This window comes from Lathamus discolor, chromosome 2, assembly GCF_037157495.1.
Source record: "Lathamus discolor isolate bLatDis1 chromosome 2, bLatDis1.hap1, whole genome shotgun sequence".
NCBI lineage: Eukaryota > Metazoa > Chordata > Aves > Psittaciformes > Psittacidae > Lathamus > Lathamus discolor.
Window position 1 is genome coordinate 16,434 of NC_088885.1, and position 71,116 is coordinate 87,549.

A 71,116-nucleotide genomic window follows, 5' to 3' on the forward strand; every position below is an offset into this window, starting at 1 on the left:
TCTCCAGCAAAACGCTAAGTTCTCCTGCGAAACACTAAGTTCACCAGCAAAACGCTAAGTTTTACAGCAAAACGCTAAGTTCTCCACAGAAACGATAAGTTCTGCATTACTGAACTAATTTCTCAATTGAAACGCAAAGTTCTCCAGTAAAACGCTAAGTTCTGCAACAAATCGTTACGTTCTCCAGCGAAACGCTAAGTGCTCCAGCAAAACCCTAAGTTCTCCAGTGAAACGCTAAGTTCTCCAGTGAAACGCTAAGTTCTGAAGCTAAACGCTAAGTTATCCAGCGAAACATTAAGTTATCCAGTGAAATGCTAAGTTCTCCATCAAAACACTAAGTTTTCGTCCAGCGAAACGATATGTTCTGCATTATCGAACTTATTTCTCAACTGAAACACAAAGTTCTACAGCAAAAAGCTAAGTTCTCCAGCAAAACACTATGTTCTCCAGCGAAACGCTACGTTGTCCAGCAAAACGCTAAGTTCTCCAGTGAAAAGCTAAATTCTCTATCGAAACACTAAGTTTTACAGCAAAACGCTATGTTCTGCAGCGAAACGCTATGTTCTCCAGCAAAATGCTACGTTCTCCATCGAAACGCTATGTTATCCAGCAATAAGCTAAGTTCTCCAGCAAAACGCTATGTTCTCCTGCGAAACACTAAGTTCTCCAGCAAAACGCTAAGTTTTCCAGCGAAACACTAAGTTGTCCAGCGAAACGTTAAGTTCTCCTGTGGAATGCTAAGTTCTGCATTATCGAACTAATTTCTCAATTGAAACGCGATGTTCTCCAGCAAAACGCTAAGTTCTCCTGCGAAACACTAAGTTCACCAGCAAAACGCTAAGTTTTACAGCAAAACGCTAAGTTCTCCACAGAAACGCTAAGTTCTGCATTACCGAACTACTTTCTCAATTGAAACGCTATGTTCTCCAGCAAAACGATACGTTCTCCAGCAAAACGCTACGTTCTCCTGCGAAACACTAAGTTCACCATTAAAACGCTAAGTTTTACAGCAAAACGCTAAGTTCTCCAGCAAAATTCTAAGTTCTCCAGCAAAACGCTAAGTTCTCCAACAAATCGCTAAGTTCTCCAGTGAAACGCTAAGTGCTCCAGCGAAACGCTAAGTTCTCCAGCAAAACGCTAAGTTCTCCAGCAAAACGCTAAGTTCTCCAGCAAAACGCTAAGTTCTCCAGCAAAACGCTAAGTTCTCCAGCAAAACGCTAAGTTCTCCACCAAAACGATACGTTCTCCACCAAAACGCTAAGTTCTGTATTACCCAACTAATTTCTCAATTGAAACGCTAAGTTGTGCAGTGAAACACTAAGTTGTCCAGTGAAACGCTAAGTTCTCCAGCGAAACGCTAAGTTCTGCATTACTGAACTTATTTCTAAATTGAAACGCAAAGTTCTCCAGGAAAATGCTAAGTTCTCCAGCAAAACGGTATGTTCTCCAGCGAAACGCTATGTTCTCCAGTGAAACGCTAAGTTCTCCAGCGAAACGCTAAGTTCTGCATTACGAAATGAATTTCTCTCTTGAAACGCTAAGTTCTCCAGGAAAACACCGACTTCTCCAGCGAAACGATAAGTTCTCCAGAGAAACACTACGTTCGCCAAGAAAACGCCAGGTTCTCCAGCGAATTGCGAAGTTCTCCACCAAAACACCACGTTCTGCATTACGGAACTACTTTCTGAATTGAAACTCTAAGTTGCCCAGTGAAACACTAACTTCTCCAGCAAAACTCTTAGTTCTGGATTATGGAACTAATTTCTCAATTGAAACGCTAAGTTCTCCAGCGAAACGCTAAGTTCTGCATTACGAAAGTAATTTCTCACTTGAAACGCTAACTTCTCCAGCAAAAAGCTCACTTCTCCAGCAAAACAGTAAGTTCTGCATTACAAAACTAATATCTCAATTGAAAAACTAAGATCTCGAGGAAAACGCTGACTTTTCCAGCAAAATGATAGGTTCTCCAGGAAAACGTCAATTCCTCCAGCGAAACGCTAAGTTCTGCATGACAAAACTATATTTCTCGATTGAATGCTAAGTTCTCCAGGAAAACTCTACGTTCTGTATTACGAACCGGAGTTCTCAAGGAAAATGCTATGTTCTCCCAAGAAACTCTAAATTCTCCAGGAAAACGCTAAGTTCTCCAGCAAAATGCTAAGTTCTCCAGCAAAACGCTAAGTTCTATATTACGAAACTAGTATCTCAATTGTAACGCTAAGTTCTCCAGGAAAACGCTAACTTCTCCAGCGAAACGCCAAGTTCTGCATTACAAAAGTAATTTATCACTTGAAACACTAAGTTCTCCAGGGAAACAAAAATTTCTGCATTATAAAGGTAAATTCTGCAGGAAAACGCTATGTTCTCCAGCGAAACACTAAGTTTAACAGCGAAACACTAAGTTTTGCATTACAAAACTAATATCCCAATTGAAACGCTAAGTTCTCCAGGAAAACGCTGACTTCTCCAGCGAAACCTAACTTTCCAGCGAAACAATAACTTCTCCAGCAAAACTCTAACTTCTCCAGCAAAACTCTAACTTCTCCAGCAAAACGCTAACTTCTCCAGCAAAACTCTAACTTCTCCAGCAAAACTCTAACTTCTCCAGCAAAACTCTAACTTCTCCAGCAAAACTCTAACTTCTCCAGCAAAACGCTAACTTCTCCAGCAAAACGCTAACTTCTCCATTACAAAACTAATTTCTCACTTGAAATGCTAAGTTCTACAGCGAAACTCTAAGTTCTGCATTACGAAAATAAGTTCTCTCTTGAAACGTTGGCTTTTCCAGCGAAACCCCAAGTTCTCCAGCAAAACAGTAAGTTCTGCATTACAAAACTAGCATCTCAATTGAAACCCTAAGATCTCGAGGAAAACACTGACTTCTCCAGCAAAACACTAAGTTCTCCAGGAAAATGCCAAGTTCTCCAGTGAAACGCTAAGTTCTGCATTACGAAAGTCATTTCTCACTTGAAATGCTAACTTCTCCAGTGAAACGCTCACTTCTCCAGCGAAAACGCTATGTTTTGCATTACAAAACTAAATTCTCATTTGAAATGGGAAGTTCTCCCACAAAACACTAAGTTCCGCAGTACGAAGCTAAGTTCTCCATAACAACGGTAAGTTCACCAGTGAAACACTAAGTTCTCCATCGAAACGCTATGTTCTGCATTACGGAACTACTTTCTCAATTGAAACGCTAAGTTCTCCAGGGAAACAAGAACTTCTGTTTTAGAAAGCAAAGTTCTCCAGGAAAACATTAGCATTTCTCCAGTGAAATGCTAAATTCTCCAGTGATAAGCTAAGTTCTGCATTACAAAAGTAATTTCTCTCCTGAAACGCTACGTTCTCCAGGATATCGCCAACTTCACCAGCAAAATGCTAAGTTCTCCAGCGAAACACTAAGTTCTGCATGACAAAACTTACATCTCGATTCAAACGCTACGTTCTCCAGGAAAATGCAAAGTTCTGCATTACGAACCCAAGTTCGCCACGAAAACGCTAAGTTCTCCAGCGAAACGCTAAGTTCTGCATTACGAAACTAGTAACTCAATTGAAACGCTAATTCTCCAGGAAAACGCCGACTTCTCCAGTGAAACGCTAAGTTCTCCAGCGAAACACCAAGTTCTGCATTACGGAACTACTTTCTGAATTGAAACGCTAACCTCCCCAGCGAAACGCTAAGTTCTCCAGCAAAACGCTAAGTTCTGGATTACGGAATTAATTTCTCACTTGAAACACTAAGTTCTACAGGGATACAAGAAGTTCTGCATTATGAAGCTAAGTTCTGCAGCAAAATGCCAAGTTCTCCAGCGAAACGCTAAGTTCCGCATTACGAAACTAATATCTCAATTGAAACGTTATGTTCTCTAGAAAAACGCTGACTTCTCCAGCGACACAATAAGTTCTCCAGCAAAACGCTAAGTTCTGCATTACGAAACTAATTTCTCCCTTGAAATGCTAAGTTCTTCAGTGAAACGCCAAGTTCTCCAGCGGAACACTAAATTCCCCAGCGAAACGCTAAGTTCTCCAGCAAAAGGCTAATTTCTATATTCAGAAATTAAGTTCTGCATTATGAAATGCTAAGTTCTGCATTATGAAACTAATTTCTCACTTGAAATGCCAAGTTCTCCAGCGAAACGCTAAGTTCTGTATTACGAAACGCTAAGGTCTGCATTACAAAACGTTAAGTTGTGCATTACGAAACGCTAAGCTCTCCATTACAAAAGGCTGAGTTCTCCAGCAAAACTCTAAGTTCTCCAGTGAAACACTAAGTTCTTCAGCAAAATGCTAAGTGCTCCAGGAAAAAGCTAAGTTTTATATTATGAAACGCTACGTTCTGCATTATGAAATGCTACGTTCTGCATTATGAAATGCTACGCTCTGCATTACGAAACGCTACGTTCTGTATTACGAAAGTCTGAGTTCGGCATTATGAAACTAATTTCTCACTTCAAATGCTGAGTTCTCCAGGAAAACACAAAGTTCTGCATTAGGAAACTAAGTTCTTGTCGTGGTTTAAACCTATCCACACAGTTCGTCCACTCACCCCGTCCACCCCCCACCCCGGACCCAACCTTCTCCCGGAGGGATTGGGAGGAGAATCGAGAGAAAGTAACTCCCATGGGTTGAGATCAAAAGTCCAGTAAGTAAGGTATAATACACATCACCACTGCTACCACCAATCATAATATTGATACGAGAAAGTAACAAGAGAATACGATACCACCTCCGAAAGAGTTTAACCCCCCCCAAGAGAGAGTGTGCCGTTCCGGGTAATTCCCAGTTACCTCCCTGGGCATGACATGCTGTGGTATGGAATACATCTTTGGCTACTTTGGGTCAGGTGTCCTGTCTCTGCTTCCTCCCGGCCTCCTCTCGTCCCCAGCAGAGCATGAGACTCACAAAGTCCTTGGCCAGAATAAACATTACTTAACAACAATTACTAACAACTGGTGTTATCACCTCTCTGCCCAGGCTGGAAGTCAAAACACAGAGCTTACACCACTTACTAAGAAAGAGAAAAAAAAATAACTGTTACTGCTGAACCCAGGACAGTATCCACCCCTTAGTCCATGCCATTCACGTCATGCTCAGATCCCACATTTTTGCACCTCGTGGTGCGTAAATGTTTTTTTCCTTTGGGTACCTCTGGGACATGCCTGCTGATTGTGATGGGGATCAGCATGTTGGCACACACACACAGAGTGTGTTCTGCCCGCAACCATTTTGTCTGATCTCAGAAGTTAAGCAGAGTCAAGTTTGCTTCTTGTCTGGGGTTAGACGACAATATGGGAGGACCAAGAGATCTTCCTCAAGGCTGGACAGTCATAAGTGGCAGTGTATGTGGGACAGCATGAGCAAGTATCTGGTCCACTGGACCCCTCCAGTGCTTTGGAAGCGTCGGAGATGGAAGGCAGCTGTATGGAGTCCCCAGCAACAAGCTGTAGAAACTGCTGAAGGGAACGGTGAATTATTTTGAGCCTGGTGGTCCCATGACACTTCAGGCCATCAGGGTAGAGATGCAACATAGAGATGGACTCATGATCCAGGAGTGGACTTAGCGATGGACACTATTGCTTACGTTATTCACGAGTGTGAACAGTGCATGCAGCCTCTCCTGCTCTGAGATACTGTTACAAGAGATGGAACTTGATATCATGGACTTGATGGACTCAACAGCTTTATAGGGACTGGGCCATGCACTAAGATAAGAGTGCACTGAGATAAGAGTGATGGTATATTGAAAATGTGGGATCTGAGCATGACTTGAATGGCATAGAATAATGGGTGGATACTGTCCTGGGTTCAGCAGTAGCAGTTATTTTTTCTCCTTCTTAGTAACTACTGTAGTGCTGTGTTTTGATTTTTTGGCCTGGGAACAGTGTTGGTAAGGCTGATGTTTTCAGTTGGTGCTCAAAAGTTTGGTCTGGCCAAGGACTTTCTGAGCTACATGCTCTGCCAGGAAGGAGGGAAAGCTGGGAGGAAGCAGAGACAGGACACCTGACCCAAACTGACAAAAGAGGTATTCCATACCACAGCACATCATGCCTGGGATGTAACAGAGTTACCCGGAAGAGCTGGGGGACTGCAGGGTTGGAAGAGGTATCCGTTGGTGCTCGGCTGGGGGGAGTGGGGCGAATTATTGGTCAGCTGGTGTTGAGGTGTAGTTTTCTTTCCTCTTGTTATTTCCTTTATTATTATTGGTGGTAGCGGTAGTGATTTGTGTTATACCTTAGTTACTAAACTGTTCTTATCTCAACCCGTGGCAGTTGCATTCCTTTTGATTCTTCTCTCCGTCCCTCCAGGAGCAGGGGGGGGCAAGAAGGGGGGGAGTGAGCAAACGAGGTTTATGGCTGGGTTTGAACCACGACAGTTCTCCAGCAAAACGCAGAGTTCTCTAGCAAAACGCAGAGTTCTCCAGCAAAACGCAGAGTTCTCCAGCAAAACGCAGAGTTCTGCAATCCTAAACGTCGAGTTCTGCATTCCAAAACGTCGAGTTCTGCATTCCAAAACGCCGAGTTCGACATTACGAAAATAAGGTATGCATTACGAAATGCTCAGTTCTCCAGCAAAACTGTAAGTTTTCCAGCGAAACCGTAAGTTCTGCATGACGAAAGTAAATTCTCACTTTAAACGCTAAGTTCTCCGGGGAAACACTAAGTTCTGCATTAGGAAAGGCTGAGTTCTGCATTAGGAAAGGCTGAGTTCTGCATTAGGAAAGGCTGACTACTCCAGCAAAACACTGTGTTCTCCAGCAACAAGCTGAGTTCTTCAGAAAAACACCAAGTTCTCTAGCAAAACACAAAGTTCTGCATTACAAAGCTAAGTTCTCCAGGAAAACGCTAAGTTCTCCAGCGGAGCACTAAGTTCTTCAGCGAAGCACTAAGTTCTGCATTACAAAAGTCATTTCTCAATTGAAATGCTATGTTCTCCAGGGAAACGTTAAGTTCTCCAGCAAAACGCTAAGTTCTGCATTACAAAACAAATTTCTCAACTGAAACACTAAGTTCTCCTGGAAAACACTAAGTTCTGCATTATGGAACTTGTTTCTCAATTGAAGTGCTAAGTACTCCAGCAAAACACTCAGTTCTGCATGATGAAAGTAATTTCTCAATTGAAACGCAAAGTTCTTCAGGAAAACGCTAAGTTTTCCAGCAAAACGCTAGAGTTCTCCAGTGAAATGCTAAGATCTGCATTACGAAACTAATTTCTCAATTGAAATGCTAAGTTCTCCAGGAAAACACTAAGTTCTGCATTATGAAACTAACTTCTCACTTGAAACACTAATTTTCCAGGAAAACGTTACTTTCTCCAGTGAAACGCTAAAGTTCTCCAGCAAAACGCTAAGTTCTGCATTACGCAACACTCAGGTCTGCATTACGCAACGCTCAGGTCTGCATTACGAAAGGCTGAGTTCTCCAGCGAAACAATGAGTTCTCCAGCAGAACGCTGAGTTGTACATCACGAAACAGTAAGTTCTGCATTACGAAAGGCTGAGTTCTGCATTATGCATCTTATTTCTCAATTGAAACGCTGAGTTTTGCATTGTGAAAGGCTGAGTTGTACATTCCGAAACTAAGTTCCCCAGGGAGACGCCACGTTCTGCACTACGAAACACCACCGTCTGCATTATGAAACACCACGGTCTGTGGCGAAACACCACCGTCTTCGGCGAAATGCTACGTCCTGCATTACCAAACTAAGTTACCTATTGAAACGCTATGCTCTTCATCGAAACACTACGCTCTCCTAACAGCAGCATTCTAAGCCTAACACCTGCATTCTAAGCCTAACACCAATAACTTTTACCTTACATAAACTTAGTAAATTAGTAACATCACACATTTCTTTTAAATACATTTACATACATAAATGACATTGTTCACATTTTAAAATTCAATCCTTAGAAATTCAACAACACTTTAGTACTTACACAAGACGCTCAACACGTAGCATGCTTTGTCACATAACGATCATCAGACGTCCCTTTACAAACGGCAATGCAGCCTTCCATTTGTCATGGAAAACTTTCATACCTTTAACTGAAATCTTCTATATGCTGCGAATCTCCATCCAAGAACAAACAGAGCTGCTTTTATATCTATAGGTTCTCAACGTGCTTACCTGCAGACAAAAATACATTTCTATCAATATTATTACAATATGTCCTCTAAAAATTCTCCCCTCACTTTACTTTTCTCTATTTCTGCAAAGATAACTATTTGCATGCAACAGACAATACTCACTGCACCTAAACATGCTTAACAACCACCTACACCCACATAGGAGACAGCAACTTAAGGGCTGCCACACCAACTCTCACATGTTCTTTCCCAATACAAAACAACACCCCCACAGAGTGGCTTCATGAATTCTCAGCAACTGAATTTGCTGAAGCCTCAAAATTATCCTGCCTGAATAACCCATAACTGCACCAACCACAACTCAAACATAGGCAGAGATGCACATCAAATCATGGACTGGCTGGAAACAATAAAAAAAAAAACTCACCTGAGGGAGGGAAAAAAAAGTCCTCTGTCAGTGACTGTTGTTTCTAAACATCCAAAGACCTGAAAAAAAAAAAATTCAATCTAAAACCCACGTCCCACGCATAGAGACAACCCCTAAGCCTAGAACCGCCCACACATGATTCCACACATCTATACATGCTCTCAGGCATTCCAAATACATCACCCTGCTGCATGCCACGCAGGTACAAACTCCGCCTCCACTTGTCGCTGCCACGCCTACCCCTGCCTCGTCATAATCAATCTGTGGGAACCGGGTTCTCGGGAACATCCTAAACACCCTTTTGCCAAAACTATATCCCTGCACCTACCGCTGCCCAAACATAGGCTATGACAAATGTTAACTGTCACAGAGATCATTACGGATAAACAGCTACAGTGTGATTATAAAAACCCACCACCTATGTTCCAGAGCTCAAGAACTTCAAGTCAGAGAAAACTAGAGACAAGCATGTAACTGCCAATAGGCTTATTAATATCGGAAAATACAGACATAGTAAGAATACAGTAAAGGGTATGGTTTCATGGTTGCTTAGCTCACCAACCCCAAAGACCCTGTGAAGACCATCAGCAAACCAGGTCCAAGAACTGTCACAGTGGTGCGAGGTGGCAGGCTCAGCGTTAGCGGGTGTCCCCATGTAGGTAACGGTCACCTGGGCAGGATGACCTTCTCCCTCCCTCACATAGCATGAGGCTTGGGCTTTCATACTCACAAAAAAGAATACTCATTGCGACGCAAGGGGCCATCCTACATCAGATGAAGTGGCCAACAATATCTAGGAAGGTCTGCAAGGGTTGCACTTCTTCATGCAGTTCTAAAGCAGAACTCTACAGGGAGGAAACAAAGCTGGACTTGTCATGAAACAGCCAAAGCAGCTATCTCTGCTAAGAGCCAAAGACAACAAACAGTACTTTCCCACCCTTGTGTGTTTCACCACAGACCATTGCCTGTTGTCCCTGACACAACAGCACAGACTTAAGCAGCACAAATAGCACCTTTATATCCTTGCTTTTGATTCTAAAGTACTAGCTTCGCTACAGCTGTCCATTCCTCTCAAAGGCCCCTCCAAGTGTGTTCTGAGACTTCCAGACATTCTGACTCAGATAGTACATCAGAACACTATATTTCAAAGCCCTTCCTGCCATTCTGACATTGTCCCCCACCCCTGCCCCAAAAAAACAGTACCTTCACTTAGCATGCATTGTACCATGGGTCTTCAGGCAGCCTCCCTGCTCAGAACTCCTGCAGCAGACTTCACCAATGCCACACCCGTTACCAAGTTCCTCTTCATCATCTGCCAGAAGCAAACAAAGAAAGGGGAACACACTATCCTGGCTGTCATCACCACCACACCAGCCGACCAGAGCGACCTGACCTATCATAACCTTCTGCCTCCGCCAAATATTCTCAACATTGTGCTCGCCTTGCCTGTCCCAAACGGACTAGGACTAGGACTCTCATGGATTCCGCAACCTAGGAGTGCAATAGAGAAAAATGACCAGAGTGTTTGCAAAAACGGACTAACCCCACTATCCTCCTGCTTACCTCCCTGACTCACCTCAAGCACTCATCTGACTCCCAAGCTATAGGACAGGCCCTGCAATACCAAATGCAAATACTCAATCCCTTTGCCATGTTCTCCTCATTGCCCAGACATCACACACACACACAAAAACCCCTTAACTCTTTACAACTATCCACGCTTTGTGCCTTCACATCTCCCAAGCTGGTGGCAGCACGTGAAAAAGAAACAAAAGCAGGCATGCTGAGAGAGGACTCAAAGATGCACCTTTAACTTACCAAGTGCCATCTCCTTCTTTTGTCATTTTACTGCTCGCACAGTGGACTTTGCAGATCTTTGGTTCCCTGTATGAGACAATGTATTGCTTACAAAGTACAACACAAGAGAAGCTTCAAATTCCTCGTTGTTCTCAACTCTAAGCTCACACACACACACACAAACACACAAACACCTTAACTCCTCACAGCCCTCCTCAGCTGCCACCTTCACCTCCCCCAGGTTACCTGCAGCACCTGAAACACAAAGGGAAACAGACAAATGCTGAGAGAGGGTTTAAAGATGCACCCTTACCTCAGCAAGTCCCTTCTCGCTCTGCTGTCACTCTGCTGCTCATCTGCTGGCCTTTGCACGTCTTACCTGCTCTTCATTGAGCCCGGGCTCTCCCTGCAGAACACAGCCTTAAGAGATGCTTTTAATTTCACAAAAACTGAAAGACACTATCAGTTGCTGCTTCACCCAGCTAAGCATAGCTCACCCAGTCCAAGTAAGCTCCGGGACACAGAGCCCTACTGCGCTCCTCCATCTGCACCTCCTAATTTAAAACACGCAGCAAATCAAAAGCCCGCCAGGACAATCAACTGGAACTTGCTTCCAAGGAATCTTGGAATTCTTAGGATCTTGCCACAGTTGCCCAGTTCCTTTCCATCATCTGCAACAACAAACAAACGGGAGCACACTGTGCTGGCTGTCACTACCCCCACCCCAACCAGCAACGCCAGCCTGTTCCGTAACAAACCCCTGCCTCCTCCAATGCTCCTCAACACGGTGCTCGCATGCTCCACATTGATTCCGGAGCATGATGACGGGCTGTCTCCTGCAATCCAGAACCTAGGAGTACAAGGGAGACAAATTACCACCGTGCTTGCAAGAAGGGACCAAGCCACAACCCCTATTGTTACCTCCCTGCCTCACCACACACACTCACCTGACTCCAGATGTAAAACACAGGACCTGCAACACCAAACACAAATACTGCACCCCCTTGCCGTGATATTTTCAAATCTGAGCCCATACACACAACCCACTTATCTTCTCACGGCCTTCCTCCATTTGCCTCTTCACCTCTCCTGAGTTGGCCGCAGCACCTGAAAAACAACTCATTGGAAACACACAGAGAAGGTTCAAAGCGGCAACCATGCCTCCGGAAGTCCCGCCTCCCTCTCCCGTCACTTTACTGCTCATCCACTGGCCTTCGCAGGCCTGCGGTTCTATTCTACAAGCCCGTGCACTGTCTACAGAACACAAATACAAGGAATGTTTCCAAGTTCATGACAATTGCAAGACATTCCATCAGTTGAGTTATGTTTAGCGGGCTGAAGCAGCACGTTGCCCAAGGCAGCTCTGGGTCAGAGGTCACGCTCAGCTCCTTCTTCTGCACCTCCTAATTGAAAATAAACAGCAAAGCATAAGCCAGACAGGAGATTAAGCTGGAACTTCTTCCTTCTGACATAGCAAGTTCACCCCCCTGGTACCTTCAACTCTGCTCAACCCACCCACAGCAGCCTCTCACACGTGCCTATCCACCTCGCCATCTGCAAGAACAACCTGGCATTAGTCACTGCAACACCAAGCAAAAGCTTAGTCTGCCTCAAAGCCTCAGGCCACACTCACACCGACACTTAGGTTGACATGCAGTCACACACTGGCATTCAGACACTCTCAGAACAGGCCCTCACACCCTCCGGCTCACACACTAACTCCAGATATATACTATCACACCCACTCCCAAGCAGACTCTCTGCCCCCGACTCATTCATTACAAGCTTATTCCCAGAGCTCTTCTGTCCATTCACACAGATCATCAAGAGTAGACAGCTACACTGTGATTATAAAAACCCACCACCTACGCTCCAGAGCTCAAGAACTCCAGGTCAGAAAAACCAGAGACAAACAGAACTGCCAACTACTTTATTAACACGGGAAACTACAGAGATACTCAAGGATACTTCTCATGGCTGCCTATCTTCCCAACCCCAAGGACCCTGCCAAGACCACCAGCAAACCAGCTCCGAGAATCATCACGGCCGTGCGAGGTGGCAGGCTCAACCTTAGCGGGCGTCCCCGCGCAGGCAACGGTCGCCTGGGTGGGATGAGCTTCTGCCTCCCTCACACGGCATGAGGCTCGGGCTTCCATACTCACAAACGGGCACGCTCATTGCGACGCAGGGGGCCAGCCCACATCGCAAGAAGTGGCCAACAATATCTGGGAAGGTCTGCAAGGCTCAGGACTTTTCCAGGCAGTTCTAAAGCACAACTTCCTGGGTAGGAAACAAAGCTGGACTCGTCTTGAAACAGCCAAAGCACCACTCTCTGCGAGGAGCCAAAGGCGACAAACAGCACTTGCCCACCCTTGTGTGTTTCACCACGGACCATTACCTACTGTCCCGGACGCGACACCCCAGACTTAAGCCCCACAAATGGCACCTTTTCATCCTGGCATTTAAATCTGAGGCACCACCTGCGCTATAGCTGACCATTTACCTCCCAGCCACCTCCGACTGTGTCCTCAGACATTCTGGCTCAAATACTACATTGGAATGCTACATCTCAAACCCCTTCCTGCCATTCTGACGTTGTCCCCCACGCCCTCGCCTCCTACAGGAGGCCCTCTACTTAGCGTGCGTAGTGCCGTGCGTCTCGAGGCGGCCTCACTGCTCAGAACTCCCACAGCAGACGCCAGCCATGCTGCTGCCGTTACCAAGTTCCTCTTCATCATCTGCCAGAAACAAACAAAGAAAGGGGAACACGTTGTGCTGGCCATCATCTCCAGCATCCCAGCCATCCAGCTCGGCCTCTTCCTTACCAACCGTCTGCCTCCTCCCAAGCTCCTCAACACCGTGCTCAAATGTGCCAAAGCCATTCCAGACTCTGACGCCGGGCCTCTCCTCCCCTGCGTGCCCTAGGAGTGCAACAGAAGCCAGTGACCATGGTTCTTGCCAAAGTGACCCACTCCACAATCCTTCCGCTTACCTCCCTGACTCACCTCAAGCACTCATCCGACTCCCAACCTAGAGGGCAACACCTGCAATACCAAACACAAATACTGAACCCCTTTACCACGTTCTTCTCAACTCTAAGCTCACACACACACACACACACACAAACCCCTTAACTCCTCACAGCCCTCCTCCGTTGGCACCCTCACCTCTCCCGAGTTACCTGCGGCACCTGAAACACAAAGGGAAACAGACAAACGCTGAGAGAGGGTTCCAAGATGCACCCTGCCCTCAGCAAGTCCCATCTCCCTCTCCCGTCACTCTGCTGCTCGTCCGCTGGCCTTTGCACGTCTTGCGTTCTCTTCTTTGAGCCCGTGCACCCCCTGCAGAACACAACATTAAGAGCTGGTTTTAATTTCACAAAAACTACAAGGCACTCCATCAGGTGCTGCTTCACTCTGCTAAGCATAGCTCACCTAGTCCAAGTCAGCTCTGGGGCACAGACCTCGCTGCGCTCCTCGCTCCGCACCTCCAAATTCAAAACGCACAGCAAGCCAGAAGACAGCCAGGAGAGTAAGCTGGAACTTCCTTCTGACACCACAATTTTACCCACCTGGTACCATCGCTCCACTCAACCCTCCTCCATCAGCCTCTCACACGCGGCTATCCATCTCGCCATCTGCAAGAACAACCTGGCATTAGTCACCGCAACGCCAAGCAAAAGCTTAGTCTGCCTCAAAGCCTCAGGCCACACTCACACCGACGCTTAGGTTGACATGCAGTCACACACTGGCATTCACACACTCTCAGAACAGGCCCTCACACCCTCCAGCTCACACACTAACTCCAGATATATACTATCACACCCACTCCCAAGCAGACTCTCTGCCCCCGACTCATTCATTACAAGCTTATTCCCAGAGCTCTTCTGTCCATTCGCACAGATCATCAAGAGTAGACAGCTACACTGTGATTATAAAAACCCACCACCTACGCTCCAGAGCTCAAGAACTCCAGGTCAGAGAAAACCAGAGACAAACAGAACTGCCAACTACTTTATTAACATGGGAAACTACAGAGATACTCAAGGATACTTCTCATGGCTGCCTATCTTCCCAACCCCAAGGACCCTGCCAAGACCACCAGCAAACCAGCTCCAAGAATCATCACGGCCGTGCGAGGTGGCAGGCTCAACCTTAGCGGGCGTCCCCGCGCAGGCAACGGTCGCCTGGGTGGGATGAGCTTCTGCCTCCCTCACACGGCATGAGGCTCGGGCTTCCATACTCACAAACGGGCACGCTCATTGCGACGCAGGGGGCCAGCCCACATCGCAAGAAGTGGCCAACAATATCTGGGAAGGTCTGCAAGGCTCAGGACTTTTCCAGGCAGTTCTAAAGCACAACTTCCTGGGTAGGAAACAAAGCTGGACTCGTCTTGAAACAGCCAAAGCACCACTCTCTGCGAGGAGCCAAAGGCGACAAACAGCACTTGCCCACCCTTGTGTGTTTCACCACGGACCATTACCTACTGTCCCGGACGCGACACCCCAGACTTAAGCCCCACAAATGGCACCTTTTCATCCTGGCATTTAAATCTGAGGCACCACCTGCGCTATAGCTGACCATTTACCTCCCAGCCACCTCCGACTGTGTCCTCAGACATTCTGGCTCAAATACTACATTGGAATGCTACATCTCAAACCCCTTCCTGCCATTCTGACGTTGTCCCCCACGCCCTCGCCTCCTACAGGAGGCCCTCTACTTAGCGTGCGTAGTGCCGTGCGTCTCGAGGCGGCCTCACTGCTCAGAACTCCCACAGCAGACGCCAGCCATGCTGCTGCCGTTACCAAGTTCCTCTTCATCATCTGCCAGAAACAAACAAAGAAAGGGGAACACGTTGTGCTGGCCATCATCTCCAGCATCCCAGCCATCCAGCTCGGCCTCTTCCTTACCAACCGTCTGCCTCCTCCCAAGCTCCTCAACACCGTGCTCAAATGTGCCAAAGCCATTCCAGACTCTGACGCCGGGCCTCTCCTCCCCTGCGTGCCCTAGGAGTGCAACAGAAGCCAGTGACCATGGTTCTTGCCAAAGTGACCCACTCCACAATCCTTCCGCTTACCTCCCTGACTCACCTCAAGCACTCATCCGACTCCCAACCTAGAGGGCAACACCTGCAATACCAAACACAAATACTGAACCCCTTTACCACGTTCTTCTCAACTCTAAGCTCACACACACACACACACACACAAACCCCTTAACTCCTCACAGCCCTCCTCCGTTGGCACCCTCACCTCTCCCGAGTTACCTGCGGCACCTGAAACACAAAGGGAAACAGACAAACGCTGAGAGAGGGTTCCAAGATGCACCCTGCCCTCAGCAAGTCCCATCTCCCTCTCCCGTCACTCTGCTGCTCGTCCGCTGGCCTTTGCACGTCTTGCGTTCTCTTCTTTGAGCCCGTGCACCCCCTGCAGAACACAACATTAACAGCTGGTTTTAATTTCACAAAAACTACAAGGCACTCCATCAGGTGCTGCTTCACTCTGCTAAGCATAGCTCACCTAGTCCAAGTCAGCTCTGGGGCACAGACCTCGCTGCGCTCCTCACTCCGCACCTCCAAATTCAAAACGCACAGCAAGCCAGAAGACAGCCAGGAGAGTAAGCTGGAACTTCCTTCTGACACCACAATTTTACCCACCTGGTACCATCGCTCCACTCAACCCTCCTCCATCAGCCTCTCACACGCGGCTATCCATCTCGCCATCTGCAAGAACAACCTGGCATTAGTCACCGCAACGCCAAGCAAACCTTAGTCTGCCTCTAAGTCTCAGGCCAGACTCACACCGACGCTCACGTTGACATGCATACACAGACTGACATTCACACACTCTCAACACAGACCCTCACACCCTCTGGCTCACACACTAACTCCACATAATACTACCACTCCCACTCCCAAGCAGACTCTCTCGCCCTCACTCATTCATTACAAGCTTATTCCCAGAGCTCTTCTGTCCATTCGCACAGATCATCAAGAGTAGACAGCTACACTGTGATTATAAAAACCCACCACCTACGCTCCAGAGCTCAAGAACTCCAGGTCAGAGAAAACCAGAGACAAACAGAACTGCCAACTACTTTATTAACATGGGAAACTACAGAGATACTCAAGGATACTTCTCATGGCTGCCTATCTTCCCAACCCCAAGGACCCTGCCAAGACCACCAGCAAAACAGCTCCGAGAATCATCACGGCCGTGCGAGGTGGCAGGCTCAACCTTAGCGGGCGTCCCCGCGCAGGCAACGGTCGCCTGGGTGGGATGAGCTTCTGCCTCCCTCACACGGCATGAGGCTCGGGCTTCCATACTCACAAACGGGCACGCTCATTGCGACGCAGGGGGCCAGCCCACATCGCAAGAAGTGGCCAACAATATCTGGGAAGGTCTGCAAGGCTCAGGACTTTTCCAGGCAGTTCTAAAGCACAACTTCCTGGGTAGGAAACAAAGCTGGACTCGTCTTGAAACAGCCAAAGCACCACTCTCTGCGAGGAGCCAAAGGCGACAAACAGCACTTGCCCACCCTTGTGTGTTTCACCACGGACCATTACCTACTGTCCCGGACGCGACACCCCAGACTTAAGCCCCACAAATGGCACCTTTTCATCCTGGCATTTAAATCTGAGGCACCACCTGCGCTATAGCTGACCATTTACCTCCCAGCCACCTCCGACTGTGTCCTCAGACATTCTGGCTCAAATACTACATTGGAATGCTACATCTCAAACCCCTTCCTGCCATTCTGACGTTGTCCCCCACGCCCTCGCCTCCTACAGGAGGCCCTCTACTTAGCGTGCGTAGTGCCGTGCGTCTCGAGGCGGCCTCACTGCTCAGAACTCCCACAGCAGACGCCAGCCATGCTGCTGCCGTTACCAAGTTCCTCTTCATCATCTGCCAGAAACAAACAAAGAAAGGGGAACACGTTGTGCTGGCCATCATCTCCAGCATCCCAGCCATCCAGCTCGGCCTCTTCCTTACCAACCGTCTGCCTCCTCCCAAGCTCCTCAACACCGTGCTCAAATGTGCCAAAGCCATTCCAGACTCTGACGCCGGGCCTCTCCTCCCCTGCGTGCCCTAGGAGTGCAACAGAAGCCAGTGACCATGGTTCTTGCCAAAGTGACCCACTCCACAATCCTTCCGCTTACCTCCCTGACTCACCTCAAGCACTCATCCGACTCCCAACCTAGAGGGCAACACCTGCAATACCAAACACAAATACTGAACCCCTTTACCACGTTCTTCTCAACTCTAAGCTCACACACACACACACACACACAAACCCCTTAACTCCTCACAGCCCTCCTCCGTTGGCACCCTCACCTCTCCCGAGTTACCTGCGGCACCTGAAACACAAAGGGAAACAGACAAACGCTGAGAGAGGGTTCCAAGATGCACCCTGCCCTCAGCAAGTCCCATCTCCCTCTCCCGTCACTCTGCTGCTCGTCCGCTGGCCTTTGCACGTCTTGCGTTCTCTTCTTTGAGCCCGTGCACCCCCTGCAGAACACAACATTAAGAGCTGGTTTTAATTTCACAAAAACTACAAGGCACTCCATCAGGTGCTGCTTCACTCTGCTAAGCATAGCTCACCTAGTCCAAGTCAGCTCTGGGGCACAGACCTCGCTGCGCTCCTCGCTCCGCACCTCCAAATTCAAAACGCACAGCAAGCCAGAAGACAGCCAGGAGAGTAAGCTGGAACTTCCTTCTGACACCACAATTTTACCCACCTGGTACCATCGCTCCACTCAACCCTCCTCCATCAGCCTCTCACACGCGGCTATCCATCTCGCCATCTGCAAGAACAACCTGGCATTAGTCACCGCAACGCCAAGCAAACCTTAGTCTGCCTCTAAGTCTCAGGCCAGACTCACACCGGCGCTCAGGTTGACATGCATACACAGACTGACATTCACACACTCTCAACACAGACCCTCACACCCTCTGGCTCACACACTAACTCCACATAATACTACCACTCCCACTCCCAAGCAGACTCTCTCGCCCTCACTCATTCATTACAAGCTTATTCCCAGAGCTCTTCTGTCCATTCACACAGATCATCAAGAGTAGACAGCTACACTGTGATTATAAAAACCCACCACCTACGCTCCAGAGCTCAAGAACTCCAGGTCAGAGAAAACCAGAGACAAACAGAACTGCCAACTACTTTATTAACATGGGAAACTACAGAGATACTCAAGGATACTTCTCATGGCTGCCTATCTTCCCAACCCCAAGGACCCTGCCAAGACCACCAGCAAACCAGCTCCGAGAATCATCACGGCCGTGCGAGGTGGCAGGCTCAACCTTAGCGGGCGTCCCCGCGCAGGCAACGGTCGCCTGGGTGGGATGAGCTTCTGCCTCCCTCACACGGCATGAGGCTCGGGCTTCCATACTCACAAACGGGCATGCTCATTGCGACGCAGGGGGCCAGCCCACATCGCAAGAAGTGGCCAACAATATCTGGGAAGGTCTGCAAGGCTCAGGACTTTTCCAGGCAGTTCTAAAGCACAACTTCCTGGGTAGGAAACAAAGCTGGACTCGTCTTGAAACAGCCAAAGCACCACTCTCTGCGAGGAGCCAAAGGCGACAAACAGCACTTGCCCACCCTTGTGTGTTTCACCACGGACCATTACCTACTGTCCCGGACGCGACACCCCAGACTTAAGCCCCACAAATGGCACCTTTTCATCCTGGCATTTAAATCTGAGGCACCACCTGCGCTATAGCTGACCATTTACCTCCCAGCCACCTCCGACTGTGTCCTCAGACATTCTGGCTCAAATACTACATTGGAATGCTACATCTCAAACCCCTTCCTGCCATTCTGACGTTGTCCCCCACGCCCTCGCCTCCTACAGGAGGCCCTCTACTTAGCGTGCGTAGTGCCGTGCGTCTCGAGGCGGCCTCACTGCTCAGAACTCCCACAGCAGACGCCAGCCATCTTGCTGCCGTTACCAAGTTCCTCTTCATCATCTGCCAGAAACAAACAAAGAAAGGGGAACACGTTGTGCTGGCCATCATCTCCAGCATCCCAGCTATCTATGCCAGCCTTTTCTGTAACTTTACTTCGCCTTTACATTATGCTCACCTACTCCCAATCTATTGCAGAATACAATGCTGGGCTTCTCCTGCACTCTAGGACCTAGGAGTACAATAGAAAGAAATGACCATGGTGCTTGTAAAAAGTGACCAACCCCCACAACCATTATTGTTACCTCTCCGACTCACCTCAAATACTCACCTGACTGCAGAAGTGGAACGCAAGACCTGCAATAACCAACACTACTACTGAACCCTTTGCCATGTTATTCTCAGCTCTTACTCACCACTCACGCAGACAACCTTCTGACAGCCCTCCTCAGCTGGCAGCTTCACCTCTCTTGATTTAAGTGTGGCACCTAAAAAAGAAATGGAAACAGGCACTCATGGAGAGAAAAACAGAAGCTTTGGCCGACCCTGAAATAAGTTGCTACTGGGGTGTTCCAAGCATGGCTCACCTTGACTGAGTCATCTGAATGTTATTTTTCAGCTCGAGTGTGAGGATGAGTTTGAGCCAGGGAGTCTTAGCCAGGTAGTCAGAACCAGGAATTCTGTGTTAGAATCAACTTGAGATTTGTGTGGATGCATGAGCCAGTCAGTGTCAGACTAAACCTAAGTGAGTGTGAGGAGAAGTCAGCGCCAGAGAACGTCTGTGCAGCTTAAACATGAACATGAGTCTGAGCCAGTCTGTGTGAGAAGGAGCCTGCACTGTCTGCCAGTCTTGAATATGAGTCTAAGCCAATGAAAGCCAGAAAATTAAAGCTGGGGAGCAGGCAATGAACCAGAACCAGACGAAACAAGACCCAGCTGTGGATCGTCAGGGTGCTTTTATCCCAGCTGGGAGTTTGCCCCACCCCTGACCCAGGGCACTGGGGGAAGGGCTGTGGGTGACACCCTCCCTCCCTAACACAGTCAAGCTGTAGCTGCCCTACCCATGTAAGCTCATGCTACAGAGTAACCCCCTGCCTTTCCCTCAGCCCCATGCTACATTTCAAACCCCGGACCTTGTCCCCCACCCTCCAGCCCCAAGCAGCAGTCCCTCTACTTAGCTTCCATAGTGCCATGGGTTTCAAGCTGGCCTTGATGCTCAGAACACCCACATCAGAGTCCTGTGATCTTGCCACAGCTGCCAAGTTTCTCTTTACCACCTGCAGCAAACAAACGAGCAAACAGGAACACACTGTGCTGGCCACCATCATCACCAGCACCCCACCCACCAGTGCTGGCCTGCTCTGTAACAGCCCTCTTTCTCCTTCAAAGCTCATCATGTGCTTGCCTGTTCCAAACCCACAGTGGAGTCCGACATTGAGCCTCTCCTCACCTTCAGGTCCTAGGAGTACAATAGAGACAAATGATCACCCTGCTTGCAAAAAGGGACCGACCCCACTATCCTTCTCCTTACCTGTCTGACTCACTTCAAGCACTCATCCGACTCCAAAGGTAGAGGGCAGCTCTGCAACACCGAGCACAAATACTGAACCCCTTTGCCATGCTCTCCTCAACAATTAAGCACCCCCAACACACACAACCCCCGATCTTCTCACAGCCCTCCTGAGTTTGCAGCTTCACCTCCCTCGAGTTATCTGCAGCACCTAGAAAAGTAAAGGGAACATGCACACACTGACAGAGATACAGAAGCTGCACCCTTCCCTCAGGAAGTCCCATCTCTCTCTCCTGTCACTTTACTACTCATCCACTAGCCCTCAGAGCTTTTCCATCCCTTTATTCTAACGTGTACACCCCCTGGAATACACCACCAACAAAAAGTAATTGCAGCTTTATGAAAATGACAAGACCCTAAAATAAATTGCTGCTTGGGTGGTCTAAACTTTGCTCACCTTGGCTAAATCACCTGAATGTCTTTGTTTAGTTAGAATGTGAGAGCTAGTCTGAACCAGGAAGCCTATGTTAGTCTCGATGTGAGACTCGTGTGGTTGGGCGAGCCAGTCAATGCCAAATTGAGCCTAAATCTGAACTAGAGTGTCTGTGCTGTTTAAGCATATGAGCCTGAGCCAGTCTGTGTGGAAGAAAACCTCTTTGAGACTAAGCCCTAGAATGTGAGACAGAAAACCCCCACCCAGTCTGAAACCAAGTATAGTTTTGAGCCCAGCTTCATAAAAGTGAAGCTATGGAATCTGAGAATTTTGAAGAGAAATCTAAGCCCCAAAAAGAAACTTCCTGCCATTCTGACGTTGTCCCCCACGCCCTCGCCTCCTACAGGAGGCCCTCTACTTAGCGTGCGTAGTGCCGTGCGTCTCAAGGCGGCCTCACTGCTCAGAACTCCCACAGCAGACGCCAGCCATGCTGCTGCCGTTACCAAGTTCCTCTTCATCATCTGCCAGAAACAAACAAAGAAAGGGGAACACGTTGTGCTGTCCATCATCTCCAGCATCCCAGCCATCCAGCTCGGCCTCTTCCTTACCAACCGTCTGCCTCCTCCCAAGCTCCTCAACACCGTGCTCAAATGTGCCAAAGCCATTCCAGACTCTGACGCCGGGCCTCTCCTCCCCTGCGTGCCCTAGGAGTGCAACAGAAGCCAGTGACCATGGTTCTTGCCAAAGTGACCCACTCCACAATCCTTCCGCTTACCTCCCTGACTCACCTCAAGCACTCATCCGACTCCCAACCTAGAGGGCAACACCTGCAATACCAAACACAAATACTGAATCTTTTTTCCATGTTTTTCTAAACATGAGGGCATCACACTCAAAATGAAACCCTTTACCTTTTTATAGCTGGAACTGGAAGCTGGATAAAAGCCTTAGAAGGCTCCTGCTGATGTGACTGAAAAAAAAGCTGTTCTCTGCTTTATGTTTGTAAGTAATGAACACGAATGCCTGACCAGCTTTTAACCAGCCAACACAAGCACTCTGTATATGAAGGACTAAGTTCCAAGAACAAGCTTAACACTTTCAGTTCTAGCAGTGAGTTGGAAGCACCAAAACAGCACACAAGCTAATGCACTCATTAAAACAGTCAAGCTGTACTACCCTGCCCACTATAAGATGGTGCTAAAAAAAGTCCCACTTATTTTTTCTCATCCCCATGGTGTATTTCAAATCTCTTTCTGCTATCCTGATGCTGTTTCCCCCGTCTGTTCTGTGGAAAACTAATCTTTCTGCTTAGTTTTTATAGTGTCATAAGTCTCAAACTAAAATTGTTGCTCAGATCTCCCACACTAGACACATGGGTGTTTACTGCACCCACCCAATTTATTTTTATCATTTGCAGTAACAGGAATAAAAGGAAAAAATAAAAGAACTGCCACACAACATTCTGCAGACTAAGACAAGGAAATTCCCTGAAATATTTATTATATGCAGACTGTAATGAACAAGCACTCTGTAATTTAGAGTTTTAAAATAAGAAATATGCAAGCTGAAAAGCATCCTTTTATCTTTCCCTGCCAAAAGTCATCAGTTATTTAACAGTCACTACATCCCAAAAGAACATTAATATTATGTTTTGGTATTCTTTAGACCCAAGTGTCCAACTTAGTTTTTGAAAGAGCACAAACCCAAAGGCACTCTTGAAGTAACTCTTAAACATATAAATGGAATGTTTGCTCAGTAACCACTGTTATAAATATTTTATGAGAAATAAAAGACAAATAATAAGAACATAAACTGTGAACAAATTTTTCTTTAAGTTCTGTGTCTGAGAGCAATTAAAAAAAACCCTTACCTGAACACCACCACTAAGAACAGCACCTCAAGTAAAACCACAGCACAAAGAAATTCATTTATACAAGATGCAAAACCAAAGATAGCTTAAAAAAATTAGCTCAGAAAAAATCATTTCAAAAAACTCAAAAAACAAAAGCAATACACACATCATTAAAACCACAAAACACCCCAAAGACCTTACCTTGAACAGCAACAAATCCTAAAGAAGACCCTTACTCTGAAGCTGTGCCTTATATACCCCAGGCCCTACCCACAACCCCCCCCCTCCCCAGTGCCCTGGCTCAGGGGTGGGGCAAACCAGCTGCTGGGATAAAAACAGCCTGACAAGGTGCACCTGGTTTTTGTTGTTTTGGGTTTGGTTTCTTGGCTGCTCTCTGATTTTAACTTCTTGGGTTTCTTTTGGGGGCTTAGATTTCTCTTCAAAATTCTCAGATTCCATAGCTTCACTTTTATGAAGCTGGGCTCAAAACTATACTTGGTTTCAGACTGGGTGGGGGTTTTCTGTCTCACATTCTAGGGCTTAGTCTCAAAGAGGTTTTCTTCCACACAGACTGGCTCAGGCTCATATGCTTAAACAGCACAGACACTCTAGTTCAGATTTAGGCTCAATTTGGCATTGACTGGCTCGCCCAACCACACGAGTCTCACATCGAGACTAACACAGGCAGGCTTCCTGGTTCAGACTCGCTCTCACATTCTAACTAAACAAAGACATTCAGGTGATTTAGCCAAGGTGAGCAAAGCTTAGACCACCCAAGCAGCAATTTATTTTAGGGTCTTGTCATTTTCATAAAGCTGCAATTACTTTTTGTTGGTGGTGTATTCCAGGGGGTGTACACGTTAGAATAAAGGGATGGAAAAGCTCTGAGGGCTAGTGGATGAGTAGTAAAGTGACAGGAGAGAGAGATGGGACTTCCTGAGGGAAGGGTGCAGCTTCTGTATCTCTGTCAGTGTGTGCATGTTCCCTTTACTTTTCTAGGTGCTGCAGATAACTCGAGGGAGGTGAAGCTGCAAACTCAGGAGGGCTGTGAGAAGATCGGGGGTTGTGTGTGTTGGGGGTGCTTAATTGTTGAGGAGAGCATGGCAAAGGGGTTCAGTATTTGTGCTCGGTGTTGCAGAGCTGCCCTCTACCTTTGGAGTCGGATGAGTGCTTGAAGTGAGTCAGACAGGTAAGGAGAAGGATAGTGGGGTCGGTCCCTTTTTGCAAGCAGGGTGATCATTTGTCTCTATTGTACTCCTAGGACCTGGAGGTGAGGAGAGGCTCAATGTCGGACTCCACTGTGGGTTTGGAACAGGCAAGCACATGATGAGCTTTGAAGGAGAAAGAGGGCTGTTACAGAGCAGGCCAGCACTGGTGGGTGGGGTGCTGGTGATGATGGTGGCCAGCACAGTGTGTTCCTGTTTGCTCGTTTGTTTGCTGCAGGTGGTAAAGAGAAACTTGGCAGCTGTGGCAAGATCACAGGACTCTGATGTGGGTGTTCTGAGCATCAAGGCCAGCTTGAAACCCATGGCACTATGGAAGCTAAGTAGAGGGACTGCTGCTTGGGGCTGGAGGGTGGGGGACAAGGTCCGGGGTTTGAAATGTAGCATGGGGCTGAGGGAAAGGCAGGGGGTTACTCTGTAGCATGAGCTTACATGGGTAGGGCAGCTACAGCTTGACTGTGTTAGGGAGGGAGGGTGTCACCCACAGCCCTTCCCCCAGTGCCCTGGGTCAGGGGTGGGGCAAACTCCCAGCTGGGATAAAAGCACCCTGACGATCCACAGCTGGGTCTTGTTTCGTCTGGTTCTGGTTCATTGCCTGCTCCCCAGCTTTAATTTTCTGGCTTTCATTGGCTTAGACTCATATTCAAGACTGGCAGACAGTGCAGGCTCCTTCTCACACAGACTGGCTCAGACTCATGTTCATGTTTAAGCTGCACAGACGTTCTCTGGCGCTGACTTCTCCTCACACTCACTTAGGTTTAGTCTGACACTGACTGGCTCATGCATCCACACAAATCTCAAGTTGATTCTAACACAGAATTCCTGGTTCTGACTACCTGGCTAAGACTCCCTGGCTCAAACTCATCCTCACACTCGAGCTGAAAAATAACATTCAGATGACTCAGTCAAGGTGAGCCATGCTTGGAACACCCCAGTAGCAACTTATTTCAGGGTCGGCCAAAGCTTCTGTTTTTCTCTCCATGAGTGCCTGTTTCCATTTCTTTTTTAGGTGCCACACTTAAATCAAGAGAGGTGAAGCTGCCAGCTGAGGAGGGCTGTCAGAAGGTTGTCTGCGTGAGTGGTGAGTAAGAGCTGAGAATAACATGGCAAAGGGTTCAGTAGTAGTGTTGGTTATTGCAGGTCTTGCGTTCCACTTCTGCAGTCAGGTGAGTATTTGAGGTGAGTCGGAGAGGTAACAATAATGGTTGTGGGGGTTGGTCACTTTTTACAAGCACCATGGTCATTTCTTTCTATTGTACTCCTAGGTCCTAGAGTGCAGGAGAAGCCCAGCATTGTATTCTGCAATAGATTGGGAGTAGGTGAGCATAATGTAAAGGCGAAGTAAAGTTACAGAAAAGGCTGGCATAGATAGCTGGGATGCTGGAGATGATGGCCAGCACAACGTGTTCCCCTTTCTTTGTTTGTTTCTGGCAGATGATGAAGAGGAACTTGGTAACGGCAGCAAGATGGCTGGCGTCTGCTGTGGGAGTTCTGAGCAGTGAGGCCGCCTCGAGACGCACGGCACTACGCACGCTAAGTAGAGGGCCTCCTGTAGGAGGCGAGGGCGTGGGGGACAACGTCAGAATGGCAGGAAGGGGTTTGAGATGTAGCATTCCAATGTAGTATTTGAGCCAGAATGTCTGAGGACACAGTCGGAGGTGGCTGGGAGGTAAATGGTCAGCTATAGCGCAGGTGGTGCCTCAGATTTAAATGCCAGGATGAAAAGGTGCCATTTGTGGGGCTTAAGTCTGGGGTGTCGCGTCCGGGACAGTAGGTAATGGTCCGTGGTGAAACACACAAGGGTGGGCAAGTGCTGTTTGTCGCCTTTGGCTCCTCGCAGAGAGTGGTGCTTTGGCTGTTTCAAGACGAGTCCAGCTTTGTTTCCTACCCAGGAAGTTGTGCTTTAGAACTGCCTGGAAAAGTCCTGAGCCTTGCAGACCTTCCCAGATATTGTTGGCCACTTCTTGCGATGTGGGCTGGCCCCCTGCGTCGCAATGAGCGTGCCCGTTTGTGAGTATGGAAGCCCGAGCCTCATGCCGTGTGAGGGAGGCAGAAGCTCATCCCACCCAGGCGACCGTTGCCTGCGCGGGGACGCCCGCTAAGGTTGAGCCTGCCACCTCGCACGGCCGTGATGATTCTTGGAGCTGGTTTGCTGGTGGTCTTGGCAGGGTCCTTGGGGTTGGGAAGATAGGCAGCCATGAGAAGTATCCTTGAGTATCTCTGTAGTTTCCCATGTTAATAAAGTAGTTGGCAGTTCTGTTTGTCTCTGGTTTTCTCTGACCTGGAGTTCTTGAGCTCTGGAGCGTAGGTGGTGGGTTTTTATAATCACAGTGTAGCTGTCTACTCTTGATGATCTGTGCGAATGGACAGAAGAGCTCTGGGAATAAGCTTGTAATGAATGAGTCGGGGGCAGAGAGTCTGCTTGGGAGTGGGTGTGATAGTATATATCTGGAGTTAGTGTGTGAGCTGGAGGGTGTGAGGGCCTGTTCTGAGAGTGTGTGAATGCCAGTGTGTGACTGCATGTCAACCTAAGCGTCGGTGTGAGTGTGGCCTGAGGCTTTGAGGCAGACTAAGCTTTTGCTTGGCGTTGCGGTGACTAATGCCAGGTTGTTCTTGCAGATGGCGAGGTGGATAGGCACGTGTGAGAGGCTTCTTGGGAGGGTCGAGCAGAGTTGAAGGTACCAGGGGGGTGAACTTGCTGTGTCAGAAGGAAGAAGTTCCAGCTTAATCTCCTGTCTGGCTTATGCTTTGCTGTTTATTTTCAATTAGGAGGTGCAGAAGAAGGAGCTGAGCGTGACCTCTGACCCAGAGCTGCCTTGGGCAACGTGCTGTTTCAGCCCGCTAAACATAGCTCAACTGATGGAATGTCTTGCAATTGTCATGAACTTGGAAACATTCCTTGTATTTGTGTTCTGTAGACAGTGCACGGGCTTGAAGAAGAGAACCGCAGGCCTGCGAAGGCCAGTGGATGAGCAGTAAAGTGACGGGACAGGGAGGCGGGACTTCCGGAGGCATGGTTGCCGCTTTGAACCTTCTCTGTGTGTTTCCAATGAGTTGTTTTTCAGGTGCTGCAGCCAGCTCAGGAGAGGTTAAGAGGCAAATGGAGGAGGGCCGTGAGAAGATAAGTGGGTTGTGTGTGTGAGCTCAGATTTGAAAATATCACGGCAAGGGGGTGCAGTATTTCTGTTTGGTGTTGCAGGTCCTGTGTTTTACATCTGGAGTCAGGTGAGTGTGTGTGGTGAGGCAGGGAGGTAACAATAGGGGTTGTGGCTTGGTCCCTTCTTGCAAGCACGGTGGTAATTTGTCTCCCTTGTACTCCTAGGTTCTGGATTGCAGGAGACAGCCCGTCATCATGCTCCGGAATCAATGTGGAGCATGCGAGCACCGTGTTGAGGAGCATTGGAGGAGGCAGGGGTTTGTTATGGAACAGGCTGGCATTGCTGGCTGGGGTGGGGGTAGTGACAGCCAGCACAGTGTGCTCCCGTTTGTTTGTTGTTGCAGATGATGGAAAGGAACTTGGCAACTGTGGCAAGATCCTAAGAGTGACGGGAGAGGGAGATGGGACTTGCTGAGGGCAGGATGCATCTTGGAACCCTCTCTCAGAGTTTGTTTCCCTTTGTGTTTCAGGTGCCGCAGGTAACTCGGGAGAGGTGAAGGTGCCAACGGAGGAGGGCTGCGAGGAGTTAAGGGGTTTGTGTGTGTGTGTGTGTGTGTGTGAGCTTAGAGTTGAGAAGAACGTGGTAAAGGGGTTCAGTATTTGTGTTCGGTATTGCAGGTGTTGCCCTCTAGGTCTGAATTGGGCCAAAGTAGTGCCAAGCCATGCTGTGTAGCAAATGAGTCGTTCTGCCTGTAGCAAACGAGGGTGGGCTGGGCTCTGCTGGGCTGGACAAGGCTAAACTGTGTTGAAGTGGGCTAAACTGGGCTGGGCTGGTCTGAAGTGGGCCAAAGTGGTCTAAACTCTGCTGAAGTGGGCCAAACTGGGCTGAACTGTGCTGGAGTGGCTGAACTGGGCCGAAGGGGCTTCACTGGGTTAGACAGATCTGAGCTTGTCTGAAAGTAACTGGACTGGGCCAAATTGGAGTAAATTTTGCCGGGCTGGGCTGAGCTGAGGTAAACTGGCTTGAAGAGGCTGATCATGTCTTGGCTGGGCTGGGCTGTGCTAAACCGGGCTGAACTGTGCTAAAGTGGGCCTAATTGGGCTCAGCTTGTCTGCGCTGAGCTGCAGTGGGCTGGGCTGTAAAGTGGGGTGAACTGGATTAAACTGGGCAGGGATAAGATGGACTGGGCTAAACTGGGCTGGACTGAGCTGGCCTAAAGTACGCTACGTTGGTCTGGGAAGGGCTAAAGTGGGCTAAACTGTAGTGGGCTGGGCTGCGTTGGGCTAAAGTGGGCTGGACTGGTCTGAATTGGGCTTAACTGTGACAAAGTGTTCTGGATAGATGTGAATTGGGATAAACTAGGCTGAACTGGTCTAAAGTGTGCTGGGCTGGTCTGAAGTGTGGCTGAAGTGGGCTCAAGAGGGCTAAGGCGTGCTGGATGGTCTGAATTGGGCTAAACCCTGCTGAACTGTGCTAAATTGGTTGGGACAGGTCTGAACTGGGCTGGGCTGAGCTAACTTGGTCTGGCCAGGGCAAAACTGGTCTGAAGTGGGCTAAAGTGGGCTGGGCTGGGCTGGGCTGAAGTGGAACGGACTTTGCTAAAGCTGGCTGCGCTGGGCTGAAGTGGGCTGAAGGGGCTGGGGGGAGCTGGAAAGGGCTGGACAGGGCTAATGGGGCCTGGACTGAAGTGGGGTAAAGTGTCTGAAGTGAGATAAGCTGGGCTGGACTGGTGTGCACTGGGCTAAACTGGGCTGTGCTGGGCTAAAGTGGTCTGGAGAGGTCTGAAGTGGGCCAAAATGTGCTGGACTGTGCTAAACTGTCCTTGGGTGGGCTTAATTGCAGTGGACTGAGCTAAAGTGGGCTGGACTGGTCTGAATTGGGCCAAAGTAGTGCCAAGCCATGCTGTGTAGCAAACGAGCCGTTCTGCCTGTAGCAAACGAGGGTGGGCTGGGCTCTGCTGGGCTGGACAAGGCTAAACTGTGTTGAAGTGGGCTAAACTGGGCTGGGCTGGTCTGAAGTGGGCCAAAGTGGTCCAAACTCTCCTGAAGAGGGCCAAACTGGGCTGAACTGTGCTGGAGTGGCTGAACTGGGCCGAAGGGGCCTTCACTGGGTTAGACAGATCTGAGCTTGTCTGAAAGTGACTGGACTGGGCCGAATTGGAGTAAATTTTGCTGGGCTGGGCTGAGCTGAGGTAAACTGGCTTGAAGAGGCTGATCATGTCTTGGCTGGGCTGGGCTGTGCTAAACCGGGCTGAACTGTGCTAAAGTGGGCCTAATTGGGCTCAGCTTGTCTGCGCTGAGCTGCAGTGGGCTGGGCTGTAAAGTGGGGTGAACTGGGTTAAACTGGGCAGGGATAAGATGGACTGGGCTAAACTGGGCTGGACTGAGCTGGCCTAAAGTATGCTACGTTGGGCTGGGAAGGGCTAAAGTGGGCTAAACTGTAGTGGGCTGGGCTGCGTTGGGCTAAAGTGGGCTGGACTGGTCTGAATTAGGCTTAACTGTGACAAAGTGTTCTGGATAGATGTGAATTGGGATAAACTAGGCTGAACTGGTCTAAAGTGTGCTGGGCTGGTCTGAAGTGTGGCTGAAGTGGGCTCAAGAGGGCTAAGGCGTGCTGGATGGTCTGAATTGGGCTAAACCCTGCTGAACTGTGCTAAATTGGTTGGGACAGGTCTGAACTGGGCTGGGCTGAGCTAACTTGGTCTGGCCAGGGCAAAACTGGTCTGAAGTGGGCTAAAGTGGGCTGGGCTGGGCTGGGCTGAAGTGGAACGGACTTTGCTAAAGCTGGCTGCGCTGGGCTGAAGTGGGCTGAAGGGGCTGGGGGGAGCTGGAAAGGGCTGGACAGGGCTAATGGGGCCTGGACTGAAGTGGGGTAAAGTGTCTGAAGTGAGATAAGCTGGGCTGGACTGGTGTGCACTGGGCTAAACTGGGCTGTGCTGGGCTAAAGTGGTCTGGAGAGGTCTGAAGTGGGCCAAAATGTGCTGGACTGTGCTAAACTGTCCTTGGGTGGGCTTAATTGCAGTGGACTGAGCTAAAGTGGGCTGGACTGGTCTGAATTGGGCCAAAGTAGTGCCAAGCCATGCTATGTAGCAAACGAGCCGTTCTGCCTGTAGCAAACGAGGGTGGGCTGGGCTCTGCTGGGCTGGACAAGGCTAAACTGTGTTGAAGTGGGCTAAACTGGGCTGGGCTGGTCTGAAGTGGGCCAAAGTGGTCTAAACTCTCCTGAAGTGGGCCAAACTGGGCTGAACTGTGCTGGAGTGGCTGAACTGGGCCGAAGGGGGCTTCACTGGGTTAGACAGATCTGAGCTTGTCTGAAAGTGACTGGACTGGGCCGAATTGGAGAAATTTTGCTGGGCTGGGCTGAGCTGAGGTAAACTGGCTTGAAGAGGCTGATCATGTCTTGGCTGGGCTGGGCTGTGCTAAACCGGGCTGAACTGTGCTAAAGTGGGCCTAATTGGGCTCAGCTTGTCTGCGCTGAGCTACAGTGGGCTGGGCTGTAAAGTGGGCTGAACTGGGTTCAATTGGGCAAAACGCTAAATTCTCCAGCGAAACGCTCTGTTATCCAGCAAAACGCTAAGTTCTCCAGCAAAACACTATGTTCTCCAGCAAAACATTAAGTTCTCCAGCGAAACGCTAGGTTTTCCACAGAAACGATAAGTTCTACATTACAGAACCAATTTCTCAATTGAAACGCAAAGTTCTCCAGCAAAACGCTAAGTTCTGCAGCGAAACGCTAAGTTCTCCAGTGAAACGCTAACTTCTGCATTACCGAACTAATTTCTCAATTGAAACACAAAGTTCTCCAGCAAAACGCTAAGTTCTCCAGCAAAGTGGGCTGGGCTGGGCTGAAGTGGAACGGACTTTGCTAAAGCTGGCTGCGCTGGGCTGAAGTGGGCTGAACAGGCTGGGGGGAGCTGGAAAGGGCTGGACAGGGCTGATGGGGCCTGGACTGAAGTGGGGTAAAGTGTCTGAAGTGAGATAAGCTGGGCTGGACTGGTGTGCACTGGGCTAAACTGGGCTGTGCTGGGCTAAAGTGGTCTGGAGAGGTCTGAAGTGGGCCAAAATGTGCTGGACTGGGCTAAACTGTCCTTGGGTGGGCTTAATTGCAGTGGACTGAGCTAAAGTGGGCTGGACTGGTCTGAATTGGGCCAAAGTAGTGCCAAGCCATGCTGTGTAGCAAACGAGCCGTTCTGCCTGTAGCAAACGAGGGTGGGCTGGGCTCTGCTGGGCTGGACAAGGCTAAACTGTGTTGAAGTGGGCTAAACTGGGCTGGGCTGGTCTGAAGTGGGCCAAAGTGGTCTAAACTCTCCTGAAGTGGGCCAAACTGGGCTGAACTGTGCTGGAGTGGCTGAACTGGGCCGAAGGGGGCTTCACTGGGTTAGACAGATCTGAGCTTGTCTGAAAGTGACTGGACTGGGCCGAATTGGAGTAAATTTTGCTGGGCTGGGCTGAACTGGGCTGAACTGAGGTAAAGTGGCTTGAAGTGGCTGATCATGTCTTGGCTGGGCTGGGCTGTGCTAAACCGGGCTGAATTGTGCTAAAGTGGGCCTAATTGGGCTCAGCTTGTCTGCGCTGAGCTGCAGTGGGCTGGGCTGTAAAGTGAGCTGAACTGGGTTAAATTGGGCAAAACGCTAAGTTCTCCAGCAAAACACTATCTTCTCCAGCAAAACATTAAGTTCTCCAGCGAAACGCTAGGTTTTCCACAGAAACGATAAGTTCTACATTACAGAACCAATTTCTCAATTGAAACGCAAAGTTCTCCAGCAAAACGCTAAGTTCTCCAGTGAAACGCTAAGTTCTCCACAGAAAAGATAAGTTCTACATTACCAAACTAATTTCTCAATTGAAACGCAAAGTTCTCCAGCAAAACGCTAAGTTCTCCAGCGAAACGCTAAGTTCTCCAGTGAAACGCTAAGTTCTGCATTACCGTACTAATTTCTCAATTGAAACACAAAGTTCTACAGCAAAATGCTTAGTTCTCCAGCAAAACGCTAAGTTCTCAAATGAAACGCTAAGATCTCCAGCGAAACACTAAGTTGTCCAGCGAAACGTTAACTTCTCCAGTAAAACGATAAGTTCTTTATTACCGAACTAATTTCTCAATTGAAACACAAAGTTCTCCAGCAAAACGCTAAGTTCTCCAGCAAAACGCTAATTTCTTCAGCGAAACAATAAGTTCTGCATTACCGAGCTAATTTCTCAATTGAAACGCCATGTTCTCCATCGAAAAGCTAAGTTCTCCAGCAAAACGCTAAGTTCACCAGCGAAACAATAATTTCTGCATTACCGAACCAATTTCTCAATTGAAATGCTATGTTCTCCTGCGAAACGCTAAGTTCTCCTGCGAAACGCAATGTCCTCCAGTGAAACTCTAAGTTATCCAGCGAAACGCTAAGTTCTCCAGCAAAACGCTAAGTTCTCCAGCGAAATGATAAGTTCGCCACAAAAAGGCTAAGTTCTCCAGGAAAACGCTATGTTCTCCAGCAAAACGCTAAGTGCTCCAGCGAAACACTAAGTTGTCCAGCGAAACGTTAACGTCTCCAGTGAAACGATAAGCTCTGCATTACCGAACTAATTTAAAAAATGAAGCACAAAGTTCTCCAGCAAAACGCTAAGTTCTCCAGCAAAACGCTAAGTTCTCCAGCGAAACAATAAGTTCTGCATTACCGAACCAATTTCTCAATTGAAACTCAATGTTCTCCATCGAAAAGCTAAGTTCTCCAGCAAAACGCTATGTTCTCCAGCAAAACACTAAGTGCTCCAGCGAAACACTATGTGCTCCAGTGAAACGCTAAGTTCTCCAGCGAAACACTAAGTTGTCCAGCGAAATGTTAACTTCTCCACTGAAACGCTAAGTTCTGCATTACCGAACTAATTTCTCAATTGAAACACAAAGTTCTCCAGCAAAATGCTAAGTTCTGCAGCAAAATGCTAAGTTCTCCAGCGAAACAAGAAGTTCTGCATTACCGAATTAATTTCTCAATTGAAACACCATGTTCTCTATCAAAAAGCTAAGTTCTAAAGCAAAACGCTAAGTTCTCCAGCGAAAGAATAAGTTCTGCATTACCGAACCAATTTCTCAAGTGAAATGCAATGTTCTCCAGCAAAACACTAAGTTTTACAGCAAAACGCTATGCTCTCCTGCGAAACGCTAAGTTCTCCTGCGAAACGCAATGTTCTCCAGTGAAACTCTAAGTTATCCAGCGAAACGCTAAGTTCTCCAGCAAAACGCTAAGTTCTCCACAGAAACGCTAAGTTCTCCAGCGAAACGCTAAGTTCTCCAGTGAAACGCTAAGTTCTGCATTACCGAACTAATTTCTCAATTGAAACACAAAGTTCTCCAGCAAAACGCTTAGTTCTCCAGCAAAGTGGGCTGGGCTGGGCTGAAGTGGAACGGACTTTGCTAAAGCTGCTGCGCTGGGCTGAAGTGGGCTGAACAGGCTGGGGGGAGCTGGAAAGGGCTGGACAGGGCTAATGGGGCCTGGACTGAAGTGGGGTAAAGTGTCTGAAGTGAGATAAGCTGGGCTGGACTGGTGTGCACTGGGCTAAACTGGGCTGTGCTGGGCTAAAGTGGTCTGGAGAGGTCTGAAGTGGGCCAAAATGTGCTGGACTGGGCTAAACTGTCCTTGGGTGGGCTTAATTGCAGTGGACTGAGCTAAAGTGGGCTGGACTGGTCTGAATTGGGCCAAAGTAGTGCCAAGCCATGCTGTGTAGCAAACGAGCCGTTCTGCCTGTAGCAAACGAGGGTGGGCTGGGCTCTGCTGGGCTGGACAAGGCTAAACTGTGTTGAAGTGGGCTAAACTGGGCTGGGCTGGTCTGAAGTGGGCCAAAGTGGTCTAAACTCTGCTGAAGTGGGCCAAACTGGGCTGAACTGTGCTGGAGTGGCTGAACTGGGCCGAAGGGGGCTTCACTGGGTTAGACAGATCTGAGCTTGTCTGAAAGTGACTGGACTGGGCCGAATTGGAGTAAATTTTGCTGGGCTGGGCTGAACTGGGCTGAACTGAGGTAAAGTGGCTTGAAGTGGCTGATCATGTCTTGGCTGGGCTGGGCTGTGCTAAACCGGGCTGAATTGTGCTAAAGTGGGCCTAATTGGGCTCAGCTTGTCTGCGCTGAGCTGCAGTGGGCTGGGCTGTAAAGTGGGCTGAACTGGGTTAAATTGGGCAAAACGCTAAGTTCTCCAGCAAAACGCTCTGTTATCCAGCAAAACGCTAAGTTCTCCAGCAAAACACTATCTTCTCCAGCAAAACATTAAGTTCTCCAGCGAAACGCTAGGTTTTCCACAGAAACGATAAGTTCTACATTACAGAACCAATTTCTCAATTGAAACGCAAAGTTCTCCAGCAAAACGCTAAGTTCTCCAGTGAAACGCTAAGTTCTCCACAGAAAAGATAAGTTCTACATTACCAAACTAATTTCTCAATTGAAACGCAAAGTTCTCCAGCAAAACGCTAAGTTCTCCAGCAAAACGCTAAGTTCTCCAGTGAAACGCTAAGTTCTGCATTACCGTACTAATTTCTCAATTGAAACACAAAGTTCTACAGCAAAACGCTTAGTTCTCCAGCAAAACGCTAAGTTCTCAAATGAAACGCTAAGATCTCCAGCGAAACACTAAGTTGTCCAGCGAAACGTTAACTTCTCCAGTAAAACGATAAGTTCTTTATTACCGAACTAATTTCTCAATTGAAACACAAAGTTCTCCAGCAAAACGCTAAGTTCTCCAGCAAAACGCTAATTTCTTCAGCGAAACAATAAGTTCTGCATTACCGAGCTAATTTCTCAATTGAAACGCCATGTTCTCCATCGAAAAGCTAAGTTCTCCAGCAAAACGCTAAGTTCACCAGCGAAACAATAATTTCTGCATTACCGAACCAATTTCTCAATTGAAATGCTATGTTCTCCTGCGAAACGCTAAGTTCTCCTGCGAAACGCAATGTCCTCCAGTGAAACTCTAAGTTATCCAGCGAAACGCTAAGTTCTCCAGCAAAACGCTAAGTTCTCCAGCGAAATGATAAGTTCGCCACAAAAAGGCTAAGTTCTCCAGGAAAACGCTATGTTCTCCAGCAAAACGCTAAGTGCTCCAGCGAAACACTAAGTTGTCCAGCGAAACGTTAACGTCTCCAGTGAAACGATAAGCTCTGCATTACCGAACTAATTTAAAAAATGAAGCACAAAGTTCTCCAGCAAAACGCTAAGTTCTCCAGCAAAACGCTAAGTTCTCCAGCGAAACAATAAGTTCTGCATTACCGAACCAATTTCTCAATTGAAACTCAATGTTCTCCATCGAAAAGCTAAGTTCTCCAGCAAAACGCTATGTTCTCCAGCAAAACACTAAGTGCTCCAGCGAAACACTATGTGCTCCAGTGAAACGCTAAGTTCTCCAGCGAAACACTAAGTTGTCCAGCGAAATGTTAACTTCTCCACTGAAACGCTAAGTTCTGCATTACCGAACTAATTTCTCAATTGAAACACAAAGTTCTCCAGCAAAATGCTAAGTTCTGCAGCAAAATGCTAAGTTCTCCAGCGAAACAAGAAGTTCTGCATTACCGAATTAATTTCTCAATTGAAACACCATGTTCTCTATCAAAAAGCTAAGTTCTAAAGCAAAACGCTAAGTTCTCCAGCGAAAGAATAAGTTCTGCATTACCGAACCAATTTCTCAAGTGAAATGCAATGTTCTCCAGCAAAACGCTGAGTTTTACAGCAAACCGCTATGCTCTCCTGCGAAACGCTAAGTTCTCCTGCGAAACGCAATGTTCTCCAGTGAAACTCTAAGTTATCCAGCGAAACGCTAACTTCTCCAGCAAAACGCTAAGTTCTCCACAGAAACGCTAAGTTCTCCAGCGAAACGCTAAGTTCTCCAGTGAAACGCTAAGTTCTGCATTACCGAACTAATTTCTCAATTGAAACACAAAGTTCTCCAGCAAAACGCTTAGTTCTCCAGCAAAGTGGGCTGGGCTGGGCTGAAGTGGAACGGACTTTGCTAAAGCTGCTGCGCTGGGCTGAAGTGGGCTGAACAGGCTGGGGGGAGCTGGAAAGGGCTGGACAGGGCTAATGGGGCCTGGACTGAAGTGGGGTAAAGTGTCTGAAGTGAGATAAGCTGGGCTGGACTGGTGTGCACTGGGCTAAACTGGGCTGTGCTGGGCTAAAGTGGTCTGGAGAGGTCTGAAGTGGGCCAAAATGTGCTGGACTGGGCTAAACTGTCCTTGGGTGGGCTTAATTGCAGTGGACTGAGCTAAAGTGGGCTGGACTGGTCTGAATTGGGCCAAAGTAGTGCCAAGCCATGCTGTGTAGCAAACGAGCCGTTCTGCCTGTAGCAAACGAGGGTGGGCTGGGCTCTGCTGGGCTGGACAAGGCTAAACTGTGTTGAAGTGGGCTAAACTGGGCTGGGCTGGTCTGAAGTGGGCCAAAGTGGTCTAAACTCTGCTGAAGTGGGCCAAACTGGGCTGAACTGTGCTGGAGTGGCTGAACTGGGCCGAAGGGGGCTTCACTGGGTTAGACAGATCTGAGCTTGTCTGAAAGTGACTGGACTGGGCCGAATTGGAGTAAATTTTGCTGGGCTGGGCTGAACTGGGCTGAACTGAGGTAAAGTGGCTTGAAGTGGCTGATCATGTCTTGGCTGGGCTGGGCTGTGCTAAACCGGGCTGAATTGTGCTAAAGTGGGCCTAATTGGGCTCAGCTTGTCTGCGCTGAGCTGCAGTGGGCTGGGCTGTAAAGTGGGCTGAACTGGGTTAAATTGGGCAAAACGCTAAGTTCTCCAGCAAAACGCTCTGTTATCCAGCAAAACGCTAAGTTCTCCAGCAAAACACTATCTTCTCCAGCAAAACATTAAGTTCTCCAGCGAAACGCTAGGTTTTCCACAGAAACGATAAGTTCTACATTACAGAACCAATTTCTCAATTGAAACGCAAAGTTCTCCAGCAAAACGCTAAGTTCTCCAGTGAAACGCTAAGTTCTCCACAGAAAAGATAAGTTCTACATTACCAAACTAATTTCTCAATTGAAACGCAAAGTTCTCCAGCAAAACGTTAAGTTCTCCAGCAAAACGCTAAGTTCTCCAGTGAAACGCTAAGTTCTGCATTACCGTACTAATTTCTCAATTGAAACACAAAGTTCTACAGCAAAACGCTTAGTTCTCCAGCAAAACGCTAAGTTCTCAAATGAAACGCTAAGATCTCCAGCGAAACACTAAGTTGTCCAGCGAAACGTTAACTTCTCCAGTAAAACGATAAGTTCTTTATTACCGGACCAATTTCTCAATTGAAACACAATGTTCTCCATCGAAAAGCTAAGTTCTCCAGCAAAACGCTAATTTCTTCAGCGAAACAATAAGTTCTGCATTACCGAACTAATTTCTCAATTGAAACGCCATGTTCTCCATCGAAAAGCTAAGTTCTCCAGCAAAACGCTAAGTTCACCAGCGAAACAATAATTTCTGCGTTACCGAACCAATTTCTCAATTGAAATGCTATGTTCTCCTGCGAAACGCTAAGTTCTCCTGCGAAACGCAATGTCCTCCAGTGAAACTCTAAGTTATCCAGCGAAACGCTAAGTTCTCCAGCAAAACGCTAAGTTCTCCAGCGAAATGATAAGTTCGCCACAAAAAGGCTAAGTTCTCCAGGAAAACGCTATGTTCTCCAGCAAAACGCTAAGTGCTCCAGCGAAACACTAAGTTGTCCAGCGAAACGTTAACGTCTCCAGTGAAACGATAAGTTCTGCATTACCGAACTAATTTAAAAAATGAAACACAAAGTTCTCCAGCAAAACGCTAAGTTCTCCAGCAAAACGCTAAGTTCTCCAGCGAAACAATAAGTTCTGCATTACCGAACCAATTTCTCAATTGAAACTCAATGTTCTCCATCGAAAAGCTAAGTTCTCCAGCAAAACGCTATGTTCTCCAGCAAAACACTAAGTGCTCCAGCGAAACACTATGTGCTCCAGTGAAACGCTAAGTTCTCCAGCGAAACACTAAGTTGTCCAGCGAAACGTTAACTTCTCCACTGAAACGCTAAGTTCTGCATTACCGAACTAATTTCTCAATTGAAACACAAAGTTCTCCAGCAAAATGCTAAGTTCTGCAGCAAAATGCTAAGTTCTCCAGCGAAACAAGAAGTTCTGCATTACCGAACTAATTTCTCAATTGAAACGCCATGTTCTCTATCAAAAAGCTAAGTTCTAAAGAAAAACGGTAAGTTCACAAGCGAAACAATAAGTTCTGCATTACCGAACCAATTTCTCAAGTGAAATGCAATGTTCTCCAGCAAAACGCTGAGTTTTACAGCAAAATGCTATCTTCTCCTGCGAAACGCTAAGTTCTTCTGTGAAACGCAATGTTCTCCAGTGAAACTCTAAGTTATCCAGCGAAACGCTAAGTTCTCCAGCAAAACGCTATGTTCTCCAGCAAAACGCTATCTTCTCCAGCAAAACGCTAAGTTCTCCACAGAAAAGATAAGTTCTACATTACCGAACCAATTTCTCAATTGAAACGCAAAGTTCTCCAGCAAAACGCTAAGTTCTGCAGCGAAACGCTAAGTTCTCCAGTGAAACGCTAACTTCTGCATTACCGAACTAATTTCTCAATTGAAACACAAAGTTCTCCAGCAAAACGCTAAGTTCTCCAGCAAAACGCTATGTTCTCCAGCGAAACAATAAGTTCTGCATTACCAAACCAATTTCTCAATTGAAACACAATGTTCTCCATCGAAAAGCTAAGTTCTCCAGCGAAACTCTATGTTCTCCAGCGAAACATTAAATTCTCCAGCAAAACCCTATGTTCTCCAGCGAAACACTAAGTTGTCCAGCGAAACGTTAAGTTCCCCACTGAAACGCTAACTTCTACATTACCGAACCAATTTCTCAATTGAAACACAAAGTTCTCCAGCAAAACGCTAAGTTCTACAGTGAAACGCTAAGTTCTGCATTACCGAACCAATTTCTCAATTGAAACACAAAGTTCTCCAGCAAACCGTTAAGTTCTCCAGCAAAACAAGAAGTTCTGCATTACCGAACTAATTTCTCAATTGAAACACAAAGTTCTCCAGCAAAACGCTAAGTTCTCCAGCAAAACGCTATGTTCTCCAGCGAAACAATAAGTTCTGCATTACCAAACCAATTTCTCAATTGAAACACAATGTTCTCCATCGAAAAGCTAAGTTCTCCAGTGAAACGCTACGTTCTCCAGCGAAACATTAAATTCTCCAGCAAAACCCTATGTTCTCCAGCGAAACACTAAGTTGTCCAGCGAAACGTTAAGTTCTTCTCAGAAAAGATAAGTTCTACATTACCGAACCAATTTCTCAATTGAAACACAAAGTTCTCCAGCAAAACGCTAAGTTCTACAGTGAAACGCTAAGTTCTGCATTACCGAACTAATTTCTCAATTGAAACACAAAGTTCTCCAGCAAAACGCTTAGTTCTCCAGCAAAACGTTAAGTTCTCCAGCGAAACAAGAAGTTCTGCATTACCGAACTAATTTCTCAATTGAAACACAAAGTTCTCCAGCAAAACGCTTAGTTCTCCAGCAAAACGCTAAGTTCTCCAGCAAAACGCTATGTTCTCCAGTGAAACGCTAAGTTCTCCAGCGAAACACTAAGTTGTCCAGCGAAACGTTAACGTCTCCAGTGAAACGCTAAGTTCTGCATTACCGAACTAATTTCTCAATTGAAACACAAAGTTCTCCAGCAAAATGCTAAGTTCTCCAGCAAAATGCTAAGTTCTCCAGCGAAACAAGAAGTTCTGCATTACCGAACTAATTTCTCAATTGAAACACCATGTTCTCTATCAAAAAGCTAAGTTCTAAAGAAAAACGCTAAGTTCACAAGCGAAACAATAAGTTCTGCATTACCGAACCAATTTCTCAAGTGAAATGCAATGTTCTCCAGCAAAACGCTAAGTTTTACAGCAATACGCTATGTTCTCCTGCGAAACGCTAAGTTCTCCTGCGAAACACAATGTTCTCCAGTGAAACTCTAAGTTATCCAGCGAAACGCTAAGTTCTCCAGCGAAACGCTAAGTTCTCCAGCGAAACGCTAAGTTCTCCAGCAAAACAGTATGTACTCCAGCGAAACGCTAAGATCTCTACAGAAAAGATAAGTTCTACATTACCGAACCAATTTCTCAATTGAAACGCAAAGTTCTCCAGCAAAACGCTGTTATCCAGTGAAACACTAAGTTCTGCATTACCGAACTAATTTCTCAATTGAAACACAAAGTTCTCCAGCAAAACGCTTAGTTCTCCAGCAAAACGCTAAGTTCTCCAGTGAAACGCTAAGTTCTCCAGCGAAACACTAAGTTGTCCAGCGAAACGTTAACGTCTCCAGTGAAACGCTAAGTTCTGCATTACCGAACTAATTTCTCAATTGAAACACAAAGTTCTCCAGCAAAATGCTAAGTTCTCCAGCAAAATGCTAAGTTCTCCAGCGAAACAAGAAGTTCTGCATTACCGAACTAATTTCTCAATTGAAACGCCATGTTCTCTATCAAAAAGCTAAGTTCTAAAGAAAAACGCTAAGTTCACAAGCGAAACAATAAGTTCTGCATTACCGAACCAATTTCTCAAGTGAAATGCAATGTTCTCCAGCAAAACGCTAAGTTTTACAGCAAAACGCTATGTTCTCCTGCGAAACGCTAAGTTCTCCTGCGAAACGCAATGTTCTCCAGTGAAACTCTAAGTTATCCAGCAAAACGCTAAGTTCTCCAGCAAAACGCTAAGTTCTCCTGCGAAACGCAATGTTCTCCAGTGAAACTCTAAGTTATCCAGCGAAACGCTATGTTCTCCAGCAAAACGCTAAGTTCTCCACAGAAAAGATAAGTTCTACATTACCGAACCAATTTCTCAATTGAAACGCAAAGTTCTCCAGCAAAACGCTAAGTTCTGCAGCGAAACGCTAAGTTCTCCACTGAAACGCTAACTTCTGCATTACCGAACTAATTTCTCAATTGAAACACAAAGTTCTCCAGCAAAACGCTAAGTTCTCCAGCAAAACGCTATGTTCTCCAGCGAAACAATAAGTTCTGCATTACCAAACCAATTTCTCAATTGAAACACAATGTTCTCCATCGAAAAGCTAAGTTCTCCAGCGAAACTCTATGTTCTCCAGCGAAACACTAAGTTGTCCAGCGAAACGTTAAGTTCCCCACTGAAACGCTAACTTCTACATTACCGAACCAATTTCTCAATTGAAACACAAAGTTCTCCAGCAAAACGCTAAGTTCTACAGTGAAACGCTAAGTTCTGCATTACCGAACCAATTTCTCAATTGAAACACAAAGTTCTCCAGCAAACCGTTAAGTTCTCCAGCAAAACAAGAAGTTCTGCATTACCGAACTAATTTCTCAATTGAAACACAAAGTTCTCCAGCAAAACGCTTAGTTCTCCAGCAAAACGCTAAGTTATCCAGTGAAACGCTAAGTTCTCCAGCGAAACGCTAAGTTCTCCAGCAAAACACTATGTACTCCAGCGAAACGCTAAGATCTCTACAGAAAAGATAAGTTCTACATTACCGAACCAATTTCTCAATTGAAACGCAAAGTTCTCCAGCAAAACGCTAAGTTCTTCAGCGAAACGCTATGTTCTCCAGTGAAACACTAAGTTCTGCATTACCGAACTAATTTCTCAATTGAAACACAAAGTTCTCCAGCAAAACGCTTAGTTCTCCAGCAAAACGCTAAGTTCTCCAGTGAAACGCTAAGTTCTCCAGCAAAACACTAAGTTGTCCAGCGAAACGTTAACATCTCCAGTGAAACGCTAAGTTCTGCACTACCGAACTAATTTCTCAATTGAAACACAAAGTTCTCCAGGGAAATGCTAAGTTCTCCAGCAAAATGCTAAGTTCTCCAGCGAAACAAGAAGTTCTGCATTACCGAACTAATTTCTCAATTGAAACGCCATGTTCTCTATCAAAAAGCTAAGTTCTAAAGAAAAACGCTAAGTTCACAAGCGAAACAATAAGTTCTGCATTACCGAACCAATTTCTCAAGTGAAATGCAATGTTCTCCAGCAAAACGCTAAGTTTTACAGCAAAACGCTATGTTCTCCTGCGAAACGCTAAGTTCTCCTGCGAAACGCAATGTTCTCCAGTGAAACTCTAAGTTATCCAGCAAAACGCTAAGTTCTCCAGCAAAACGCTAAGTTCTCCTGCGAAACGCAATGTTCTCCAGTGAAACTCTAAGTTATCCAGCGAAACGCTATGTTCTCCAGCAAAACGCTAAGTTCTCCACAGAAAAGATAAGTTCTACATTACCGAACCAATTTCTCAATTGAAACGCAAAGTTCTCCAGCAAAACGGTAAGTTCTGCAGCGAAACGCTAAGTTCTCCACTGAAACGCTAACTTCTGCATTACCGAACTAATTTCTCAATTGAAACACAAAGTTCTCCAGCAAAACGCTAAGTTTTACAGCAAAACGCTATGTTCTCCAGCGAAACAATAAGTTCTGCATTACCAAACCAATTTCTCAATTGAAACACAATGTTCTCCATCGAAAAGCTAAGTTCTCCAGCGAAACGCTATGTTCTCCAGCGAAACATTAAATTCTCCAGCAAAACCCTATGTTCTCCAGCGAAACACTAAGTTGTCCAGCGAAACGTTAAGTTCTTCTCAGAAAAGATAAGTTCTACATTACCGAACCAATTTCTCAAATGAAACACAAAGTTCCCCAGCAAAACGCTAAGTTCTCCAGTGAAACGCTAAGTTCTGCATTACCGAACTAATTTCTCAATTGAAACACAAAGTTCACCAGCAAAACGCTAAGTTCTCCAGTGAAACGCTAAGTTCTGCATTACCGAACTAATTTCTCAATTGAAACACAAAGTTCTCCAGAAAAACGCTAAGTTCTCCAGCAAAACGTTAAGTTCTCCAGCAAAACAAGAAGTTCTGCATTACTGAACTAATTCCTCAATTGAAAAACAAAGTTCTCCAGCAAAACGCTAAGTTCTCCAGCAAAACGCTATGTTCTCCAGCGAAACAATAAGTTCTGCATTACCAAACCAATTTCTCAATTGAAACACAATGTTCTCCATCGAAAAGCTAAGTTCTCCAGCGAAACTCTATGTTCTCCAGCGAAACATTAAATTCTCCAGCAAAACCCTATGTTCTCCAGCGAAACACTAAGTTGTCCAGCGAAACGTTAAGTTCCCCACTGAAACGCTAACTTCTACATTACCGAACCAATTTCTCAATTGAAACACAAAGTTCTCCAGCAAAACGCTAAGTTCTACAGTGAAACGCTAAGTTCTGCATTACCGAACCAATTTCTCAATTGAAACACAAAGTTCTCCAGCAAACCGTTAAGTTCTCCAGCAAAACAAGAAGTTCTGCATTACCGAACTAATTTCTCAATTGAAACACAAAGTTCTCCAGCAAAACGCTTAGTTCTCCAGCAAAACGCTAAGTTATCCAGTGAAACGCTAAGTTCTCCAGCGAAACGCTAAGTTCTCCAGCAAAACACTATGTACTCCAGCGAAACGCTAAGATCTCTACAGAAAAGATAAGTTCTACATTACCGAACCAATTTCTCAATTGAAACGCAAAGTTCTCCAGCAAAACGCTAAGTTCTTCAGCGAAACGCTAAGTTCTCCAGTGAAACACTAAGTTCTGCATTACCGAACTAATTTCTCAATTGAAACACAAAGTTCTCCAGCAAAACGCTTAGTTCTCCAGCAAAACGCTAAGTTCTCCAGTGAAACGCTAAGTTCTCCAGCGAAACACTAAGTTGTCCAGCGAAACGTTAACATCTCCAGTGAAACGCTAAGTTCTGCACTACCGAACTAATTTCTCAATTGAAACACAAAGTTCTCCAGGGAAATGCTAAGTTCTCCAGCAAAATGCTAAGTTCTCCAGCGAAACAAGAAGTTCTGCATTACCGAACTAATTTCTCAATTGAAACGCCATGTTCTCTATCAAAAAGCTAAGTTCTAAAGAAAAACGCTAAGTTCACAAGCGAAACAATAAGTTCTGCATTACCGAACCAATTTCTCAAGTGAAATGCAATGTTCTCCAGCAAAACGCTAAGTTTTACAGCAAAACGCTATGTTCTCCTGCGAAACGCTAAGTTCTCCTGCGAAACGCAATGTTCTCCAGTGAAACTCTAAGTTATCCAGCAAAACGCTAAGTTCTCCAGCAAAACGCTAAGTTCTCCTGCGAAACGCAATGTTCTCCAGTGAAACTCTAAGTTATCCAGCGAAACGCTATGTTCTCCAGCAAAACGCTAAGTTCTCCACAGAAAAGATAAGTTCTACATTACCGAACCAATTTCTCAATTGAAACGCAAAGTTCTCCAGCAAAACGGTAAGTTCTGCAGCGAAACGCTAAGTTCTCCACTGAAACGCTAACTTCTGCATTACCGAACTAATTTCTCAATTGAAACACAAAGTTCTCCAGCAAAACGCTAAGTTTTACAGCAAAACGCTATGTTCTCCAGCGAAACAATAAGTTCTGCATTACCAAACCAATTTCTCAATTGAAACACAATGTTCTCCATCGAAAAGCTAAGTTCTCCAGCGAAACGCTATGTTCTCCAGCGAAACATTAAATTCTCCAGCAAAACCCTATGTTCTCCAGCGAAACACTAAGTTGTCCAGCGAAACGTTAAGTTCTTCTCAGAAAAGATAAGTTCTACATTACCGAACCAATTTCTCAAATGAAACACAAAGTTCCCCAGCAAAACGCTAAGTTCTCCAGTGAAACGCTAAGTTCTGCATTACCGAACTAATTTCTCAATTGAAACACAAAGTTCACCAGCAAAACGCTAAGTTCTCCAGTGAAACGCTAAGTTCTGCATTACCGAACTAATTTCTCAATTGAAACACAAAGTTCTCCAGAAAAACGCTAAGTTCTCCAGCAAAACGTTAAGTTCTCCAGCAAAACAAGAAGTTCTGCATTACTGAACTAATTCCTCAATTGAAAAACAAAGTTCTCCAGCAAAACGCTAAGTTCTCCAGCAAAACGCTATGTTCTCCAGCGAAACAATAAGTTCTGCATTACCAAACCAATTTCTCAATTGAAACACAATGTTCTCCATCGAAAAGCTAAGTTCTCCAGCGAAACTCTATGTTCTCCAGCGAAACATTAAATTCTCCAGCAAAACCCTATGTTCTCCAGCGAAACACTAAGTTGTCCAGCGAAACGTTAAGTTCCCCACTGAAACGCTAACTTCTACATTACCGAACCAATTTCTCAATTGAAACACAAAGTTCTCCAGCAAAACGCTAAGTTCTACAGTGAAACGCTAAGTTCTGCATTACCGAACCAATTTCTCAATTGAAACACAAAGTTCTCCAGCAAACCGTTAAGTTCTCCAGCAAAACAAGAAGTTCTGCATTACCGAACTAATTTCTCAATTGAAACACAAAGTTCTCCAGCAAAACGCTTAGTTCTCCAGCAAAACGCTAAGTTATCCAGTGAAACGCTAAGTTCTCCAGCGAAACGCTAAGTTCTCCAGCAAAACACTATGTACTCCAGCGAAACGCTAAGATCTCTACAGAAAAGATAAGTTCTACATTACCGAACCAATTTCTCAATTGAAACGCAAAGTTCTCCAGCAAAACGCTAAGTTCTTCAGCGAAACGCTAAGTTCTCCAGTGAAACACTAAGTTCTGCATTACCGAACTAATTTCTCAATTGAAACACAAAGTTCTCCAGCAAAACGCTTAGTTCTCCAGCAAAACGCTAAGTTCTCCAGTGAAACGCTAAGTTCTCCAGCGAAACACTAAGTTGTCCAGCGAAACGTTAACATCTCCAGTGAAACGCTAAGTTCTGCACTACCGAACTAATTTCTCAATTGAAACACAAAGTTCTCCAGGGAAATGCTAAGTTCTCCAGCAAAATGCTAAGTTCTCCAGCGAAACAAGAAGTTCTGCATTACCGAACTAATTTCTCAATTGAAACGCCATGTTCTCTATCAAAAAGCTAAGTTCTAAAGAAAAACGCTAAGTTCACAAGCGAAACAATAAGTTCTGCATTACCGAACCAATTTCTCAAGTGAAATGCAATGTTCTCCAGCAAAACGCTAAGTTTTACAGCAAAACGCTATGTTCTCCTGCGAAACGCTAAGTTCTCCTGCGAAACGCAATGTTCTCCAGTGAAACTCTAAGTTATCCAGCAAAACGCTAAGTTCTCCAGCAAAACGCTAAGTTCTCCTGCGAAACGCAATGTTCTCCAGTGAAACTCTAAGTTATCCAGCGAAACGCTATGTTCTCCAGCAAAACGCTAAGTTCTCCACAGAAAAGATAAGTTCTACATTACCGAACCAATTTCTCAATTGAAACGCAAAGTTCTCCAGCAAAACGCTAAGTTCTGCAGCGAAACGCTAAGTTCTCCACTGAAACGCTAACTTCTGCATTACCGAACTAATTTCTCAATTGAAACACAAAGTTCTCCAGCAAAACGCTAAGTTTTACAGCAAAACGCTATGTTCTCCAGCGAAACAATAAGTTCTGCATTACCAAACCAATTTCTCAATTGAAACACAATGTTCTCCATCGAAAAGCTAAGTTCTCCAGCGAAACGCTATGTTCTCCAGCGAAACATTAAATTCTCCAGCAAAACCCTATGTTCTCCAGCGAAACACTAAGTTGTCCAGCGAAACGTTAAGTTCTTCTCAGAAAAGATAAGTTCTACATTACCGAACCAATTTCTCAAATGAAACACAAAGTTCCCCAGCAAAACGCTAAGTTCTCCAGTGAAACGCTAAGTTCTGCATTACCGAACTAATTTCTCAATTGAAACACAAAGTTCACCAGCAAAACGCTAAGTTCTCCAGTGAAACGCTAAGTTCTGCATTACCGAACTAATTTCTCAATTGAAACACAAAGTTCTCCAGAAAAACGCTAAGTTCTCCAGCAAAACGTTAAGTTCTCCAGCAAAACAAGAAGTTCTGCATTACTGAACTAATTTCTCAATTGAAACACAAAGTTCTCCAGCAAAACGCTAAGTTCTCCAGCAAAACGCTATGATCTCCAGCGAAACAATAAGTTCTGCATTACCAAACCAATTTCTCAATTGAAACACAATGTTCTCCATCGAAAAGCTAAGTTCTCCAGCGAAACGCTATGTTCTCCAGCGAAACATTAAATTCTCCAGCAAAACCCTATGTTCTCCAGCGAAACACTAAGTTGTCCAGCGAAACGTTAAGTTCTTCTCAGAAAAGATAAGTTCTACATTACCGAACCAATTTCTCAATTGAAACACAAAGTTCCCAGCAAAACGCTAAGTTCTCCAGTGAAACGCTAAGTTCTGCATTACCGAACTAATTTCTCAATTGAAACACAAAGTTCTCCAGAAAAACGCTAAGTTCTCCAGCAAAACGTTAAGTTCTCCAGCAAAACAAGAAGTTCTGCATTACCGAACTAATTTCTCAATTGAAACACAAAGTTCTCCAGCAAAACGCTTAGTTCTCCAGCAAAACGCTAAGTGCTCCAGTGAAACGCTAAGTTCTCCAGCGAAACACTAAGTTGTCCAGTGAAACGTTAACGTCTCCAGTGAAACGCTAACTTCTGCATTACCGAACTAATTTCTCAATTGAAACACAAAGTTCTCCAGCAAAACGCTAAGTTCTGCAGCAAGACACTACGTTGTCCAGTGAAACATTAAGTTCTCCAGCGAAACGCTAGGTTCTCCAGCGAAACGCTAAGTTCTCCAGCAAAACGCTTTGTTCTCCAGCGAAACAGTAAATTCTCCATCAAAACCCTAAGTTCTCCAGCGAAACACTAAGTTGTCCAGCGAAACACTAAGTTTTCCAGTGAAACGATAAGTTCTGCATTACCGAACTAATTTCTCAATTGAAACGCAAAGTTCTCCAGCAAAACGCTACGTTGTCCAGCAAAACGCTAAGTTCTACAGGAAAACGCTATGTTCTCCAGCAAAACGCTAAGTGCTCCAGCGAAACACTATGTTCTCCAGTGAAACGCTAAGTTCTACAGTGAAAGACTAAGTTCTCCAGCGAAACAAGAAGTTCTGCATTACCGAACTAATTTCTCAATTGAAACACAAAGTTCTCCAGCAAAACGCTATGTTCTCCAGCAAAACGCTAAGTGCTCCAGCGAAACACTATGTTCTCCAGTGAAACGCTAAGTTCTACAGTGAAAGACTAAGTTCTCCAGCGAAACAAGAAGTTCTGCATTACCGAACTAATTTCTCAATTGAAACACAAAGTTCTCCAGCAAAACGCTTTGTTCTCCAGCAAAACGCTAAGTTCTCCAGCGAAACACTAAGTTGTCCAGCGAAACGTTAACGTCTCAAGTGAAACGCTAACTTCTGCATTGCCGAACTAATTTCTCAATGGAAACACAAAGTTCTCCAGCAAAACGCTAAGTTCTGCAGCAAGACACTACGTTGTCCAGTGAAACATTAAGTTCTCCAGCGAAACGCTAGGTTCTCCAGCGAAACGCTAAGTTCTCCAGCAAAACGCTTTGTTCTCCAGCGAAACATGAAATTCTCCATCAAAACCCTAAGTTCTCCAGCGAAACACTAAGTTGTCCAGCGAAACACTAAGTTTTCCAGTGAAACGATAAGTTCTGCATTACCGAACTAATTTCTCAATTGAAACGCAAAGTTCTCCAGCAAAACGCTACGTTGTCCAGCAAAACGCTAAGTTCTACAGGAAAACGCTATGTTCTCCAGCAAAACGCTAAGTTCTCCTGCAAAACGCTGAGTATTAAAGCAAAATGCTATCTTTTCCAGCGAAACGGTATGTTCTCCAGCAAAACACTAATTTCACCAGCGAAAGAATAAGTTCTGCATTACTGAACCAATTTCTCAATTCAAAGGCAATGTTCTCCAGCAAAACGCTAGGTTTTACAGCAAAACGCTATGTTCTCCTCCGAAACGCAATGTTCTCCAGCGAATCTCTAATTTATCCAGCGAAACGCTAAGTTCTCCAGCGAAACGCTAAGTTCTCCAGCGAAACGCTAAGTTCTCCAGCGAAACACTAAGTTGTCCAGCGAAACGTTAACGTCTCCAGTGAAACGCTAAGTTCTGCATTACCGAACTAATTTCTCAATTGAAACACAAAGTTCTCCAGGGAAATGCAAAGTTCTCCAGCAAAATGCTAAGTTCTCCAGCGAAACAAGATGTTCTGCATTACCGAACTAATTTCTCAATTGAAACGCCATGTTCTCTATCAAAAAGCTAAGTTCTAAAGAAAAACGCTAAGTTCACAAGCGAAACAATAAGTTCTGCATTACCGAACCAATTTCTCAAGTGAAATGCAATGTTCTCCAGCAAAACGCTAAGTTTTACAGCAAAACGCTATGTTCTCCTGCGAAACGCTAAGTTCTCCTGCGAAACGCAATGTTCTCCAGTGAAACTCTAAGTTATCCAGCAAAACGCTAAGTTCTCCAGCAAAACGCTAAGTTCTCCTGCGAAACGCAATGTTCTCCAGTGAAACTCTAAGTTATCCAGCGAAACGCTATGTTCTCCAGCAAAACGCTAAGTTCTCCACAGAAAAGATAAGTTCTACATTACCGAACCAATTTCTCAATTGAAACGCAAAGTTCTCCAGCAAAACGCTAAGTTCTGCAGCGAAACGCTAAGTTCTCCAGTGAAACGCTAACTTCTGCATTACCGAACTAATTTCTCAATTGAAACACAAAGTTCTCCAGCAAAACGCTAAGTTCTCCAGCAAAACGCTATGTTCTCCAGCGAAACAATAAGTTCTGCATTACCAAACCAATTTCTCAATTGAAACACAATGTTCTCCATCGAAAAGCTAAGTTCTCCAGCGAAACGCTATGTTCTCCAGCGAAACATTAAATTCTCCAGCAAAACCCTATGTTCTCCAGCGAAACACTAAGTTGTCCAGCGAAACGTTAAGTTCCCCACTGAAACGCTAACTTCTACATTACCGAACCAATTTCTCAATTGAAACACAAAGTTCTCCAGCAAAACGCTAAGTTCTACAGTGAAACGCTAAGTTCTGCATTACCGAACCAATTTCTCAATTGAAACACAAAGTTCTCCAGAAAAACGCTAAGTTCTCCACCAAACCTTTAAGTTCTCCAGCGAAACAAGAAGTTCTGCATTACCGAACTAATTTCTCAATTGAAACACAAAGTTCTCCAGCAAAACGCTTAGTTCTCCAGCAAAACGCTAAGTTATCCAGTGAAACGCTAAGTTCTCCAGCGAAACGCTAAGTTCTCCAGCAAAACACTATGTACTCCAGCGAAACGCTAAGATCTCTACAGAAAAGATAAGTTCTACATTACCGAACCAATTTCTCAATTGAAACGCAAAGTTCTCCAGCAAAACGCTAAGTTCTTCAGCGAAACGCTAAGTTCTCCAGTGAAACACTAAGTTCTGCATTACCGAACTAATTTCTCAATTGAAACACAAAGTTCTCCAGCAAAACGCTTAGTTCTCCAGCAAAACGCTAAGTTCTCCAGTGAAACGCTAAGTTCTCCAGCGAAACACTAAGTTGTCCAGCGAAACGTTAACATCTCCAGTGAAACGCTAAGTTCTGCACTACCGAACTAATTTCTCAATTGAAACACAAAGTTCTCCAGGGAAATGCAAAGTTCTCCAGCAAAATGCTAAGTTCTCCAGCGAAACAAGAAGTTCTGCATTACCGAACTAATTTCTCAATTGAAACGCCATGTTCTCTATCAAAAAGCTAAGTTCTAAAGAAAAACGCTAAGTTCACAAGCGAAACAATAAGTTCTGCATTACCGAACCAATTTCTCAAGTGAAATGCAATGTTCTCCAGCAAAACGCTAAGTTTTACAGCAAAACGCTATGTTCTCCTGCGAAACGCTAAGTTCTCCTGCGAAACGCAATGTTCTCCAGTGAAACTCTAAGTTATCCAGCAAAACGCTAAGTTCTCCAGCAAAACGCTAAGTTCTCCTGCGAAACGCAATGTTCTCCAGTGAAACTCTAAGTTATCCAGCGAAACGCTATGTTCTCCAGCAAAACGCTAAGTTCTCCACAGAAAAGATAAGTTCTACATTACCGAACCAATTTCTCAATTGAAACGCAAAGTTCTCCAGCAAAACGCTAAGTTCTGCAGCGAAACGCTAAGTTCTCCACTGAAACGCTAACTTCTGCATTACCGAACTAATTTCTCAATTGAAACACAAAGTTCTCCAGCAAAACGCTAAGTTTTACAGCAAAACGCTATGTTCTCCAGCGAAACAATAAGTTCTGCATTACCAAACCAATTTCTCAATTGAAACACAATGTTCTCCATCGAAAAGCTAAGTTCTCCAGCGAAACGCTATGTTCTCCAGCGAAACATTAAATTCTCCAGCAAAACCCTATGTTCTCCAGCGAAACACTAAGTTGTCCAGCGAAACGTTAAGTTCTTCTCAGAAAAGATAAGTTCTACATTACCGAACCAATTTCTCAAATGAAACACAAAGTTCCCCAGCAAAACGCTAAGTTCTCCAGTGAAACGCTAAGTTCTGCATTACCGAACTAATTTCTCAATTGAAACACAAAGTTCACCAGCAAAACGCTAAGTTCTCCAGTGAAACGCTAAGTTCTGCATTACCGAACTAATTTCTCAATTGAAACACAAAGTTCTCCAGAAAAACGCTAAGTTCTCCAGCAAAACGTTAAGTTCTCCAGCAAAACAAGAAGTTCTGCATTACTGAACTAATTCCTCAATTGAAAAACAAAGTTCTCCAGCAAAACGCTAAGTTCTCCAGCAAAACGCTATGTTCTCCAGCGAAACAATAAGTTCTGCATTACCAAACCAATTTCTCAATTGAAACACAATGTTCTCCATCGAAAAGCTAAGTTCTCCAGCGAAACTCTATGTTCTCCAGCGAAACATTAAATTCTCCAGCAAAACCCTATGTTCTCCAGCGAAACACTAAGTTGTCCAGCGAAACGTTAAGTTCCCCACTGAAACGCTAACTTCTACATTACCGAACCAATTTCTCAATTGAAACACAAAGTTCTCCAGCAAAACGCTAAGTTCTACAGTGAAACGCTAAGTTCTGCATTACCGAACCAATTTCTCAATTGAAACACAAAGTTCTCCAGCAAACCGTTAAGTTCTCCAGCAAAACAAGAAGTTCTGCATTACCGAACTAATTTCTCAATTGAAACACAAAGTTCTCCAGCAAAACGCTTAGTTCTCCAGCAAAACGCTAAGTTATCCAGTGAAACGCTAAGTTCTCCAGCGAAACGCTAAGTTCTCCAGCAAAACACTATGTACTCCAGCGAAACGCTAAGATCTCTACAGAAAAGATAAGTTCTACATTACCGAACCAATTTCTCAATTGAAACGCAAAGTTCTCCAGCAAAACGCTAAGTTCTTCAGCGAAACGCTAAGTTCTCCAGTGAAACACTAAGTTCTGCATTACCGAACTAATTTCTCAATTGAAACACAAAGTTCTCCAGCAAAACGCTTAGTTCTCCAGCAAAACGCTAAGTTCTCCAGTGAAACGCTAAGTTCTCCAGCGAAACACTAAGTTGTCCAGCGAAACGTTAACATCTCCAGTGAAACGCTAAGTTCTGCACTACCGAACTAATTTCTCAATTGAAACACAAAGTTCTCCAGGGAAATGCTAAGTTCTCCAGCAAAATGCTAAGTTCTCCAGCGAAACAAGAAGTTCTGCATTACTGAACTAATTTCTCAATTGAAACACAAAGTTCTCCAGCAAAACGCTAAGTTCTCCAGCAAAACGCTATGATCTCCAGCGAAACAATAAGTTCTGCATTACCAAACCAATTTCTCAATTGAAACACAATGTTCTCCATCGAAAAGCTAAGTTCTCCAGCGAAACGCTATGTTCTCCAGCGAAACATTAAATTCTCCAGCAAAACCCTATGTTCTCCAGCGAAACACTAAGTTGTCCAGCGAAACGTTAAGTTCTTCTCAGAAAAGATAAGTTCTACATTACCGAACCAATTTCTCAATTGAAACACAAAGTTCCCAGCAAAACGCTAAGTTCTCCAGTGAAACGCTAAGTTCTGCATTACCGAACTAATTTCTCAATTGAAACACAAAGTTCTCCAGAAAAACGCTAAGTTCTCCAGCAAAACGTTAAGTTCTCCAGCAAAACAAGAAGTTCTGCATTACCGAACTAATTTCTCAATTGAAACACAAAGTTCTCCAGCAAAACGCTTAGTTCTCCAGCAAAACGCTAAGTGCTCCAGTGAAACGCTAAGTTCTCCAGCGAAACACTAAGTTGTCCAGCGAAACGTTAACGTCTCCAGTGAAACGCTAACTTCTGCATTACCGAACTAATTTCTCAATTGAAACACAAAGTTCTCCAGCAAAACGCTAAGTTCTGCAGCAAGACACTACGTTGTCCAGTGAAACATTAAGTTCTCCAGCGAAACGCTAGGTTCTCCAGCGAAACGCTAAGTTCTCCAGCAAAACGCTTTGTTCTCCAGCGAAACAGTAAATTCTCCATCAAAACCCTAAGTTCTCCAGCGAAACACTAAGTTGTCCAGCGAAACACTAAGTTTTCCAGTGAAACGATAAGTTCTGCATTACCGAACTAATTTCTCAATTGAAACGCAAAGTTCTCCAGCAAAACGCTACGTTGTCCAGCAAAACGCTAAGTTCTACAGGAAAACGCTATGTTCTCCAGCAAAACGCTAAGTGCTCCAGCGAAACACTATGTTCTCCAGTGAAACGCTAAGTTCTACAGTGAAAGACTAAGTTCTCCAGCGAAACAAGAAGTTCTGCATTACCGAACTAATTTCTCAATTGAAACACAAAGTTCTCCAGCAAAACGCTATGTTCTCCAGCAAAACGCTAAGTGCTCCAGCGAAACACTATGTTCTCCAGTGAAACGCTAAGTTCTACAGTGAAAGACTAAGTTCTCCAGCGAAACAAGAAGTTCTGCATTACCGAACTAATTTCTCAATTGAAACACAAAGTTCTCCAGCAAAACGCTTTGTTCTCCAGCAAAACGCTAAGTTGTCCAGCGAAACGTTAACGTCTCAAGTGAAACGCTAACTTCTGCATTGCCGAACTAATTTCTCAATGGAAACACAAAGTTCTCCAGCAAAACGCTAAGTTCTGCAGCAAGACACTACGTTGTCCAGTGAAACATTAAGTTCTCCAGCGAAACGCTAGGTTCTCCAGCGAAACGCTAAGTTCTCCAGCAAAACGCTTTGTTCTCCAGCGAAACATGAAATTCTCCATCAAAACCCTAAGTTCTCCAGCGAAACACTAAGTTGTCCAGCGAAACACTAAGTTTTCCAGTGAAACGATAAGTTCTGCATTACCGAACTAATTTCTCAATTGAAACGCAAAGTTCTCCAGCAAAACGCTACGTTGTCCAGCAAAACGCTAAGTTCTACAGGAAAACGCTATGTTCTCCAGCAAAACGCTAAGTTCTCCTGCAAAACGCTGAGTATTAAAGCAAAATGCTATCTTTTCCAGCGAAACGGTATGTTCTCCAGCAAAACACTAATTTCACCAGCGAAAGAATAAGTTCTGCATTACTGAACCAATTTCTCAATTCAAAGGCAATGTTCTCCAGCAAAACGCTAGGTTTTACAGCAAAACGCTATGTTCTCCTCCGAAACGCAATGTTCTCCAGCGAATCTCTAATTTATCCAGCGAAACGCTAAGTTCTCCAGCGAAACGCTAAGTTCTCCAGCAAAACACTATGTTCTCCAGCGAAACGCTAAGATCTCTACAGAAAAGATAAGTTCTACATTACCGAACTAATTTCTCAATTGAAACACAAAGTTCTCCAGCAAAACGCTTAGTTCTCCAGCAAAACGCTAAGTTCTCCAGTGAAACGCTAAGTTCTCCAGCGAAACACTAAGTTGTCCAGCGAAACGTTAACGTCTCCAGTGAAACGCTAAGTTCTGCATTACCGAACTAATTTCTCAATTGAAACACAAAGTTCTCCAGGGAAATGCAAAGTTCTCCAGCAAAATGCTAAGTTCTCCAGCGAAACAAGAAGTTCTGCATTACCGAACTAATTTCTCAATTGAAACGCCATGTTCTCTATCAAAAAGCTAAGTTCTAAAGAAAAACGCTAAGTTCACAAGCGAAACAATAAGTTCTGCATTACCGAACCAATTTCTCAAGTGAAATGCAATGTTCTCCAGCAAAACGCTAAGTTTTACAGCAAAACGCTATGTTCTCCTGCGAAACGCTAAGTTCTCCTGCGAAACGCAATGTTCTCCAGTGAAACTCTAAGTTATCCAGCAAAACGCTAAGTTCTCCAGCAAAACGCTAAGTTCTCCTGAGAAACGCAATGTTCTCCAGTGAAACTCTAAGTTATCCAGCGAAACGCTATGTTCTCCAGCAAAACGCTAAGTTCTCCACAGAAAAGATAAGTTCTACATTACCGAACCAATTTCTCAATTGAAACGCAAAGTTCTCCAGCAAAACGCTAAGTTCTGCAGCGAAACACTAAGTTCTCCACTGAAACGCTAACTTCTGCATTACCGAACTAAATTCTCAATTGAAACACAAAGTTCTCCAGCAAAACGCTAAGTTCTCCAGCAAAACGCTATGTTCTCCAGCGAAACAATAAGTTCTGCATTACCAAACCAATTTCTCAATTGAAACACAATGTTCTCCATCGAAAAGCTAAGTTCTCCAGCGAAACGCTACGTTCTCCAGCGAAACATTAAATTCTCCAGCAAAACCCTATGTTCTCCAGCGAAACACTAAGTTGTCCAGCGAAACGTTAAGTTCTTCTCAGAAAAGATAAGTTCTACATTACCAAACCAATTTCTCAATTGAAACACAAAGTTCTCCAGCAAAACGCTAAGTTCTACAGTGAAACGCTAAGTTCTGCATTACCGAACTAATTTCTCAATTGAAACACAAAGTTCTCCAGCAAAACGCTTAGTTCTCCAGCAAAACGTTAAGTTCTCCAGCGAAACAAGAAGTTCTGCATTACCGAACTAATTTCTCAATTGAAACACAAAGTTCTCCAGCAAAACGCTTAGTTCTCCAGCAAAACGCTAAGTTCTCCAGCAAAACGCTATGTTCTCCAGTGAAACGCTAAGTTCTCCAGCGAAACGCTAAGTTGTCCAGCGAAACGTTAACGTCTCCAGTGAAACGCTAAGTTCTGCATTACCGAACTAATTTCTCAATTGAAACACAAAGTTCTCCAGCAAAATGCTAAGTTCTCCAGCAAAATGCTAAGTTCTCCAGCGAAACAAGAAGTTCTGCATTACCGAACTAATTTCTCAATTGAAACGCCATGTTCTCTATCAAAAAGCTAAGTTCTAAAGAAAAACGCTAAGTTCACAAGCGAAACAATAAGTTCTGCATTACCGAACCAATTTCTCAAGTGAAATGCAATGTTCTCCAGCAAAACGCTAAGTTTTACAGCAAAACGCTATGTTCTCCTGCGAAACGCTAAGTTCTCCTGCGAAACACAATTTTCTCCAGTGAAACTCTAAGTTATCCAGCAAAACGCTAAGTTCTCCAGCAAAACGCTAAGTTCTCCTGCGAAACGCAATGTTCTCCAGTGAAACTCTAAGTTATCCAGCGAAACGCTATGTTCTCCAGCAAAACGCTAAGTTCTCCACAGAAAAGATAAGTTCTACATTACCGAACCAATTTCTCAATTGAAACGCAAAGTTCTCCAGCAAAACGCTAAGTTCTGCAGCGAAACGCTAAGTTCTCCACTGAAACGCTAACTTCTGCATTACCGAACTAATTTCTCAATTGAAACACAAAGTTCTCCAGCAAAACGCTAAGTTTTACAGCAAAACGCTATGTTCTCCAGCGAAACAATAAGTTCTGCATTACCAAACCAATTTCTCAATTGAAACACAATGTTCTCCATCGAAAAGCTAAGTTCTCCAGCGAAACGCTATGTTCTCCAGCGAAACATTAAATTCTCCAGCAAAACCCTATGTTGGTGAGGCCGCATCTGGAATATTGCGTCCAGTTCTGGGCCCCTCTGTTCAAGAAGGACAGGGAATTGCTTGAAGGAGTCCAGCGCAGAGCCACAAAGATGATTAAGGGAGTGGAACATCTCCCTTATGAGGAGAGGCTGAGGGAGCTGGGTCTCTTTAGCTTGGAGAAGAGGAGACTGAGGGGTGACCTCATCAATGTTTACAAATATGTAAAGGGTAGGTGTCAGGATGATGGAGCTAGGCTTTTTTCAGTGATATCCAGTGATAGGACAAGGGGCAATGGGTGTAAACTGGAGCATAGGAAGTTCCACGTTAACATCAGGAAGAACTTCTTTACTGTAAGAGTGACAGAGCACTGGAACAGGTTGCCCAGGGGGGTTGTGGAGTCTCCTACACTGGAGATATTCAAGGCCCGCCTGGACAAGTTCCTGTGTGATGTACTGTAGGTTACCCTGCTCTTGCAGGGGGGTTGGACTAGATGATCTTTTTAGGTCCCTTCCAACCCTTGGGATTCTGTGATTCTGTGATTCTCCAGCGAAACACTAAGTTGTCCAGCGAAACGTTAAGTTCTTCTCAGAAAAGATAAGTTCTACATTACCGAACCAATTTCTCAAATGAAACACAAAGTTCCCCAGCAAAACGCTAAGTTCTCCAGTGAAACGCTAAGTTCTGCATTACCGAACTAATTTCTCAATTGAAACACAAAGTTCACCAGCAAAACGCTAAGTTCTCCAGTGAAACGCTAAGTTCTGCATTACCGAACTAATTTCTCAATTGAAACACAAAGTTCTCCAGAAAAACGCTAAGTTCTCCAGCAAAACGTTAAGTTCTCCAGCAAAACAAGAAGTTCTGCATTACTGAAGTAATTTCTCAATTGAAACACAAAGTTCTCCAGCAAAACGCTAAGTTCTCCAGCAAAACGCTATGTTCTCCAGCGAAACAATAAGTTCTGCATTACCAAACCAATTTCTCAATTGAAACACAATGTTCTCCATCGAAAAGCTAAGTTCTCCAGCGAAACGCTATGTTCTCCAGCGAAACATTAAATTCTCCAGCAAAACCCTATGTTCTCCAGCGAAACACTAAGTTGTCCAGCGAAACGTTAAGTTCTTCTCAGAAAAGATAAGTTCTACATTACCGAACCAATTTCTCAATTGAAACACAAAGTTCCCAGCAAAACGCTAAGTTCTCCAGTGAAACGCTAAGTTCTGCATTACCGAACTAATTTCTCAATTGAAACACAAAGTTCTCCAGAAAAACGCTAAGTTCTCCAGCAAAACGTTAAGTTCTCCAGCAAAACAAGAAGTTCTGCATTACCGAACTAATTTCTCAATTGAAACACAAAGTTCTCCAGCAAAACGCTTAGTTCTCCAGCAAAACGCTAAGTGCTCCAGTGAAACGCTAAGTTCTCCAGCGAAACACTAAGTTGTCCAGCGAAACGTTAACGTCTCCAGTGAAACGCTAACTTCTGCATTACCGAACTAATTTCTCAATTGAAACACAAAGTTCTCCAGCAAAACGCTAAGTTCTGCAGCAAGACACTACGTTGTCCAGTGAAACATTAAGTTCTCCAGCGAAACGCTAGGTTCTCCAGCGAAACGCTAAGTTCTCCAGCAAAACGCTTTGTTCTCCAGCGAAACAGTAAATTCTCCATCAAAACCCTAAGTTCTCCAGCGAAACACTAAGTTGTCCAGCGAAACACTAAGTTTTCCAGTGAAACGATAAGTTCTGCATTACCGAACTAATTTCTCAATTGAAACGCAAAGTTCTCCAGCAAAACGCGACGTTGTCCAGCAAAACGCTAAGTTCTACAGGAAAACGCTATGTTCTCCAGCAAAACGCTAAGTGCTCCAGCGAAACACTATGTTCTCCAGTGAAACGCTAAGTTCTACAGTGAAAGACTAAGTTCTCCAGCGAAACAAGAAGTTCTGCATTACCGAACTAATTTCTCAATTGAAACACAAAGTTCTCCAGCAAAACGCTATGTTCTCCAGCAAAACGCTAAGTGCTCCAGCGAAACACTATGTTCTCCAGTGAAACGCTAAGTTCTACAGTGAAAGACTAAGTTCTCCAGCGAAACAAGAAGTTCTGCATTACCGAACTAATTTCTCAATTGAAACACAAAGTTCTCCAGCAAAACGCTTTGTTCTCCAGCAAAACGCTAAGTTCTCCAGCGAAACACTAAGTTGTCCAGCGAAACGTTAACGTCTCAAGTGAAACGCTAACTTCTGCATTACCGAACTAATTTCTCAATGGAAACACAAAGTTCTCCAGCAAAACGCTAAGTTCTGCAGCAAGACACTACGTTGTCCAGTGAAACATTAAGTTCTCCAGCGAAACGCTAGGTTCTCCAGCGAAACGCTAAGTTCTCCAGCAAAACGCTTTGTTCTCCAGCGAAACAGTAAATTCTCCATCAAAACCCTAAGTTCTCCAGCGAAACACTAAGTTGTCCAGCGAAACACTAAGTTTTCCAGTGAAACGATAAGTTCTGCATTACCGAACTAATTTCTCAATTGAAACGCAAAGTTCTCCAGCAAAACGCTACGTTGTCCAGCAAAACGCTAAGTTCTACAGGAAAACGCTATGTTCTCCAGCAAAACGCTAAGTGCTCCAGCGAAACACTATGTTCTCCAGTGAAACGCTAAGTTCTACAGTGAAAGACTAAGTTCTCCAGCGAAACAAGAAGTTCTGCATTACCGAACTAATTTCTCAATTGAAACACAAAGTTCTCCAGCAAAACGCTATGTTCTCCAGCAAAACGCTAAGTGCTCCAGCGAAACACTATGTTCTCCAGTGAAACGCTAAGTTCTACAGTGAAAGACTAAGTTCTCCAGCGAAACAAGAAGTTCTGCATTACCGAACTAATTTCTCAATTGAAACACAAAGTTCTCCAGCAAAACGCTTTGTTCTCCAGCAAAACGCTAAGTTCTCCAGCGAAACACTAAGTTGTCCAGCGAAACGTTAACGTCTCAAGTGAAACGCTAACTTCTGCATTGCCGAACTAATTTCTCAATGGAAACACAAAGTTCTCCAGCAAAACGCTAAGTTCTGCAGCAAGACACTACGTTGTCCAGTGAAACATTAAGTTCTCCAGCGAAACGCTAGGTTCTCCAGCGAAACGCTAAGTTCTCCAGCAAAACGCTTTGTTCTCCAGCGAAACATGAAATTCTCCATCAAAACCCTAAGTTCTCCAGCGAAACACTAAGTTGTCCAGCGAAACACTAAGTTTTCCAGTGAAACGATAAGTTCTGCATTACCGAACTAATTTCTCAATTGAAAAGCAAAGTTCTCCAGCAAAACGCTACGTTGTCCAGCAAAACGCTAAGTTCTACAGGAAAACGCTATGTTCTCCAGCAAAACGCTAAGTTCTCCTGCAAAACGCTGAGTATTAAAGCAAAATGCTATCTTTTCCAGCGAAACGGTATGTTCTCCAGCAAAACACTAATTTCACCAGCGAAAGAATAAGTTCTGCATTACTGAACCAATTTCTCAATTCAAAGGCAATGTTCTCCAGCAAAACGCTAGGTTTTACAGCAAAACGCTATGTTCTCCTCCGAAACGCAATGTTCTCCAGCGAATCTCTAATTTATCCAGCGAAACGCTAAGTTCTCCAGCGAAACGCTAAGTTCTCCAGCAAAACACTATGTTCTCCAGCGAAACGCTAAGATCTCTACAGAAAAGATAAGTTCTACATTACCGAACTAATTTCTCAATTGAAACACAAAGTTCTCCAGCAAAACGCTTAGTTCCCCAGCAAAACGCTAAGTTCTCCAGTGAAACGCTAAGTTCTCCAGCGAAACACTAAGTTGTCCAGCGAAACGTTAATGTCTCCAGTGAAACGCTAAGTTCTGCATTACCGAACTAATTTCTCAATTGAAACACAAAGTTCTCCAGCAAAATGCTAAGTTCTCCAGCAAAACGCTAAGTTTTACAGCAAAACGCTATGTTCACCTGCGAAACGCTAAGTTCTCCTGTGAAACGCAATGTTCTCCAGTGAAACTCTAAGTTATCCAGCGAAACGCTAAGTTCTCCAGCAAAACGCTAAGTTCTCCAGCGAAACGCTAAGTTCTCCAGCGAAACTCTAAGTTATCCAGCGAAACAATAAGTTCTGCATTACCGAACCAATTTCTCAAGTGAAATTCAATGTTCTCCAGCAAAACGCTAAGCTTTACAGCAAAACGCTATGTTCACCTGCGAAACGCTAAGTTCTCCTGTGAAACGCAATGTTCTCCAGTGAAACTCTAAGTTATCCAGCGAAACGCTAAGTTCTCCAGCAAAACGCTAAGTTCTCCAGCGAAACGCTAAGTTCTCCAGCGAAACGCTAAGTTCTCCAGCAAAACGCTAAGTTCTCCAGCAAAACGCTATGTTCTCCAGCAAAACGCTATGTTCTCCACAGAAAAGATAAGTTCTACATTACCGAACCAATTTCTCAATTGAAACGCAAAGTTCTCCAGAAAAACGCTAAGTTCTCCAGCAAAATGTTAAGATCTCCAGCGAAACAAGAAGTTCTGCATTACGGAACTAATTTCTCAATTGAAACACAAAGTTCTCCAGCAAAATGCTACGTTCTCCAGCAAAACGCTAAGTTCTGCAGCGAAACAATAAGTTCAGCATTACCGAACCAATTTCTCAAGTGAAATGCAATGTTCTCCAGCAAAACGCTAAGTTTTTCAGCAAAACGCTATGTTCTCCTGCGAAACGCTAAGTTCTCCTGCGAAACGCAATGTTCTCCAGTGAAACTCTAAGTTATCCAGCGAAACGCTAAGATCTCCAGCAAAACGCTAAGTTCTCCACAGAAACGCTAAGTTCTCCAGCGAAACGCTAAGTTCTCCAGCAAAACGCTATGTTCTCCAGCAAAACGCTAAGTTCTCCACAGAAAAGATAAGTTCTACATTACCGAACCAATTTCTCAATTGAAACGCAAAGTTCTCCAGCAAAACGCTAAGTTCTGCAGCGAAACGCTAAGTTCTCCAGTGGAACGCTAACTTCTGCATTACCGAACTAATTTCTCAATTGAAACACAAAGGTCTCCAGCAAAACGCTAAGTTCTCCTGCAAAACGCTATGTTCTCCAGCGAAACATTAAATTCTCCAGCAAAACCCTATGTTCTCCAGCGAAACACTAAGTTGTCCAGCGAAACGTTAAGTTCTTCTCAGAAAAGATAAGTTCTACATTACCGAACCAATTTCTCAATTGAAACACAAAGTTCTCCAGCAAAACGCTAAGTTCTCCAGTGAAACGCTAAGTTCTGCATTACCGAACTAATTTCTCAATTGAAACACAAAGTTCTCCAGCAAAACGCTTAGTTCTCCAGCAAAACGCTAAGTTCTCCAGTGAAACGCTAAGTTCTCCAGCGAAACACTAAGTTGTCCAGCGAAACGTTAACGTCTCCAGTGAAACGCTAAATTCTGCATTACCGAACTAATTTCTCAATTGAAACACAAAGTTCTCCAGCAAAACGCTAAGTTCTCCAGCAAAACGCTAAGTTCTCCAGCGAAACAAGAAGTTCTGCATTACCAAACCAATTTCTCAATTGAAACACAATGTTCTCCATCGAAAAGCTAAGTTCTCCAGTGAAACGCTAAGTTCTGCATTACCGTACTAATTTCTCAATTGAAACACAAAGTTCTCCAGCAAAACACTAAGTTCTACAGTGAAACGCTAAGTTCTGCATTACCGAACCAATTTCTCAATTGAAACACAAAGTTCTCCAGCAAAACGCTAAGTTCTCCAGTGAAACGCTAAGTTCTGCATTACCGAACTAATTTCTCAATTGAAACACAAAGTTCTCCAGAAAAACGCTAAGTTCTCCAGCAAACCGTTAAGTTCTCCAGCGAAACAGGAAGTTCTGCATTACCGAACTAATTTCTCAATTGAAACACAAAGTTCTCCAGCAAAACGCTTAGTTCTCCAGCAAAACGCTAAGTTCTCCAGTGAAACGCTAAGTTCTCCAGTGAAACACTAAGTTGTCCAGCGAAACGTTAACGTCTCCAGTAAAACGCTAAGTTCTGCATTACCGAACTAATTTCTCAATTGAAACACAAAGTTCTCCAGCAAAATGCTAAGTTCTCCAGCAAAACGCTAAGTTCTCCAGCGAAACAATATGTTCAGCATTACCGAACCAATTTCTCAAGAGAAATGCAATGTTCTCCAGCAAAACGCTAAGTTTTACAGCAAAACGCTATGTTCTCCTGCGAAACGCTAAGTTCTCCTGCGAAACGCAATGTTCTCCAGTGAAACTCTAAGTTATCCAGCGAAACGCTAAGTTCTCCAGCAAAACGCTAAGTTCTCCACAGAAACGCTAAGTTCTCCAGCGAAACGCTAAGTTCTCCAGCAAAACGCTATGTTCTCCAGCAAAACGCTAAGTTCTCCACAGAAAAGATAAGTTCTACATTACCGAACCAATTTCTCAATTGAAACGCAAAGTTCTCCAGCAAAACGCTAAGTTCTGCAGCGAAACGCTAAGTTCTCCAGTGAAACGCTAACTTCTGCATTACCGAACTAATTTCTCAATTGAAACACAAAGTTCTCCAGCAAAACGCTTAGTTCTCCAGCAAAACGCTATGTTCTCCAGCGAAACAATAAGTTCTGCATTACCAAACCAATTTCTCAATTGAAACACAATGTTCTCCATCGAAAAGCTAAGTTCTCAAGCGAAACGCTATGTTCTCCAGCGAAACATTAAATTCTCCAGCAAAACCCTATGTTCTCCAGCGAAACACTATGTTGTCCAGCGAAACGTTAAGTTCTTCTCAGAAAAGATAAGTTCTACATTACCGAACCAATTTCTCAATTGAAACACAATGTTCTCCAGCAAAACGCGAAGTTCTACAGTGAAACGCTAAGTTCTGCATTACCGAACTAATTTCTCAATTGAAACACAAAGTTCTCCAGCAAAACGCTAAGTTCTCCAGTGAAACGATATGTTCTGCATTACCGAACTAATTTCTCAATTGAAACACACAGTTCTCCAGAAAAACGCTAAGTTCTCCAGCAAAACGTTAAGTTCTCCAGCGAAACAAGAAGTTCTGCATTACCGAACTAATTTCTCAATTGAAACACAAAGTTCTCCAGCAAAACGCTTAGTTCTCCAGCAAAACGCTAAGTTCTCCAGCAAAACACTATGTACTCCAGCGAAACGCTAAGACCTCTACAGAAAAGATAAGTTCTACATTACCGAACCAATTTCTCTAATGAAACACAAAGTTCCCCAGCAAAACGCTAAGTTCTCCAGTGAAACGCTAAGTTCTGCATTACCGAACTAATTTCTCAATTGAAACACAAAGTTCACCAGCAAAACGCTAAGTTCTCCAGTGAAACGCTAAGTTCTGCATTACCGAACTAATTTCTCAATTGAAACACAAAGTTCTCCAGAAAAACGCTAAGTTCTCCAGCAAAACGTTAAGTTCTCCAGCAAAACAAGAAGTTCTGCATTACTGAACTAATTTCTCAATTGAAACACAAAGTTCTCCATCAAAACGCTAAGTTCTCCAGCAAAACGCTACGTTCTCCAGCGAAACAATAAGTTCTGCATTACCAAACCAATTTCTCAATTGAAACACAATGTTCTCCATCGAAAAGCTAAGTTCTCCAGCGAAACGCTATGTTCTCCAGCGAAACACTAAGTTGTCCAGCGAAACGTTAAGTTCTTCTCAGAAAAGATAAGTTCTACATTACCGAACCAATTTCTCAATTGAAACACAAAGTTCCCAGCAAAACGCTAAGTTCTCCAGTGAAACGCTAAGTTCTGCATTACGGAACTAATTTCTCAATTGAAACACAAAGTTCTCCAGAAAAATGCTAAGTTCTCCAGCAAAACGTTAAGTTCTCCAGCAAAAAAAGAAGTTCTGCATTACCGAACTAATTTCTCAATTGAAACACAAAGTTCTCCAGCAAAACGCTTAGTTCTCCAGCAAAACGCTAAGTGCTCCAGTGAAACGCTAAGTTCTCCAGCGAAACACTAAGTTGTCCAGCGAAACGTTAACGTCTCCAGTGAAACGCTATCTTCTGCTTTACCGAACTAATTTCTCAATTGAAACACAAAGTTCTCCAGCAAAACGCTAAGTTCTGCAGCAAGACACTACGTTGTCCAGTGAAACATTAAGTTCTCCAGCGAAACGCTAGGTTCTCCAGCGAAACGCTAAGTTCTCCAGCAAAACGCTTTGTTCTCCAGCGAAACATTAAATTCTCCATCAAAACCCTAAGTTCTCCAGCGAAACACTAAGTTGTCCAGCGAAACACTAAGTTCTCCAGTGAAACGATAAGTTCTGCATTACCGAACTAATTTCTCAATTGAAACGCAAAGTTCTCCAGCAAAACGCTACGTTGTCCAGCAAAACGCTAAGTTCTACAGGAAAACGCTATGTTCTCCAGCAAAACGCTAAGTGCTCCAGCGCAACACTATGTTCTCCAGTGAAACGCTAAGTTCTACAGCGAAAGACTAAGTTCTCCAGCGAAACGGTAAGTTCTGCATTATCGAACTAATTTCACAATTGAAACACAAAGTTCTCCAGCAAAACGCTAAGTTCTGCAGCAAGACACTACGTTGTCCAGTGAAACATTAAGTTCTCCAGCGAAACGCTAGGTTCTCCATCGAAACGCTAAGTTCTCCCGCAAAACGCTTTGTTCTCCAGCGAAACATTAAATTCTCCATCAAAACCCTAAGTTCCCCAGCGAAACACTAAGTTGTCCAGCGAAACACTAAGTTCTCCAGTGAAACGATAAGTTCTGCATTACCGAACTAATTTCTCAATTGAACCGCAAAGTTCTCCAGCAAAACGCTACGTTGTCCAGCAAAACGCTAAGTTCTACAGGAAAACGCTATGTTCTCCAGCAAAACACTATGTTCTCCAGCAAAACGCTAAGTTCTCCTGCAAAACGCTAAGTATTAAAGCAAAACGCTATCTTTTCCAGCGAAACGCTATGTTCTCCAGCAAAACACTAATTTCACCAGCGAAACAATAAGTTCTGCATTACTGAACCAATTTCTCAATTCAAAGGCAATGTTCTCCAGCAAAACACTAGGTTTTACAGCAAAACGCTATGTTCTCCTCCGAAACGCAATGTTCTCCAGCGAATCTCTAATTTATCCAGCGAAACGCTAAGTTCTCCAGCGAAACGCTAAGTTCTCCAGCGAAACGCTAAGTTCTCCAGCAAAACACTATGTACTCCAGCGAAACGCTAAGATCTCTACAGAAAAGATAAGTTCTACATTACCGAACCAATTTCTCAATTGAAACGCAAAGTTCTCCATCAAAACGCTAAGTTCTTCAGCGAAACGCTAAGTTCTCCAGTGAAACACTAAGTTCTGCATTACCGAACTAATTTCTCAATTGAAACACAAAGTTCTCCAGCAAAACGCTTAGTTCTCCAGCAAAACGCTAAGTTCTCCAGTGAAACGCTAAGTTCTCCAGCGAAACACTAAGTTGTCCAGCGAAACGTTAACGTCTCCAGTGAAACGCTAAGTTCTGCATTACCGAACTAATTTCTCAATTGAAACACAAAGTTCTCCAGCAAAACGCTAAGTTCTCCAGTGAAACGCTAAGTTCTGCATTACCGAACTAATTTCTCAATTGAAACACAAAGTTCTCCAGCAAAACGCTTAGTTCTCCAGCAAAACGCTAAGTTCTCCAGTGAAACGCTAAGTTCTCCAGCGAAACACTAAGTTGTCCAGCGAAACGTTAACGTCTCCAGTGAAACGCTAAATTCTGCATTACCGAACTAATTTCTCAATTGAAACACAAAGTTCTCCAGCAAAACGCTAAGTTCTCCAGCAAAACGCTAAGTTCTCCAGCGAAACAAGAAGTTCCGCATTACCAAACCAATTTCTCAATTGAAACACAATGTTCTCCATCGAAAAGCTAAGTTCTCCAGTGAAACGCTAAGTTCTGCATTACCGTACTAATTTCTCAATTGAAACACAAAGTTCTCCAGCAAAACGCTAAGTTCTACAGTGAAACGCTAAGTTCTGCATTACCGAACCAATTTCTCAATTGAAACACAAAGTTCTCCAGCAAAACGCTAAGTTCTCCAGTGAAACGCTAAGTTCTGCAATACCGAACTAATTTCTCAATTGAAACACAAAGTTCTCCAGAAAAACGCTAAGTTCTCCAGCAAACCGTTAAGTTCTCCAGCGAAACAGGAAGTTCTGCATTACCGAACTAATTTCTCAATTGAAACACAAAGTTCTCCAGCAAAACGCTTAGTTCTCCAGCAAAACGCTAAGTTCTCCAGTGAAACGCTAAGTTCTCCAGTGAAACACTAAGTTGTCCAGCGAAACGTTAACGTCTCCAGTGAAACGCTAAGTTCTGCATTACCGAACTAATTTCTCAATTGAAACACAAAGTTCTCCAGCAAAATGCTAAGTTCTCCAGCAAAATGCTAAGTTCTCCAGCGAAACAAGAAGTTCTGCATTACCGAACTAATTTCTCAATTGAAACGCCATGTCCTCTATCAAAAAGCTAAGTTCTAAAGAAAAACGCTAAGTTCACAAGCGAAACAATAAGTTCTGCATTACCGAACCAATTTCTCAATTGAAACACAAAGTTCCCAGCAAAACGCTAAGTTTTACAGCAAAAAGCTATGTTCTCCTGCGAAACGCTAAGTTCTCCTGCGAAACGCAATGTTCTCCAGTGAAAATCTAAGTTATCCAGCGAAACGCTAAGTTCTCCAGCAAAACGCTATGTTCTCCAGCGAAACGCTAAGTTCTCCAGCAAAACGCTATGTTCTCCAGCAAAACACTATGTTCTCCAGCAAAACGCTAAGTTCTCCATTACCTAACTAATTTCTCAATTGAAACACAAAGTTCTCCAGCAAAATGCTAAGTTCTCCAGCAAAACGCTAAGTTCTCCAGCGAAACAATATGTTCAGCATTACCGAACCAATTTCTCAAGTGAAATGCAATGTTCTCCAGCAAAACGCTAAGTTTTACAGCAAAACGCTATGTTCTCCTGCGAAACGCTAAGTTCTCCTGCGAAACGCAATGTTCTCCAGTGAAATTCTAAGTTATCCAGCGAAACGCTAAGTTCTCCAGCAAAACGCTAAGTTCTCCACAGAAACGCTAAGTTCACCAGCGAAACGCTAAGTTCTCCAGCAAAACGCTATGTTCTCCAGCAAAACACTAAGTTCTCCACAGAAAAGATAAGTTCTACATTACCGAACCAATTTCTCAATTGAAACGCAAAGTTCTCCAGCAAAACGCTAAGTTCTGCAGCGAAACGCTAAGTTCTCCAGTGAAACGCTAACTTCTGCATTACCGAACTAATTTCTCAATTGAAACACAAAGTTCTCCAGCAAAACGCTTAGTTCTCCAGCAAAACGCTATGTTCTCCAGCGAAACAATAAGTTCTGCATTACCAAACCAATTTCTCAATTGAAACACAATGTTCTCCATCGAAAAGCTAAGTTCTCAAGCGAAACGCTATGTTCTCCAGCGAAACATTAAATTCTCCAGCAAAACCCTATGTTCTCCAGCGAAACACTATGTTGTCCAGCGAAACGTTAAGTTCTTCTCAGAAAAGATAAGTTCTACATTACCGAACCAATTTCTCAATTGAAACACAAAGTTCTCCAGCAAAACGCGAAGTTCTACAGTGAAACGCTAAGTTCTGCATTACCGAACTAATTTCTCAATTGAAACACAAAGTTCTCCAGCAAAACGCTAAGTTCTCCAGTGAAACGATATGTTCTGCATTACCGAACTAATTTCTCAATTGAAACACACAGTTCTCCAGAAAAACGCTAAGTTCTCCAGCAAAACGTTAAGTTCTCCAGCGAAACAAGAAGTTCTGCATTACCGAACTAATTTCTCAATTGAAACACAAAGTTCTCCAGCAAAACGCTTAGTTCTCCAGCAAAACGCTAAGTTCTCCAGCAAAACACTATGTACTCCAGCGAAACGCTAAGACCTCTACAGAAAAGATAAGTTCTACATTACCGAACCAATTTCTCTAATGAAACACAAAGTTCCCCAGCAAAACGCTAAGTTCTCCAGTGAAATGCTAAGTTCTGCATTACCGAACTAATTTCTCAATTGAAACACAAAGTTCACCAGCAAAACGCTAAGTTCTCCAGTGAAACGCTAAGTTCTGCATTACCGAACTAATTTCTCAATTGAAACACAAAGTTCTCCAGAAAAAATCTAAGTTCTCCAGCAAAACGTTAAGTTCTCCAGCAAAACAAGAAGTTCTGCATTACTGAACTAATTTCTCAATTGAAACACAAAGTTCTCCATCAAAACGCTAAGTTCTCCAGCAAAACGCTACGTTCTCCAGCGAAACAATAAGTTCTGCATTACCAAACCAATTTCTCAATTGAAACACAATGTTCTCCATCGAAAAGCTAAGTTCTCCAGCGAAACGCTATGTTCTCCAGCGAAACACTAAGTTGTCCAGCGAAACGTTAAGTTCTTCTCGGAAAAGATAAGTTCTACATTACCGAACCAATTTCTCAATTGAAACACAAAGTTCCCAGCAAAACGCTAAGTTCTCCAGTGAAACGCTAAGTTCTGCATTACGGAACTAATTTCTCAATTGAAACACAAAGTTCTCCAGAAAAATGCTAAGTTCTCCAGCAAAACGTTAAGTTCTCCAGCAAAAAAAGAAGTTCTGCATTACCGAACTAATTTCTCAATTGAAACACAAAGTTCTCCAGCAAAACGCTTAGTTCTCCAGCAAAACGCTAAGTGCTCCAGTGAAACGCTAAGTTCTCCAGCGAAACACTAAGTTGTCCAGCGAAACGTTAACGTCTCCAGTGAAACGCTATCTTCTGCTTTACCGAACTAATTTCTCAATTGAAACACAAAGTTCTCCAGCAAAACGCTAAGTTCTGCAGCAAGACACTACGTTGTCCAGTGAAACATTAAGTTCTCCAGCGAAACTCTAGGTTCTCCAGCGAAACGCTAAGTTCTCCAGCAAAACGCTTTGTTCTCCAGCGAAACATTAAATTCTCCATCAAAACCCTAAGTTGTCCAGCGAAACACTAAGTTGTCCAGCGAAACACTAAGTTCTCCAGTGAAACGATAAGTTCTGCATTACCGAACTAATTTCTCAATTGAACCGCAAAGTTCTCCAGCAAAACGCTACGTTGTAAAGCAAAACGCTAAGTTCTACAGGAAAACGCTATGTTCTCCAGCAAAACACTATGTTCTCCAGCAAAACGCTAAGTTCTCCTGCAAAACGCTAAGTATTAAAGCAAAACGCTATCTTTTCCAGCGAAACGCTATGTTCTCCAGCAAAACACTAATTTCACCAGCGAAACAATAAGTTCTGCATTACTGAACCAATTTCTCAATTCAAAGGCAATGTTCTCCAGCAAAACACTAGGTTTTACAGCAAAACGCTATGTTCTCCTCCGAAACGCAATGTTCTCCAGCGAATCTCTAATTTATCCAGCGAAACGCTAAGTTCTCCAGCGAAACGCTAAGTTCTCCAGCGAAACGCTAAGTTCTCCAGCAAAACACTATGTACTCCAGCGAAACGCTAAGATCTCTACAGAAAAGATAAGTTCTACATTACCGAACCAATTTCTCAATTGAAACGCAAAGTTCTCCAGCAAAACGCTAAGTTCTTCAGCGAAACGCTAAGTTCTCCAGTGAAACACTAAGTTCTGCATTACCGAACTAATTTCTCAATTGAAACACAAAGTTCTCCAGCAAAACGCTTAGTTCTCCAGCAAAACGCTAAGTTCTCCAGTGAAACGCTAAGTTCTCCAGCGAAACACTAAGTTGTCCAGCGAAACGTTAACGTCTCCAGTGAAACACTAAGTTCTGCATTACCGAACTAATTTCTCAATTGAAACACAAAGTTCTCCAGCAAAACGCTTAGTTCTCCAGCAAAACGCTAAGTTCTCCAGTGAAACGCTAAGTTCTCCAGTGAAACACTAAGTTGTCCAGCGAAACGTTAACGTCTCCAGTGAAACGCTAAGTTCTGCATTACCGAACTAATTTCTCAATTGAAACACAAAGTTCTCCAGCAAAATGCTAAG

At 44.6% G+C, this 71,116-nt stretch overlaps 4 long non-coding RNA genes across 4 annotated transcripts; 1 reads left to right on the plus strand and 3 right to left on the minus strand.

Moving 5' to 3' along the window:
* Window positions 1-12,476: 12,476 nt before the first annotated feature.
* On the minus strand, window positions 12,477-13,355 carry LOC136009075 (uncharacterized). The gene is made up of 3 exons (XR_010610307.1): window positions 13,314-13,355; window positions 13,134-13,229; window positions 12,477-13,046 (listed from the first exon to the last, which is right to left on the minus strand). It is a non-coding gene; the product is annotated as an uncharacterized LOC136009075 (long non-coding RNA).
* A 1,192-nt stretch (window positions 13,356-14,547) lies between these two features.
* On the minus strand, window positions 14,548-15,439 carry LOC136009076 (uncharacterized). Its single transcript, XR_010610308.1, has 3 exons — window positions 15,398-15,439; window positions 15,218-15,313; window positions 14,548-15,130 (listed from the first exon to the last, which is right to left on the minus strand). It is a non-coding gene; the product is annotated as an uncharacterized LOC136009076 (long non-coding RNA).
* A 1,190-nt stretch (window positions 15,440-16,629) lies between these two features.
* On the minus strand, window positions 16,630-17,521 carry LOC136009077 (uncharacterized). The gene is made up of 3 exons (XR_010610309.1): window positions 17,480-17,521; window positions 17,300-17,395; window positions 16,630-17,212 (listed from the first exon to the last, which is right to left on the minus strand). It is a non-coding gene; the product is annotated as an uncharacterized LOC136009077 (long non-coding RNA).
* A 5,889-nt stretch (window positions 17,522-23,410) lies between these two features.
* On the plus strand, window positions 23,411-24,379 carry LOC136009078 (uncharacterized). Its single transcript, XR_010610310.1, has 3 exons — window positions 23,411-23,779; window positions 24,026-24,215; window positions 24,288-24,379. It is a non-coding gene; the product is annotated as an uncharacterized LOC136009078 (long non-coding RNA).
* Window positions 24,380-71,116: the final 46,737 nt, after the last annotated feature.